Source organism: Bactrocera tryoni, chromosome 3 (genome assembly GCF_016617805.1).
Source record: "Bactrocera tryoni isolate S06 chromosome 3, CSIRO_BtryS06_freeze2, whole genome shotgun sequence".
NCBI lineage: Eukaryota > Metazoa > Arthropoda > Insecta > Diptera > Tephritidae > Bactrocera > Bactrocera tryoni.
The window spans coordinates 56576762-56647768 of record NC_052501.1 but is presented as its reverse complement, the minus strand read 5'-3'; the positions used below and the strand labels follow the sequence as shown (position 1 = coordinate 56647768).

Here is a 71007-nt window from a genome sequence, read left to right as displayed (position 1 = left end):
ATATCTCTGCGGGCATACTCGTATATGTCTCATACTGTACAATTGGTACTATTTAGTATAAAAACATTCGACACATGGTGACGTTTCATTTAAATCCGTTTATCTCGCCAAAAATGCCTTAACTTGACTGCCCAATAGAATCACGCTGTGCCCAGCTGAGCGGAATCATCTAAATAGTAACTATAAGTTGCCCAAGTTACCCATTTCATTTTCGTCAATTTCTGTGAAGTTATACCTTATTCTGGAAAATAAAGTGCCCAATTTTGAAAATCTAAAATGGTAAGTATCGATGTTGTATCAATTTCACTATTCATTTTTGTGCGTGGTGAAATTTCACTGACATTCAAACGAGTGTTTACATAAAAATTAAGGTTAGGTTTGTTTATTCAACAATAGTAGTATCCAATTTGCATATAGAACCCGTGTTTTAACGTGCCCTCGTCCTCGGAACCCGGCAATTACCGACGATAACAGCTGGTCCGGAAACGCCTAGAAATCAGGCACGGAAATTTTCCCGGCTCTGTCGGGAAATGTTCCCGATTTTTATTCACATTTTGTAGAAAAAAAAATATTCGGCCGGGTTCGAACCCTAGGCGGCGCAACTTGCGACTTTGAAATGTAGATCTCAAATATGATAGACCTTCGCTAAACTGTTAAACCGGTTTGACAGACAATGAAGAAAATGAATCTCCGAGTGGAGAAATGCACTACGATAGGGACTGATGGATGTGCGGTCATGCTGTCAGATATCGGAGCAGTCAACGAAATTCGGAAAGAAGCAAAAAATGCTGTCATGACTCCGTGTTTCTCGCACAAACTCAACAACAGTATTTCAAAGTCATTGAAAATACGATTAATCGAAAACGTTGCTAGTGCCATAAGAGAAGTCTACAAATTCTTCAAGAACTCATTTCCAAAACGTGTGACTGTATTAGCAAAGATACTTGGTGAAAAAATTCTCCAGTTGTGTGAAACAAGATGGGTTGTCCTTCAATTTGTTGCGAAGTTACCGTTGATCATCGAAGCTTTGTCAAAAATCAGTGAGTGGAAGAACAGAGAAACAGCAGGCAAAGCAACAATTCTCATATCGGCTTTGTGCAAGTTCGAATTTATCGTCGGGCTCTTCTGTCTCAGCGACATTCAGCGTAGTTCTTCAAAAGAAAGCAATGGATTTGGCGAAGGTATCAAAAATGATTGGGAAGTTGCTTGCACACGTTGGAAAAAAATAGGGAAAAAGTTGATGAAATATTCCGATTGATTTATTCAGAAGCCAAGAAAATGGCGGAAAAACTCGATATTGACGAAGCGAAAACGAGAACATGTGGTCAACAAACGAAACGCGAAAATTACGACGTGAAAACTCGCGAAGATTACTACAAGGTCTCTGTCTACATATGTACCTCTGCTGGATACCACCAAAGAAGATTTGGAAGCTCGTTTTTCACAAGAAGTTTTAGATGGTTACCAATTGAGTGTGTTGCTCCCAGAAAAGGCAAGTCTTTTGAAAGAAAACGAAATCGATGATCTAATTGGATGCTTGATAGAAAGATTCGGGAATCTTCTGGATGATGAAAAAAGCGTACAAAAATTGAAATTCAAAGGTGAATTAAGCTACTGGCAATGTCACTGGCAGCAGCAACAAAAAATTGAAGGCAGCGAAATTCCAACATCTGCACTGGAACCATTAAGAAAATGTGATGTCAACATATTCCCAACAATCCACACCTATTTCCGAGTATTCTGTACACTTCCCGTAACAAACGCGAACTCTGAACGTTCTTTCTCTTATCTTCGCCGCATCAAAACATGCCTTAGGACGACCATGCTTCTAGAAAGACTAGTTGGATTAGCGTTGCTTCATATGCATCATGACATCGAAATCACCGCCGAAGAAGTCATCGAAAGATTCGCAAAACTTGGCATTCATCGTTTTGCGTTATGAAACATGCAATGTAAAAGGATTTCTCTGAGTGAATTTTTAATAAAACGAACCACTATGTAATGCATGCATATGGTTGACTTTTCGATTATAACCACTTTTTTTACCTAAAAATTGGAATTGATAATTTTTGTTTCATAATTTGTACTGTATTTCTCTCGCAGTAATAAGTTTAAAACCCAAATCGAAGGATAAATTCAATTTCTCCCCCCAAAAATCGTCTCTGGATCCGCCACTGTGACCTTGAATGAATCACCTTACCCTTCTTTCCAACGTTATTAAATTTGGAATATTGTCTCTCAATACAATACCTAATTACATTTCGTCCCTTTCTGCATTTCATTTGAATTATTCATATATAGACATATTCTGCTTATAAGATATCTCAATCATTATAGATTTTTAGAATCATCTTCAAATTTTCCAATTTTTTAAATATCTCAATTCATTTTCATTTGTCTCATTCCATTTGGAATTGACTTTTTACTTATTTTTTCTTTTCGTTTTTTTAATCATTTTTTAAATTTCTCGATTCATTATCAAATTTTTAAATTTTCCATACTTTTTTTTGGAATATCTCACTCCATTTTTCCAAATTTCGAACTGTTTTTTTTAATTTCTCAATTCATTTTAAACATTTTTATTTTCACCTTGAAATTTCCAATTTATTTCAATCTCATTCCATTTGGAATGAATTCCGTTACTCAGGTAACGCTGAATAAAATTTTCTTCTCACATTTCCCCACACGCATATTCAACCAAAATACCTGTATGAATCGCCTGTGTGTATGCGCTAAGCGTTGCTATTTCCGTTTGAATTCAAAATCGTATACGGCCTTTCTGATTATATGTAAAATACTTCCCAATTATCCTCGTCGCCGATGTAATATTCTGCGATTTCACGATTTATTATTATTTATATATACTTGTATAACTAACAATTATAATTTATATTAGGAACTATAGAGCTTTCCGTCCGGCACGGTCGGCGTCAAATATATTTCTAAATCAAATGTTGTATATAGAGACACGTTACATCAAAGCTTTCTTTTACAAGTACAGAAATGGCATGTCACTATGTGATTGGTAGCACTGGTTATATAAGACTGCAACGACATCTATTGACAAAATACGAAAATACTTTTTCGACTACCCAATCTATAATATAAAAATTAATCGCAAAATTTGTTGCTAAGCGTATAACTCAACAACGCCTGTACCAATTTGGCCAATTATTTTTTTAAATGTTCATTGAAGTTCAAAGATGGTTTTTCCGAATAATTGCCGGAAAAACTCTAAAAATAGCCCTTTTCTTTTTCCCATATAAACGAATGAATGGTTGTTAGTAACGCTAAGGCTCGAGAACGGCAGATCCAATCTTGATGAAATTTTCAGAGGTTGTTCGCTGTGGATCGGGGAAGCTTTAGAAATAAAAAAGCGTATTCTCTTCGTGAGGAAAAGATCAAATTGATGCAATCAGTTTTGCGGAAATTCCTGATGCAGAGAAAGATCCAGTATTATACAAAGTGATGAAAACCAATATGGTTCATGAACCTCACTGCGTACTGTGAATGGTACGGCGTGTGCAACTTTTTGAGAAGCAATTACAATTGCTGGAACATTATAATCACTGAAACGATGGACTACTTCGAATGCAAATGAAGTTCGCACACTTTTCGCTATGATCATTTAGACATATCAGCCTTCAAATCCGTGTCAATTATGTGATACGAACAAAAAAGACATTGCCGAAGACATTTTACATCGTATACGCTAAGACATGGCTCAATTCCGGTTGATACTTCCGGTGGTTTGATATCAATTCCAGCTGCCGTTTATCAATTCACGAAAGATGAACTCATCACAAATGTTTATCCAAACTTTGATCAACTTATCGTAACTAATTCCTTGAGTGCACGCGCAATTTTAGCTGCCAACAATATCGTTGTTGTTGACTTAAACTGGAAGATTCAAAGTCAAATTCCGGGAGACTTGCGCTCATACAAATCGATCAATCGTCTTGACACTAAAGATGACGCCGTGAATTATCCAGTGGAATTTCTAAATTCTTTGGAGAGGCTTGGTATGAAACCAAAAAATGTTTTTTATTAAAAATTGCAAAAAAATTATTATCAACACAATATAAATTTTTGTCTTTTCATTTCAAAACACATAATTTCACGCAGGACAACTGCTGCGGGGTCAGCTAATATTAAGATAAAATAATATCACGAATAGACGTTGAAGTTTTGGAGACGGCTGAAAACCAGCAAGTCTCTATATTGGCTGGTATGAATTTAGTCCAGTTCAGATTCTCTCGAGGTATGAAGTAGTCCCTTCGTTTAACGCATATCCAAATTGCATCAAATAGTACAATTTAAATATTGAAATGCTGGTGACAGCAGTTTTGTTGCTCCAGCATCAGAGTGCAGAACTTTACAATGGAAGTGGCATCACCACCCCACAGGTAAACAAAAGGCAATGACAACCACAGGAAAAGCACAAAACTGCTACAACAAAGGCACTAGGAACAACAACATAAAATGAAGGCAGCAATTGAAAAGAGAAAGGCAAACAATAAAGGACATCTGCAAAGGAACACACACATACTCCTATGAAATATGCAGGTTGTAACATAAATAAGTAAAAGCGATGGCAGCAACAAAAACACGAACGTCAACAACAGTTCGACAACAAACTTGGTACATATCATCTACATATGTATGTACCTTCAAACGTCCATACATAAATTAGGCACAGTGACGATAAAAAAATCTGCACATTACCCGCTGCATGCCCTGGAACGATGGAAAAAGTACGATGAAAACAGAGAAAAAAATAGATTTTTCATTTAAATAACTGATCAACTTTTTTTTATGATTCTCTTCTCAACTTCTTTACAGTGAATGTAATCCCTAAGAAATAACTAACGTTCTCTCTTCGATTCGTCATTTCCCTCCTTGCAAACTTTGCTGGTGGATTCCTCATTAAAGTGATATAATCGCTATTTCATTCTGCATATTTTAGACCAGATTTACTATTATGAACTGCTTAAATGGCAAAGGAAAATACAAATTTCCTTTTATTCTCCGATTTTCACAAGTTAAGACTCAAAACAATTGCAACATTTTTTGACTCGAAATGCGTCAAAGAAATTCCAACTCGTGGGGAATTGAAGACATGTAAATAACAAGAGCGAGAATTTATATGAATAAAAATTTCTGTTAGTTAAAGAAGACTGTTTGATTTTTGTAATTTATTGGACTATTTTCACAAGCTAGACTATTTTAATCATAGCTGTATATACAAGATGCGTTAAACCAAAGCACATATCTTCTCATATCCTCATCCTCATCATGCTTATCGGATTTTTTCCCGTATGTTTGACTGTATTTCATACCGTCCTTATATGCTTGCCTCGGAGCGATAAACGCATGTAAAAGAGTGAATGAATGACAAGCAAAAGGACAATGAGAATTGAAGCGTTGTGTGGCGGGTAATGTAGATATAATTGTGAGACCTGGATAAACTTTTGAATATTCACTCAAGTGCCAAAAACCACCAAAGCAGATACTAAACATGAATACAAAAGCCACTCAGGCAGTAAATTTTCTTGTAAACGAAATGCTGAAGGCGATGTGGAATTGAAGTTTGGTCGGATTGTGTGTGTGCTAATTTGTATACAAGTTAATACTTGGTTTGTACTTATATGAAACCCAGGTTCCTAATATATTTATTAGACGCCTATTGTTCATATGAACAGCTACAAATCTCATTCAAAATCATTGATAATATTTTAGTTAAACCGATCAAAAGCTTTAGAAGTTCCTATTGCATGTTTATAGGGAAGCTCCAAGTGATGTAAGGCAAAACGAAAGAATATTATATATAATAAGATTAATGTGAAGTGAGTGCGGCGCTTGGCTGATATTGCCCCTGCTCTGGTTTAAGTCTGGTTATTTTCGGCCCCTATTGCTATTTTCAAGCAAACTGCATTTTGATTACAGTTTTGAAATTCAATATTTGGTACATCTTTCTTTACTGGCGTGGACACCGCTTACGCGACTATGGCCGAGTTAACAACAGCGCGCCAGTCGTTTCTTCTTTTCGCTGATGGCGCCAATTGGAGAATACAAGCGAAGCCAGGTCCTTTTCCACCTGGTTCCTCCAACGAAGTTGAGGTCTTCCTCTTCCTCTGCTTCCCCCGGCGGGCACTGGCGGCGGTCAGAGCTGGAGCGTTTTCGTCCATTCGGACAACATGACCTAGCCAGCGTAGCCGCTGTCTTTTAATTGGCTGAGCTATGTCGATGTCGTTATATATCTAATACGGGTGTATAACGTAATGCCGACAATCAAAATCTCGAAATTTAGAATCCCGACAATCAAAATACCGACAAATCGAAACACCGACCAATCAAAATACCGGCAAATCAAAATACCGACAAATCAAAACACCGACAAATAAAAATACCGGCAAATCAAAATACCGACAAATCAAAACACCGACAAATCACAATACCGACGAATTATGAAAAGGTGGCGTTGTTCGTTCGAGGCCCTGCGGCCTTCGGCCTCCGGCCACGAACACGCTCAGGATCATAACCCTTAGTCGGCAGAATTCTCTTTCTGTGCTTCGATAGAAATAAGGGCGGACAAGATAAAATATTTTTCACATGTCGGCATTTTGGTTTGTCGGTGTTCTGATTTGTCGGTGTTTTGATTTGTCGGTATTTTGATTTCGCTGCATATTTAAATTTTGTCGGTATTTTGATGTGTCGGCATTTTGAATTTCGATATTTTAAGTGTATCCCGTGGCGTTCTTCGTTCGAGGCCCTGCGGCCTTCGGCCTCCGGCCACGAACACGCTCAGGATCATAATCCTTAGTCGGCAGAATTCTCTTTCTGTGCTTCGATAGAAATAAGGGCGGACAAGATAAAATATTTTTCACATGTCGGCATTTTGGTTTGTCGGTATTTTGATTTGTCGGTACTTTGATTTGGCTGCATATTTAAATTTTGTCGGTACTTTGATGTGTCGGCATTTTGAATTTCGATATTTTAAGTGTACCCCATCTAATACAGCTTATCGTTCCATCGAATGCGATATTCGCTGTGGAAAACACGCAAAGGATCATAAATCTTTCGCAAAATCTTTTCCTCGAAAACTCGTATCTTCGATTCATCAGATGTTGTCATCGTCCATGCCTCTGCACCATATAACAGGACGGGAATAATGAGTGACTTATAGAGTTTTGGTTTTTGTTCGTCGCGAGAAGACTTTACTTCTAAATTGCCTATTTAGTCCAAAGTAGCACCTGTTGGCTAGAGTGCGTTGGATTTCCCGGTTGACATTGTTGAATACTGGTACCAAGATAGACGCAATTTTCTACGACTTCAAAGTTATGACTGTCAACAGTGACATGGGAGCCTAGTCGCAAGTGCCACGACTGTTTGTTTGATGACAGGATATATTTCGTCTTGTCCGCGTGTACCAATCGACCCATTTGCTTCGATGCCTTATCCATTCTAGAGAAAGCAGAACTAACGGCGCGGGTGTTGAAGTCAATGATATCAATATCATCGGCGTACGCCAGCAGCTGTACACTCTTATGGAATATTGTACCTGCTCGATTACGTTCTGCAGCTCAAATTATTTTCTCCAGCAGCAGATTGAGGAAGTCGCACGATAGGGAGTCGCCTTGTCTGAAAACTTCTTTGGTATCGAACGGCTCGGAGAGGTCCTAAATATTGAAGATACAGTCTTTTCTTGACTTTTACATATTTCGCAAAGGAGTGTATAGTTTAAGAATTGTTAGTAGCAACTTACTAAGTGAAACCTCATATCATCAGCGAAAAAGGCCTCATAATTTAATTTATTTAATTTTTATTTAAAACTAAAAATTTCTGGATTAAGTAAGTGAGAAGTATCAGTGTTATATTGTGCTATTGAAGCAATTGATTTTACTTTTATTCTGTTTTGGCTAATTTTAATTTATTGCGCCGAGTCATTTTTTTATACTCTCGCAACAATGTTGCTAAGGAGAGTATTATAGTTTTGTTCACATAACGGTTGTTTGTAAGTCCTAAAACTAAAAGAGTCAGATATAGGGTTATATATACCAAAGTGATCTGGGTGACGAGTAGAGTCGAAATCCGGATGTCTGTCTGTCCGTCCGTCTGTCCGTCCGTCCGTCCGTGCAAGCTGTAACTTGAGATACCATGATGAAACTTGATACATGTATTCCTTGGCTCCATAAGAATGTTAAGTTCGAAGATGGGCAAAATCGGCCCACTGCCACGCCCACAGAATGGCGGAAACCGAAAACCTATAAAGGCTCATAACTAAGCTATAATAAAGATATTAAAGTGAAATTTGGCACAAAGGATCGCATTAGGGAGGGGCATATTTGGACGCAATTTTTTTGGAAAAGTGGGCGTGGCCCCGCCCCCTACTAAGTTTTTTGTACATATCTCGGAAACTACTATAGCTATGTCAACCAAACTCTATAGAGTCGTTTCCTTCAGGCATTTCCATATACAGTTCAAAAATGGAAGAAATCGGATAATAACCACGCCCACCTCCCATACAAAGGTTATGTTGAAAATCACTAAAATTGCGTTAACCGACTAACAAAAAACGTCAGAAACACTAAATTTTACGGAAGAAATGGCAGAAGGAAGCTGCATCCAGGCTTTTTTTAAAAATTGAAAATGGGCGTGGCCTCGCCCACTTATGGACCAAAAACCATATCTCAGGAACTACTAGACCGATTTCAATGAAATTCGGTTTATAATATTTTCTTAACACCTGATGCCTTTTCTGTATAGTACGAGTATATACATTAGGAACCAATGATGATAGCGGAATAAAACTTTACAAAAATACGGTATTTGAAAAATATGTAAATGACGTATAATGAAATCTCGATTATCACCTTATCATGCGAGAGTATAAAATGTTCGGTGACACCCGAACTTAGTCCTTCCTTACTTGTTTCAATTTGTTTTTGTTGCTACATTTTAAATAGTGCAATTGTTAGTGTTAATTTATATTGCTTACTTAAATTTATTTCTGTTTTTTATTCATTTCCATCTTTGTCCACAGCTGTTCGCGAGTTTCTTACTTTTCGTGTATTACAGTGCATCTCAAACTGCTCGCTGCATTGGTTGTTATCTTTGATAACCAACTATTTTATTGCATTCATTTGTTATAAACATTTTTGTCATCGCGCTATTTACTTTTATTATTTAACATTTTTATACTCTCGCAAGAAAGTTGCTAAGGAGAGTATTATAGTTTTGTTCACGATTGTTTGTAAATCCTAAAACTAAAAGAGTCAGATATAGGGTTATATATACCAAAGTGATCAGGGTGACGAGTAGAGTTGAAATCCGGATGTCTGTCTGTCCGTCCGTGCAAGCTGTAACTTAAGTAAAAATTGAGATATCATGATGAAACTTGGTACACGTATTTCCTGGCTCCATAAGAAGGTTAAGTTCGAAGATGGGCAAAATCGGCTCACTGCCACGCCTACAAAATGGCGGAAACCGAAAACCTATAAAGTGTCATAACTAAGCCATAAATAAAGATATTAAAGTGAAATTTGGCACAAAGGATCGCATTAGGGAGGGGCATATTTGGACGTAATTTTTTTGGAAAAGTGGGCGTGGCCCCGCCCCCTACTAAGTTTTTTGTACATATCTCGGAAACTACTATAGCTATGTCAACCAAACTCTATAGAGTCGTTTCCTTCAGCCACTTCCATATACAGTTCAAAAATGGAAGAAATCGGATAATAACCACGCCCACCTCCCATACAAAGGTTATGTTGAAAATCACTAAAAGTGCGTTAACCGACCAACAAAAAACGTCAGAAACACTAACTTTTACGGAAGAAATGGCAGAAAGAAGCTGCGTCCAGGCTTTTTTCAAAAATTGAAAATAAGCGTGGCGTATATCTCAGGAACTACTAGACCGATTTCAATGAATGATTTTCAATTCGGTATATAATATTTTCTTAACACCCTGATGACATGTACGAAATATGGGTGAAATCGGTTCACAACCACGCCTTCTTCCAATATAACGCTATTTTGAATTCCATCTGATGCCTTCTCTGTATAATAAATACATTAGGAACCAATGATGATAGCGGAATAAAACTTTACACAAATACGGTATTTGAAAAATAAGTAAATGACAGATAGTGAAATCTCGATTATCACTTTATCATGCGAAAGTATAAAATGTTCGGTGACACCCGAACTTAGCCCTTCCTTACTTGTTTATATTTTTGTTTAATACTGTTTTTATTCATTATGACTTGTAACTTTCCTAACTGCTCTTTGAAAGGCTAGTTGGAACGCTTTGTTTCCTTTTGGCTTTGTGATGGGCTTGCCCATCTTAAATGTTCTGGACTGACAGGCGGGATTTTGGATTCCATTCTTGACAGTAAGGGCTTGCGCTGGTCTTGCTTGAAATGCAGACCAACTGAAATTGAATTGTTTAAGCTTTTAAGCAGGCGCAATGGTTTCAAGGAGATCAGTCGTGAGCTTGAAACCCTTACTGAAAAATTTAGGCGTTATGAAACGCTGTTTCAATCATTTCAATGCCTAAATGTTCAGGAAGGGAATCCAAAACCTAAACGAAAACGTCCGTCTGATGAAGATACCACTATTGACCTCAGAAATCTTGCATCCCCTTGTCCACAAGGAGAGAAGGTTCCGTCTGCTCAGGACACAGAGAAAACTGTTACTGAATACGGCAAACGGAAAATTTCTCAAGATCCGCCTCCAAATACCTCCAAGTCAGCTAATAAAAACTTAATTGTAATACCGCGAAAAAAAGACAATTTCTATCTCGAGACTTGCTGCGGATACCACAGTCGAGGATATAAAAAGTTACATCTCGTCGAAATTAAAAACGGTAGATACAGACATCCGTAAATTTCATTTCAAATACAACAATACTCGTTTAAGACCGACGTATCCGCTCAAAATTATCAATTGATACTTCACAACTCTTTCTGGCCATCTGGGGTCTTTGTGCGTGAATTCGAGCACAAACGTGATAAGCCCCCTGTAGTTATCACTAAAATGCCAAGAAATCCCGTGGATACAAAAAACTAATTAACTATAATTCGCTGATTATTTATTATCAAAATGTTCGAGGGCTTAATACAAAACTTACTGATTTGTATCTAAATATCATTCATTGTAACTTTAAAATCATTGCTTTCACAGAAACTTGGCTAAAGGCCCACATTTTTGATAATGCAATATTCAACAGCGAATTCGAAATCTTTGGATATGACCGACTGAACGGAAAAGGAGGTGGTGTGTTGTTTGCTGTTCATTCTTCAATTCCATCTGAAGAAGTCGATGTTCCGCATGCAGGCGTCATAGAATTTAAGTGCATTCGTATTTGCGCTAATAGCGGCCATATCTACTTAACATTTATCTGTATATATGCAGCATGCTTCATTAATAAGTAATGTGTTCTCAATGGTTAATGATACTAATTCCATGACTGGTTTGGGAGATTTCAACTTATCGTGCGTATCATGGAAATCTAGTGATGATTACACCATCCCTATTAGTACTCGCTTATGTTTTAACGAGTTCTTAGATGAAATGTCGTATCATCCTGCCTTGGAAATTAACATTGAAATTATAGCCAACTTTGCTCATAATAATACACAAGACCTTTGTTTTCGGTTCAACTTTGGGAAAGCTAATATTAAGAAGATTAATTACGAACTTTCTAAAATAACTTGGCCAGATTACAGTGGCAATATTGAATTTAGTGCTTCCCACTTTAATGAAACTATTGTACACTTGTTTGAAAAATATGTTCCAAAGTGTGTTGTTACTCAAAAAATTAGTTCTAATTTATGGTTTTCGAAAGAATTATGTAAATTAAAAAATAGAAAATCTCGTGCTTTTAAACTTAAAAAAAACTGGTTTAGTTGCTAACTATTCAAAATATTCTAAATTGCGTCGACAATTTGCTGAACTTAACAAAATATGTTGTAATAATTACATAAATAAAGTAAAAAATAATATTACACGTAATCCAAAATTGTTTTATGGTTTCGTCAACTCCAAACGCAGGATTTCTAATTTTCCGTCCGATATGAAATATAAGTCTAGTATGTCTAGTGACAATCACACCATTTCTAATATGTTCGCTGAATTCTTTAGGTCCAATTACTCACCAAAATCTCCAAAAAATGTTCCGCATCAGCACAAGTTATGTCCGATTTCTGTCATTAATGTACCTACCATTTCCGAAGCAGACGTCTTAAATCAGTTAAATATGTTAGAACAATCATACAATTATGGCTCACATATGATTCGCTCATGCTTTCTTAAGAAATGTGCCAAATATATATAAAACCCCCTAACAAAACTATTTAATTCATCTCTTATGCAAGGCTTATTTCCATCCATATGGAAAAAGTTATTTATAATTCGAGCTTTCAATCTAAACGGACGTGTATTGATGGGATCCGTAGAAACTTTCTTTAAAAAACAAAAATAACAAGTAAGGAAGGGCTAAGTTCGGGTGTCACCGAACATTTTACACTCTCGCTTGATAAAGCGATAGTCGAGATTTCATTATCCGTCATTTACATATTTTTCAAATACCGTATTTTTGTAAAGTTTTATTCCGCTAACATCATTGGTTCCAAATGTATATGTATATTATACAGAGAAGGCATCAAATGGAATTCAAAATAGCGTTATGTTGGAAGAAGGCGTGGTTGTGAACCGATTTCACCCATATTTCGTACAAGTCATCAGGGTATTAAGAACATACTATATACCGAATTTCATTGAAATCGGTCTAGTAGTTCCTGAGATATGGTTTTTGGTCCATAAGTGGGCGAGGCCACGCCCATTTTCAATTTTTAAAAAAGGCCTGGTTGCAGCTTCCTGCTGCCATTTCTTCCGTTAAATTTAGTGTTTCTGACGTTTTTTGTTAGTCTGTTAACGCACTTTTAGTGATTTTCAACATAACCTTTGTATGGGAGGTGGGCGTGGTTATTATCCGATTTCTTCCATTTTTGAACTGTATATGGAAATTCCTGAAGGAAACGACTCCATAGAGTTTGGTTGACATAGCTATAGTAGTTTCCGAGATATGTACAAAAAACTTAGTAGGGGGCGGGGCCACACCCACTTTTCCAAAAAAATTGCGTCCAAATATGCCCCTCTCTAATGCGATCCTTTGTGCCAAATTTCACTCTAATATCTTTATTTATGGCTTAGTTATGACACTTTATAGGTTTTCGGTTTTCGCCATTTTGTGGACGTGGCAGTGGGCCGATTTTGCCCATCTTCGAACTTAACCTTCTTATGGAGCCAAGAAATATGTGTACCAAGTTCCATGATGATATCTCAATTTTTACTCAAGTTACAGCTTGCACGGACGGACAGACAGACATCCGGATTTCGACTCTACTCGTCACCCTGATCACTTTGGTATATATAACCCTATATCTGACTCTTTTAGTTTTAGGACTTACAAACAACCGTTATGTGAACAAAACTATAATACTCTCGTTAGCAACATTGTTGCGAGAGTATAAAAATAAACAAATACCAAAAAAGTGCATTAAGTTCAAACGTTAGGCAATAACGCCGCACATGGGTTTCTGCTAGTGCATACTGCTGCTAAAAATATAAGGAGTTGTCGCAGGACAATGACATTTGGTACATAATTGTTTTGGATTCCAATCAAGAAAAAAATGAAAAAATCAAAATCACGCCCCCTTTTTTACGCCCACCTCCCATATAAGGTGAAACTTAATTTTTGCCCTACAGCACTGATTTTTGGTACATAGCATTTTTATGACATTATATATGTTGGTGTTAAATTTCAATAATATCCGCCCACTTTTACGCCCACCTCCCATACAAACTAAATTCTCTTTTATCAAGTCTCTTTTAGCAACTTTTTTACATCTTCGTGACATTCTAATTTTTTTAATTTTATTTTAGTACGAAAAATGTTTATGTACGGATCCGAAGACATTAATAAGTGATGCATCACATCTTCGTTAGTGGATATGCGTCCAATTCTTCTGGAATGATACATCCTATAGTTCCTGTAATCCTTGTTATATATATATTGCATACTTTTGGGCGGTAACTTGCCATTTTAGAGTATCTCATTGTTTTTTTCAAGGGGGGCAATTTGGGGCAGCTGAATTTTTTTTTATCGTTTAGCTGAGACTTCAGGCTTTAATTTGGTGTATGTATGTCGACAGCGGTAGACAGCGCTAAAAAGATGCACCACTTTGAATTTGAAGAACATTGAAATTTTGAAGTCCAAATTATGTTGTTCCACAATATTTTTTATGCATTATTTTTTTCAATGGATTTTAATGCAATTTTTTCTTTGATACATATTATAAATGAAAAATAATAATAAAGTTGAATTTCAATAGTTGTTTTATTGTATCAATGATTTGACTTTTGAGTACATTTTTTGCTAATTTTGATGTTCTCCACATTCACCAACTTTGGGCAGTTCTGGACAAAAAACTAATGCAGATAGAATCCTAATACTTTGGGAAAATAATGTATGGATAGTTGGTAACAAACTGTGAAATTTTCATTCAAATAAGTAAGTGTTAATAAAAACATAAAAATCACAAAAATTAGACTTTTTGTAAACAATCAAAATAATAAAAAAAAACAAATACATATGTAAGTGCGAAATAAACAATAAAAGAAACAAAAAAAACATGAGCGCAGCGCAGCCCCACCAACAAGGCCGGGAGCTTTAAATGGCAACAGATTTGCCTTACTAAGCAAGAGTTCAGACGACGTTGCGAAGGGTACTACCACAGTGGTAAATGCCAAACCTCCAATTTATTTGCGTGAGCGTAGCAGTAATGCTCTCGTTGCTGAATTAAGTAAAATTGTAGGTACTAACAATTTCCATATAGTGCCTTTGAAAAAAAGGCAATATAGATGAAACAAAAATTCAGTCCTACACTGAAAAAAGTTTTATGGACATAGTTAAATTTTTGTCAAATAAAAACCAGAATTTTTATTCGTATCAACTGAAGAGCTCTAAGGATTGTTGTAATCAAGGGTATAGAGTCCGCCGTAGACTCTAGTGAAGTCAAAGAAGCATTGGAAGAATGTGGTTTTGAAATTAAAACAGTTGTAAATATATTTAATAGAAACAAAATACCACGGCCAATGTTTAAAATTGAATTGTTGCCGAATTCGAATCAGCTTAAAAAAAATGAGACCCATCCAATATATAATTTGAAATAGATATTTGCTGCATCGTAGAGTAACTGTGGAAGAACCACATAAAAGAAACGGTCCGGTACAATGTACTAACTGCCAAGAATATGGGCATACTAAATCATACTGCACTCTACGCAGTGTTTGTGTGGTATGTGGTGATTTACATCCCACTTCCAAATGCACCCTTAAGAAAGAAGAATTAAATAAAAAATGCAGCAATTGCGGAGGAAATTACACTGCTAACTACAGAGGTTGCCCTGTATATAAAGATTTGAAATCGAAGTTGTCACAGGGCATTCAAGCACGTCGTAACCAAATGTTACAAACACCCCGTAATGAAATTATAGCAACCTCAGAAAAAGTTCAAATCCTATTACTTCTAACAATAATAATATGCAAGGAAGCTATGCAAATGTGGTGAAAGGCAACACTGTGCAAATGCAACTGCCGCAAAATCCTCCAAATGGAGGTATTGAAACTATGATTATAAATCTTACACAGTGTATGACACAATTTATGTCTACTATGCAAAACATGATCCAAGATTTAATAAAATCACAAAATCAAGTGCTGCAAAATTTATTAAGTAAAAAATGAGCTTACTAAATATCTGTATATGGAATGCTAACGGTGTTAACCAACATAAATTAGAGATTATCAGATCTATATACTGTCCACCTCGTTTTAAAATTACAGAAATCTTTTTTGGAACACTAGGTCAAAGATTTCTAGCAAGTGGAGATTACAACGCAAAACACACGTACTGGGGCTCACGTCTTATTAATCCGAAAGGACGACAGCTGTATCAAACTGTTTTAAATAGGCACAATAACCTTGAAATAATATCTCCTGGCAAGCCGACATATTGGCCTAGTGATCGTAAGAAAATACCAGATTTAATTGATTTTGCTGTAATCAAAAATATAGATAAATCGCACATAACAGCTGATACATGTAGGTACTGATCTATCTTCTGATCATTCTCCTGTACTAATAAAGTTATTTGAACAACCCATATTCGTTAATCCAAAAGTGGGTTTAACTTCTTATAAAACGAATTGGCTAAAATACATACATATAAAAAATACGTCAGTAGCCACATTAATATTGAGTACAAAATAAATACAGGAAGTGATATTGACGAAAGTATAAGAGAAGTTAATGATATAATAACCAGCGCAGCTGTCTTAGCAACACCAAACAAAAGATATAATCCGCTTGGCTTCAGAAAAATCTCTAATAGAGAAATAGAAACGCTTGTAAATGAAAAAAGGCGTGCAAGACGTGAATGGCAGATAAATCGCTCCCCCTCCACTCAGCTTCAATTGAAAGCTGCGGTACGTAAATTAAAAAAAAACGCTCAAACGCGAGGAAGAATTGAACACCGAAATGTATATAAAGAAGCTGTGTCCAAATTCAAACAAGCAAAATTCCCTTTGGAAAGCCCAAAAGTCCATGAAGACTCCAACATGCCAATACGAGACTTGGGTGGCAATTGGGCTCGAAGTGACGAGGAAAAGGCTAATTGTTTTGCAAATCACCTAGAAAAGGTATTTCAACCCAATTTGCCAAAGAATAACTTTAAGCTGTCAATCTTACCCAACACAGCTAAAGAGTCGCTCGAGTGTCTTAAGATCTCACCTTCTGAAATTATTGGTATCATCAAAGAACTTAATCCAAAAAAGGCGCCGGGATATGATAATATTTCCCCAAAAATTCTAATTGAGTTACCAATTATTGCTGTAGAGGTGCTCTCTTTGCTCTTCAATGCAATTCTTAGTTTCGGATACTATCCAATTTCATGGAAAAAGTCGCAGATTATCTTGATAGATAAACCTGGGAAAGACTTAACACAGCCGTCTTCATACAGACCAATCAGTCTTCTACCCTGTCTTTCAAAAGTATTTGAAAAAGTATTACTATCAAAGATAACTCCTTTCCTCCATGAAAATAATACAATACCAATGCATAAATTCGGTTTTCGTGCGAAACATGGCACAATAGAGCAAGTAAATAGAATTACTAACGAGATAAGGAAAGCATTTGAGCACAGGGAGTACTGTTCAGCAATATTTTTAGATGTAGCTCAGGCGTTTGATAAGGTGTGGCACGAAGGTCTTTTATACAAGATTAAAAAAATTCTACCTTTAGAACTGTATAAAACATTGGAGTCTTATTTAAAAAATAGACGATTTATGGTAAAAGTGGGAGATTTCATATCTGATGAACGACAGATAAGGGCTGGTGTACCCCAGGGCAGTGTGTTAGGCCCAACACTATACATCATATATACAGCAGATCTTCCAACAGCTAATAATGTATTAACTTCAACTTTTGCGGATGACACAGCTATAGTGAGCCGTAACAAATCCCACATTTTAGCATCACGAATATTAGCGAAGCATTTAAGTTCTGTCGAAGAGTGGCTAGCGAACTGGCGTATAAACGTGAATGAACAGAAGTGTAAGCACATTACATTTTCGCTAAGACCAAAGATGTGCCAGGCAGTAAAAATAAACAATATATTAGTACCCCAAGCGAACGAAGTAACATATCTTGGTATTCACCTAGATAGAAGGCTCACGTGGAGAAAACACATCTCTAGTAAAATAACATGTATGAAGATTAGAGCTGCACATTTAAATTGGCTTTTAAATAAAAACTCAAAACTTAGCCTAGACAACAAAGTGCTTTTGTATAATGCGGTCATAAAGCCGATTTGGATGTATGGCATTCAACTGTGGGGTATGACCTGTGCAACCAATATTGATATATTACAAAGGTTTCATTCAAAAATGCTTAGAACAATCACATGTTCACCATGGTACATGCGTAACGAAAATATCCATAAAGACCTTGGTATCCCTATGGTAAAGAAAGAAGTAGAAGACAGCAGAATTAAATATATATCTAAACTCCGAGATCACCCAAACCCTCTGGCTAATGCTTTGGTACACTCCTGCGATCAAACACGACTTAAAAGAAGAGATATGCCTGCGTACTAAGGAGCAACGTATCACCAAAACAGCTCAATCACTTGCTTGAGCCTGTCTAGTTTTTAATTAGATTTAAGATTTTATAACTTATTGTTAGGCTTTAAGAAAAAGCAGATTCAATAAATAAAATAATTTTGAAGAAAAAAAATAATAATAATTCCTTTGCATAAGAGTGGATTTAGGGGATCTATTGAAAACAAGCAAAGTTGTCTGCAATACCTAAAATTTTTGAAGTAATTATAACTGACGACATAACCTTCCGGATCTCTCCATTAATTTCTTGTTCTCAGCACGGTTTTCGTAAAGGGAAATCTACCATAACTAATTTGCTTGAATTTGTATCACATGTATCAACGTGATTTAGGGAGAATAAGAATACTGATGTTATATACACAGATTTTAGTAAAGCTTTTGATAAAGTAAACCATTCAATTCTTTTGAATAAACTTGATCTTCTTGGTTTTTAACCAATATTTCTAAAATGAGTTGCTTCTTATCTTAGTAATAGAATTCAACAAGTCATATTTAAAGATACTTTTTTTGACATAATCAATGTTCTTTCAGGCGTCCCTCAAGGTAGCCATCTCGGCCCAATTCTGTTCTTGTTACTTATTAACGACATACATATCATCTGTTGTTAAGTTTTTAAAAGTTTTATTATATGCTGAAGATGTAAAACTTTTTAAAACGTATACTTCAAACAGCGAAAGATGTCAATTGCAAACAACCTTACAACCTACATAGTTTCTTAGTGTGATAGAAATGACATGCCATTGAACCTTAAAAAATGTAAAACGATGTGCTTTTCACGTAGAGCTGTAGACGCTACCTCATACACAATACAAAACTTTAGGTTGGGGCAAGTATGCAGTTTTGTTGATCTGGGAGTAACTATGGACCCTAAACTCAATTTTAATCTTCACGCATCTTCCACGGTTTTTAAAGTTAAAGGTGCTCTTAGTTTTGTTAAACGTTGGTCTAAAGAATTTAGAGTTCCGCTTACCACAAAAATTCTTTTTACATCTCTGGTGAGGCCTATATTGGAGTATGCTTATGTGGTTTGGAACCCTAGTTACCAAGTCCATTCGGATAAGTTAGAGTCCGTTCAAACACAATTTTAACTTTTTGCCTTAAATCATTTGCATTGGGATTCCAGTTTAAATCTTCCCCCTTACATTAACCGTTTAAAACTTATAAATCTCCCGACACTCGCTAATCGTAGGGAGATGCTTGGTATAATATTTCTTGTCCCATCTCTCTTATCTGATATTAATTTTAACATTCCCGCTCGCTCTACCGGGCAGTTTAGACCCTTACTTTTAAAATTTTCTAAAACAAATTTTTGAATTAAACGAACCATTCCGCCGTATATGTCATGATTTAAATTTTCATTCCAGCACATTTTATCAAACAGACTCAGTCTTTACCATTAAAAAAAGTATTGTATCTACTCTTAACAAGTAACATTTAAAAATTATAAACTTTAATCTAATTCTTAATTTCGGCTGTTGAAATTTTTGTTTCTCTAGCTGAGAAGCTTAAGATCGCAACGCTTACAACTCTCTTGCCTTTCATGACTCGGCTAATTCCGCTCGTTCGCGGATTGCGCCCCTCGTGTCGGTTGATTAGGAGGAGGGTAATCGTTGGGTGTTATTATTATTAAAAATCATCTGCTTTTATTCCCCTAACCAAATATTTTATTAAACCGAGTTTAATTGCACATCTTGTAATCTGCGGAGTCGATTACTTCCTCAAATCATTAAATGTAAAGCATGTGTTAGATTACTGATATACATATGTATGCAAACAAAAAAATCAGTTTATTTTCAGACTTATATAGTATTTACATGGTTTTAGGCCTTAGTTCCTCTGGAGCACCCATTTGCAATGGTCCTCTATGCCAGTATTCAGACAGTACCAGTGGATAAAACCGGCAAGTGAGTTGCTGCGAATTCCTGCTTTTATGAAACTCAGAAAAGGTGCATACACGAAGAGTTCCGAAGAATAACTTTTGACTGCCCCCTTTTGCTTCAATCTTTGCTTACATACATACCAATGAGAGGAGTATGGAAGAGAGCGAAACAGTTGGAGAATAGCCGCAGTAAGTTTTTTCATGGATAGACCGAAACTCAGGGGGAAGTTTAGAGTGACAGTCTTCTTCAGTAAGCTATTAGTCAAATATAGTTAGCTATCAAGCAAAACAACCATTCCATTAATATAGCGTCAATACAGGCCCTGAACTCGCACGAAACTTGTAAATGAGTGTTTGTTCTACTCGTTTGCGTGCTTAGTCCTATCGGAAATGTTTCACAAAACAAGATCGGGCATTATTGCTTCAATTACAAGAAACGACCTAGCGTTCGATCTATAGCCCTCGGATGAACCCAGCAAGCATATTTGTAACTATAAAATGTTTTTAGCTTAAAAAAGTGCGCATAGATTAGCTGAATTCTTTTCTCTTAGTTAAGTTCATCTTACCGCAACTGTAGTAGTTCTTATTAGGCGCCAAATAAGAAATTAGAACCAATTTTTGTAAGAAACATTGTTGGAATCGGTAACCCATTTGAGTTGTTATTAATGTGGCGAGAGTCCCATAATAATATATTAGAGTGCCGTGACGCAGCGGAGAGAAAACAGACTGCCTACCTCGCAACGTTACGATCAACGACAACACGTGCGGGATGGGATATTTGCAGACAGAAAAAAAGAGAAGTATGCGTGAGTAAGAAGAGCTTGACAAGCTGACCGACAAGGCTAATGCTCGAAAATTCTACGAAAAAATGCGGCGATTAACAGAAGGCAGAAGAAGGATAAACACGGCGGCGAAGAACTGATAAGGAGCACGCCTCAGCTTCTTTGTAAAATATGGTCAGACGAAAGCATGCCCAACGATTGGAATTTAAGTGTGCTCTGCCCAATCCACAAAAAGGGAGACCCCACAATCTGCACCAACTACCGTGGATAAGTTTCCTAAATATCGCATATAAGGTTCTATCGAGCGTATTCTGTGAAAGATTAAAGCTCACCGTCAACAAACAGATTGAATATTGAATATAATCCATGTTGCCGTGGGAAGCAGAGGAATAGGAAGACCTCCATTCCGTTGGAAAGACCGGGAGGAAAACGACCTGGCTTCGCTTGGAATCTCCAATTGGCGCCATCTTGAGAAAAGAAGAAACAACTGGCGCGCTGTTGCTAGCTCGGCTTTAATCGCGTAAGCGGTGTCTACGCCAGTAAAGAAGATAAATAATAAGGCAGAAGAAAGAAATTGAAAGAAAATAATTTCATTACTTATTTTGTAGCAATGAACAATTAGCAGACATGTTGTTATTAGCAATTTATTTGATTCAGTCATAGGAGATTACTTTCAAACGTAACAAAGAAATGCTGTGGAAAATTCAAACTTCAGCAGCTAGTTTCTGCTTTAAATAATCCCTCCCTGTGTCCAGCAGGACTGCCTGTTAGTAATTCGTCGCTGTAATCTATCCAACTTATAGTGCGGCATTCCTGACCGTCACGCACCGTCAGGTCAAATCGCACTCGATTGTCGCTTACCTCCAACTCCTTCAAAGCCTCATTAAAGAATCTAATTTCAAATTTTCGTTTGCTGGATGGTATCAATTGATCACATAAATGATTCACATCAACTTCGCGACCTTCTGAACTTTCGCTATTTGCTGCACGATTCTGCAGTTCCTCTATAATCTTGTCAATGAATCTGTGCACAGCCTGCAGATGTTGTTCTTGTATGCGACGTACATAGAAATATGGAAAACAAAGCAATATTAGGGCACACACCAGGAGCGATAGATTGCCACCGAGATTTATGAATCGGTAAGCTATGTTGTACAAATGGCATGTCAAAGATATCTCAGGCTGTTTCAGAACAAAAAATATATTATGATTTGCTAATACATTGTCAACTCCAATAAATATAACGGGATCTCCTTTATCATCAACCATGTCTATCTTCCATTGGGGATTGCAAGTTATGAGATACTGAGCTGCTTTCAAATTGCGAATATCCACTAAATTACCCCCTTTAAGCTCTTGTCTAATAAGTTCGGTCACGCTAATAGCTTTCGTTTGTTTTCGGTCGTAGCAGTAATTTCGTTCCGATGGTTTTTTTAGCTGCATCATTAGCTGGCGCACAATTGTTAATGCTGGTTCCACACGTTCCTTTTCTATACAGATGTATGGTGGTCGCAAAAACGGACTTGGAGAGTTAAGCTTGTCACAGATTACATAATTGGTATTTCCTTCATTGATATTCTTTGAGAAATCGGCAATCTTCGTCATATACATAAAAGTTATGGTTAGGAAAAATAATGTAAAGGCCCACCAAACGCTGTTGGTGTAATTGTCTTTCAAGCCGAGAACTTTAGAAAGGATAGTGAGGTATCCGTATGGACTGCTGTTAGCTAAACTGAGTTGTGGATCTGCTAATTGAATGCTATTCCTTACATTCTGCTCAAATAAAGGATTCGGTAAAAGGAATCGTACTTGATCGGCCATTCGATTATCGTTATTTGCGATACTGTACAGTTCCGGATCAGCATTTGCTGTATGCTCCTCGCTGAGTAGTGCGCTACTCTGGAGGCTTTGATGATTCCAGTCATGTGCTTTAGTAACCAAATTATTCAGCTCCTCTTTGGCGCGCAGCGTCATATATGTTCGTGTTGGCACCTTTCGATTCTTCATATTTTTTATATGATTTTTAAGCTTTTTCACAAGGAAACCGCGACTCGTTTCTGTTATGGGAACATTCGGGAAGTCATATTCTAGCAACTTTTGACGTAATTCAATATCAGTTAAGTTCTCAACATTTTCCAAAGACATTTTCACAAATTAATACTTTTAAATTTTGATAATTCTATAAATAGTGATTTAACAACAAATTTTATCTAATTATTTATTTCTATTCAACTACAAATAGAATTTTTGTGTGTTTTATCATTCTCTCAGAATGAAAATTTGTATTTTCTACAAGATAAATAAGACATTGCATTCGTTTAAAAAATATTTTTCAAACATTTGAGGGTTTGAGTAAATAAAATGATCAATGATTTCTTTTCCACACAGGAGCCCGTAGGAATATATGCCGTACTCGTACGTATTAAGTATTTGCACTTTGGTTTTAACGAATACATACATATATTCGATGGACAGAACAAAGCTATAGGTAATCAAGCACAAAAATCTTAAAGCCATACTAATTTCAGCCATCCCTTCTTGTTAATGATTTAAAGCATGTATCAGTGCTTAACCTTAATTATACCCTGAACAGGGTATATTAAATTTGTTACGAAGTTTGTAACACTCAGAAGGAAGATAAATGATGAGCTGAGTCGATTTAACCATGTCCGTCTGTCCGTCCGTCGGTCTGTATATATACGAACTAGTCCCTCAGGTTTTAAGATATCGTTCTGAAATTTTGTAAACGTTATTTTCTCTTCAAGGAGCTGCTCATTTGCCGGAATTGACGATATCGGATCACTATAACATATAACTGCCATACAAAGTGACCGATCGGAATCAAGTTTTTGTATGGAATACTTCCACATTTGACAATGTATCTTCACAAAAGTTGGCACAAGTCATTTTCTAAGGTAATAATATAATATACGAAGAAATTGTTCAGATCGGCTTACTATAGCATATAGCTGCTATACAAATTGAACGATCGGAATCTAGTGGTTGTATGGAAAACTTTTGCATTTGACGTGGTATCTTCACGAAATTACACATGGATTACTACTTAAGGTAATAATATAATATCCGAAAAATTATCGAATTACTATAGCATATACATAGCTCCCATATAAACTGAACACATATGTAGTTACTAACAGAAATGCACCTGTGAAGGGTATATTAGCTTTGATGCAGCCGAAGTTAACGTCTTTTCTTGTTTTTCTGTAAGTTGGTAATACTGTTATTGACATCTATGCTAAATATCACGTCAAAATATTCATTAGTATTTGAGATACACGTCGTTTTGTGATGCTCTAAAAGTAAATTCCTCGATTTTTACTATGTCCGAATTTATTGAACAAAGAAGTGCGATAATGCACCATCTTATATTGCATTGGTTACTTTTAAACTAATATCGTGCGGCAATCACCGCATTCGCCTGAATTACCTTCGTGTAACTTCTAGCTATTCAGCAAATTCACATAATCACTCCGAGGACGAATATACACCGTGACGTCATTATAACCACTTTTATGGTTTTACAACTATCAATAGAAAAATTCATAGAATCGCCCATTTTTAGTTTTACAGTAGTTTTTATACATGTGAACATAGATAGATTTACATTTATTTGCATTGTAGGTATACTTTATAAAAGAAAAATCTTTAATATTGAATCTATCGAAAAAGGAACTTATGTATAATAAATAAATACCTACATATGTGGAAGTGCATAAATATTATATATCCTCACATCAGTGCTTAATAATTTAATTTAGGCATTTATGGCACTTTATATGGGTAATTCGCAGAATTTCACATATTTTTGCATTAACTATAGTATATCCAATATTATACGTTCAGTTAATTTTGACGAAAGTTTGAAGATCTTATATAGGTGATATTTTATCAACTTTTTGAAAATAAGTACTTCAAGCAGTTAAGGGGTTACATACAGTTAAAATTAAAAAACAAACAAGTAAGGAAGGGCTAAGTTCGGGTGTCCCCGAACATTTTATACTCTCGCACGATAAAGTGATAATCGAGATTTCATCATCAGTCATTTACATATTTTTCAAATACCGTATTTGTGTAAAGTTTTATTCATTGGTTCCTAATGTATATATTATACAGAGAAGGCATCAGATGGAATTCAAAATAGCGTTATATTGGAAGAAGGCGTGGTTGTGAACCGAATTCACCCATATTTCGTACATGTCATCAGGGTGTTAGGAAAATATTACATACCGAATTTCATTGAAATCTGTTGAGAAGTTCCCGAGATATGGTTTTTGGTCCATAAGTGGGCGACGCAACGCCCATTTTCAATTTTTAAAAAAAGCCTGGGTGCTGCTTCCTTCTGCCATTTCTTCCGTAAAATTTAGTGTTTCTGACGTTTTTTGTTAGTCGGTTAACGCACTTTTAGTGGTTTTCAACATAACCTTTGTATGGGAGGTGGGCGTGGTTATTATCTGATTTCTTCCATTTTTGAACTGTACATGGAAATGCCTGAAGGAAACGACTCTGTAGACTTTGGTTGACATAGCTATAGTAGTTTCCGAGATATGTACAAAAAACTTAGTAGGGGGCGGGGCCACACCCACTTTTCCAAAAAAATTGCGTCCAAATATGTCCCTCCTTAATGCGATCCTTTGTGCCAAATTTCACTTTAATATCTTTATTTATGGCTTAGTTATGACACTTTATAGGTTTTCGGTTTCCGCCATTTTGTAGGCGTGGCAGTGGGCCGATTTCGCCCATCTTCGAACTTAACCTTCTTATGGAACCGTATTTCACGTGTACCAAGTTTCATCATGATATCTCAATTTTTACTCAAGTTACAGCTTGCGCGGACTGACGGACGGACAGACAGACATCCGGATTTCAACTCTACTCGTCACCCTGATCACTTTGGTATATATAACCCTATATCTGACTCTTTTAGTTTTAGGACTTACAAACAACCGTTATGTGAACAAAACTATAATACTCTCCTTAGCAACTTTGTTGCGAGAGTATAATAGAGCTTTTTTGTTTCCTTAATATACATACATATATTTAAATTTCATATCGTTCCGGTGAATATTTCCGAAGCTACATGCATATATGAAAAGGGGTCTTTTAAAGTCGTTGACCAATATTATTCTAAAACGGCCAAGCCTCAATTTTAACACGAGTTTCTCGTGTTACAAAGATACAATGTTATGAGCCAAACATTCTTTTTCATTTTCATTGAGATATCTCAAATATTGGCCTAAATACGTATGTGGTATGAAGTCACCTAGAAGTTCGAAAATCTTTATATTAGCTCCCATATGCTAAAGGAAATATTGATCCGATTCAACCACGTTTTGACACACAGACATAATATTATCAGGAAAGAAATTTTTCAAAATTCAATTATGTATCTCACACATGAAATGGTACCTGTGGGATTGAATAGTTATTGTTGGATTTAGAGAATTTTTGGTTCTAAGGTGGCATACTTCAACATATTCGTGCAAAGTTTTGTTTCGTATATTAGTTACTTCTTAATTTATGCACCAGAAAGTGAGCGACTTTGAAATTGTGTTATAAGCGTGGTTGTAGTCTGATTTTGCCATTTTCACACTGTGACATAGGCAATGTACCAAATTTCGTTTAAATCGGTCTGCCACTTCTGAGAGTGAGTGATTTCACCTGAAAGAAAGGGGTGAGACGCTTATTATCCAATTAAAGCTGCCTAATGTCATCTCGGTGGTAAATTTTATTGTTTCTGAGGTTTTTGGTTATTGATTTATCGCCCTTTTAGTAGATTTTAACATTCCGCTATATAGGAGTGAGTGGAATAATGATCCGATTTCATTAATTTTCACTATTGGTAGGGCTTCTTATAGGATTTCCTTCTAGTGTATTTGGTTACTTTGACGTGAACACGAGTATAAAAAAAAGATAGACGGCAAATCGAAGCTGAAAAAATAGGAGGGAAATTAATAATAATTTTTATAAATCACTCCTATACATATGTGAGATCTAAATAAATTCAATATTTTAATAAATTGTTATTATAATATTATAATAGTCAATTACTTGTTTGAACTCTTTTAAAAATTCGTGGAGAACAATTTCTTTGTATATTTGACTTTTCTTCTAATGAGACCATTTTTGTAGTAAATTTCCTAGTAAACTATGAGGTTTGTAATTTGAGATTATTATTTTACTTGAGTTGTAGAATTAAAAAAGACAATGGACTTAAAATAGTCAAACCTCAACCGTTAATATTTATTAAAAGGATAGGTTTATGAAAAAATCGTTATAGATCTTTTTTAAAAAGCTTTAAATTTTCTACGAACAAAAACAAATCAAAATATTTTGCACACGTCGTTTTTCCTTAAGAAGCTTGTTTTTCGGAACCGCCGATATCAGACCACTGTAACATATAGCTGCCATAATATCAAATCCCAGTCCTTGTATTAAAAACTTGTTTATATTGGCATATGAATATGTATGTAGATATCATATAAACTTACGAAGTCAAGATAAAAGTTCTTGATAAACCTTTTTATGCCATAAGAAATGTACCTATGAATGGCATTCTAGCATTGATGCAGCCGATGCTAAAATTTTTTCTTAAATCCATAAATATTTCTAACAGTAACATACATACATTAGAATATGTGACGTTAATAGTGCAAATACCAGACTGCAGAATAATTTTATTTACATATATGAGTAACGATATCACATCATTACAAATGTTCGAAATCAACTCGCGGAAATAAGTATCATATAATTTAAAGTTTTATGGGCGAAACTTTGAATACGATCTTATATGGTTTGTGCCTTTGCTAAGAGCTTTTACCAACTAAACACACCAAACTCATAAAAGAGTTGCGTAGTAAAAACAACTCATTTATCGCCCACTATTGGCTTTTCTACAGTAATGACATTCTAACAAGTGGCTCGATATTCCACCTTGACGCCTCTTCTAATCATACACTAGTAATAAATTTATACACTCCTACATACGTATATGTTCATATTTAGAGACGAATAGGGAAAAAGCAAACTCGTAAAGCAATCAGCTGTACGCGAGCAGCTGTTGTCAGTTCATTCGCGAGAGTCGTTTATAACGGTTGTGTGATTTATGTGCCCCAAAATCGATTTAATTGTGAAACGAAAAATCGGGGGTTATTACATATTTATTAAATCAGCAAAAAAATAGTATTTATGAATTGACAAAGAAAATTGGGAGCGAGTGCCGGCATTTGGTGTGCAGACAAATAATATTTTGAAGTGATAAATTATAATTGCATATGTCTTTATGTTGTATATACTAGAATTAGAAGCACTTGACTCAGCCGTTTAATGATTATTTGATGGCCAAGTAGTAGGTAGCTAGGTCATTCGGCGTGTGATACTTGCATTGTTGTGACTCTCACGAGAACGTGGTAGAGCGTGTTGAGTTTTTAACCGAGTGCTGTGCCAACAAATATATATATGTATGTATGTACATACATACACGTTCATATAACAGTGCACGCATTTATACGCTAACGGCTAAATATCAAGGATAGAAAAAAAAACTGAGACGGGGATTGCCAAAGTCAGCTGCGCAGTTGTAACTGATAAGAGGTGCCTGACCGAAGTACATACAGCGGCGACGAGTGGAGCAAAGGAAACAGCTGACTGATTCATACACGAAGAAGTAGGTATTAGAATAAAAGAGTAGTGTCGGGGAAAGTAGGGGGATCAGCGGTTTCGTAATCATTTCGTTGTTATGGTTTCGGTTTGACTCGCTTTATTGCTGAGATAACCGTTTTGCTTGGTGTGAGTGGACACGCTCGCAAATATCACAAAAACGCTATATCACTACAGTGATAGCAGCCACAATTATCCAAGCATGAGCTTGTGCATAACAACAATTGGAACTCAGTGGTCATATGCGACAATAAAACTATAATTACGCATAAGTGTACAAAGTAATTTCTATGTACATATGTATATGTAAATGGATGCAAAATTAAGTACATAGTACAGACCCATAATATGTAAATCTATATTAGTAATATTTATGTATGTCGTAAAGTGAATTATTCAGAGTTTGATATGTACATACATACATATGTATATACAAACTTTCATATGTCAGTGTATGTACATATGTACATATGCATATCAAACAGTGGCGGACAAAAGTCTACAGACAACCATTATTTTTTTTCACTTTTTTGAAAATTTGTTGATACTAATCTCTTTCCGGTCTTTTTGGCGGTCGGATAAAAAAAAACAAATTTCGGTATAAATGGGGTATGTACGGATCGGAGAGCTTCTCCAGAGGAGGAATATGTTGCTAACACTTATATTTTTTAAAATAAATTGTATTAATAACACATAGTATTCCACAATGTTTAATTAAATTATTTCACATTTTTCACTTTGTATACTCTCTAAACATTGAAATAAGTTCACATTTCACTTTTTTTCTTATATTTTAGCTAAATTTATTAATTTAAAAATCACTTAGCACACTCATCGTTGAAAAGGTTAGATTGTTTATAATTATGAAGAAAACGAGCGTTGACACATCTTAAACACCAACCATGTAGGATTATATTAACTATAATAAAAAATACTTTCCAACATTTTTCAAGCTATAATTGAGTTGTGAACACTTTTTTCATATACATACATACATATGTATATGTATAATATGTGATTTATATTTAATAAACACAAATAAGTAAAACTCTATGATAATATTATAGAATTTATATCATATCGGGGTGACTGAAGTACTTTCGTGTAGTACTCTTTTCACCGTTGGCGGTTTTCGGCCACGCTTTAAAAAAATAACAATGGTCGAGGCAATACTCGGGGTGACTGAAGTACTTTTGCGTAGTACTCCTTCAAAAACCTAAGCATTTTATTATTTTATTGCGTAATATTATTATATTATACGCATGATTTTATAATGTACATATGTGGCATGTTAATAATATTTGGTGTTGGGGAAAATAGATAAAATCGCGTCAATACTATCCAACTCTCACATATTTCCTGACGGTATTTCCCCTTCTTTGGTCATGGCAAGTTGCAAGAGTATAATATGTTTGGTTACAACCGAACATAGCCCTTCCTTACTTGTTTTAAACTGTATTTATTTAAGTTAGTTGTCTTTCGTTTTGTCGGAGCTCCTTCGGACTTGAAAATGAAAACCTCATTTTCGGACTTCCAAGAACATGTTTTAAGATAAACCTAGATATCAATTTGTTCACTGTCCTTAAAGCGAAATCTATGTAAAAAATGTTCATGTTGTCCATAATAATTTTTAATAAATCACTCCTATATGTGAGATCTAAATAAATTCAATATTTTAATAAATTTGTATTATAATATTATAATAGTTAATTACTTGTTTGAACTCTTTTGAAAGTTCGTGAAGAACAATTTCTTTGTATATTTGATTTTTCTACTAATGACACCATTTTTGTAGAACAGTAAATTTTCTAGTAAACTATGAGGTTTGTAATTTAAGATTATTATTTTACTTGAGTTGTAGAATTAAAAAAGGCAATGGACTTAAAATAGTCAAACCTCAACCATTAATATTTATTAAGCGGATGGGTTTATGAAAAAATCGTTATACAAGTAGATCTTTTTTAAAGAATATCTCGTAAACTAAGCGTTTGCGGTACCTATAACCCAGATCGCGGCGCCAAAAAATCGGAATTGTGCCTTTTTTCCTAATCACAATAAATTAAAAAATCGTTGCGTTGAGATAACAACGAAGTTCCTTTCATTCCCCTTTTCGTGTTTACTCTTAGGTTATTATTGAATTTAAAAACTGCAATGACTCCGCTAAAAGAAATATCAGTGGCCAGAAGATATTAAGTGATAAAATGTTGTATAAAAAAGGAGAACAAAAATTAAAAATAGTGGTTCTACTGAAATTAAGCTGCGCAGTGGTCTACGAGGAAACTATCTCGAAGAAACGTTATCGTAAATCTCAAAGTAGTATAAAAAAACGTGATAGATAGTAAGAAGCCTCTTATTTTAGAATAAACCGAAAATTGATAATTCAGTAATAAATATAAAAAAACATGGACTTTTCTGAAAAAAATATTATTTCAAAACAAGTAGGGAAGGGCTAAGTTCGGGTACCACCGAACATTTTATACTCTCGCATGATAAAGTGATAATCGAGATTTCATTATCCATCATTTACATATTTTTCAAATACCGTATTTGTGTAAAGTTTTATTCATTGGTTCCTAATGTATAATATACTTATATTATACAGAGAAGGCATCAGATGGAATTCAAAATAGCGTTATATTGGAAGATGGCGTGGTTGTGTACCAAATTCACCCATATTTCGTACATGTCATCAGGTGTTAAGAAAATATTATATACCGAATTTCATTGAAATCAGTAGAGTAGTTCCTGAGATATGGTTTTTGGTCCATAAGTGGGCGACGCCACGCCCATTTTCAATTTTTGAAAAAAGCCTGAATGCAGCTTCCTTCTGCCATTTCTTCCGTAAATTTTATTGTTTCTGACGTTTTTTGTTGGTCGGTTAACGCAATTTTAGTGATTTTCAACATAACCTTTGTAAGGAAGGTGGGCGTGGTTATTATCCGATTTCTTCCATTTTTAAACTGTATATGGAAGTGCCTGAAGGAAACGACTCTATAGAGTTTGGTTGACATAGCTATAGTAGTTTCCGAGATATGTACAAAAAACTTAGTAGGAGGCGGGGACAAGCCCACTTTTCCAAAAAAATTACGTCCAAATATGCCCCTCCCTAATGCGATGCTTTGTGCCAAATTTCACTTTAATATCTTTATTTATAGCTTAGTTATGACACGTATACACTATAGATTTTCGGTTTTCCTCATTTTGTGGGCGTGGCAGTGTGCCGATTTTGCCCATCTTCGATCTTAACCTTCTTATGGAGCCAAGAAATAAGTGTACCAAGTTTCATCATGATATCTAAATTTTTACTCAAGTTACAGCTTGCACGGACAGACGGACAGACAGACATCCGAATTTCAACTCTACTCGTCACCCTGATTACTTTGGTATATATAACCCTATATCCGACTCTTTTAGTTTTAGGACTTACAAACAATCGTTATGTGAACAAAACTATAATACTCTCCTTAGCAACTTTGTTGCGAGAGTATAATGAGTCGAAGCTTAACATCTTTGATAGTGATGGTTAACAGGGATCCATCTAAATCTTAAAATGCCATAAAATTTAGAATACAGCAAAGTTTTCGCAATAAAACACTATGTTTGTAAACATTTGTCAAAGCAGTTTTTTCTGAAAAAGTTATTGAACTTTCCAAACCAAGACAACAAAAGGTATATGAGTATTTTTGTTCTTCACTGTATAACTGGCAATTTTACATGTGCTAGATGTGTGCCCGAACTTCTCCTGCTGGTTGATTGATTTTATAGGTGGCAAATACAGAAGATAGACCAAACCCGATGAGGAGTGCCACTATAAGTGAATACTTTTCCTATTATTTTACTTTAAGCTTCGACCTTTTAATACATGATTGCTAATCAATATAATACGCAAGAGAGAAATAAAGAAATTACAAGGTAATATCCAAAGTAAACAGGACTTTTTGAATCTAGCGCCCCCAGGTGGCGCCATATATATATATATATATGTATGTCGTATGGTGCGTTAGAATCGGCTATATTTATCGATTGTCCAGTGAGAATTTCATGACATTTCATTGATTGGAAGTGAAGAATTTTAAGTGTCAGTATGTTTGTGTTATCGATGCGAAAATGAGCTTCGAACTTAAATTTTGTTTTAATATTTGGTAAAACTTTTACCGAAACGTTTCAATTGATGAAACAAGTATATGGCGATGATTACCTATCCCGTAGCAGAGTGCACGAGTGGTTTCAACGTTTTCAAAGTGGTCTTGAGAACATAAATGACGATCAACATGTGGGCCAATCAAAATCCGTGTCACCGGAAATTCCATCGAAACTGTGCGTGAATTCATCAAAAATCAGCCGAAATCATCATTGAAATTCATGGAAATGAAATTGAACATCTCCAAAATATCGATTTATCTCATTTTGACCGAACATTTGGGCTTACGAAAGGTGTGTGCACGGTTTGCCAGGCTTAAAAAGCCTTCAGATACCGGAAATGAGAACTCCAGAGCCTATGGCTGACTTTTATCGAAAAGAGAGCTGTATTAATGAAATTTGGAGAGAATCCTTTTCTGATCATAGTCTGTATGTCAAAAATGTTAGGAATGGGGTCAGGATTAGCCCTCATATACCTATTAGAAATATTTTCGAACTTCTAGCTGAGTTTATACCCCATATATGAGCCAATATGTGACTTATCTTATTTAAAGTGAGCTTGTTTTCTTCATAACGGTGCACCTCTATGTGTAAAATACTTGTAGATAGAACTGAACGCATTATGTTGGATATACATACATAAATAAAATGCTGAAAATATGCAAAATATACAACTTATATAATTGCATATATAATTATTTTCCTTATTCCAGTTGGTTTAGATCTTGGTTTTAACCTCATATCCCTAATATCATCAATTCCGTTCTTCTAGTTGACGTTTTGTACATCAACTAATATATTTTAATTTCGCTTGAGTTAAGTCTCTGCCAGAAATATACATCTGTATATCTCATTTGCGAATGATTTTAACATACTTATAATTTTCGCTATATGTAGTAGTCATAAAACTAATTGAGCCTAAATCACCAAACACCTGGCTGTCTCCGGATCGAAAAGCCAAAAATCAGATCGATCATGTTGTGATAAACGGAAGACACGTCTCCAGTGTTCTAGACGTGCGTACGCTCCGAGGTCCTAACATCGACTCGGACCACTATCTTGTTGCAGCCAAGATCCGCACCCGCCTCTATGCAGCAAAAAGCACACGTCAACAAACACAAGGAAGGTTCGACGCCGAGAAGTTGCAATCACAACAGACAGCCGAACGATTTTCTACTCGGCTTGCACTCCTGCTCTCTGAGAGCACTCGTCAACAAATCGATATAAGGGAACTGTGGGACGGCATTTCAAACTCCTTACGTACAGCTGCATCCGAAACCATTGGTTTTCGGAAAATGCAAAAGAACAGCTGGTGCGACGAGGAGTGCCGTGTCGCAGCGGAGAGAAAACAGGCTGCCTACCTCGCAACGTTACGATCGACCACAACACGAGCGGGATGGGATAGATACCGAGAGTTGAAGAGGGAAGCGAGACGCATTTGTAGACAGAAAACTAAAGAGACAGAAAACGAAGAGTTTGATAAGCTGGCCGACAGGGGTAATGCTCGAAAATTCTACGAAAAAATGCGGACTCCCAAAGGTGATCTAGTGACCGATGCCCAGATCATACTTAAATTATGGAGGGAACACTTCTCCAGCCTGCTGAATGGCAGAGAATGCACAACGCCAGTAGAAGGCGAACCCGATTCCCCAATCGATGACGATGGGGCAGACGTCCCATTGCCCGACCATGAAGAAGTTCGAATAGCAATTACCCGCCTGAAAAACAACAAAGCGGCGGGGGCCGATGGATTACCGGCCGAGCTATTCAAACACGGCGGCAAAGAACTGATAAGGAGCATGCATCAGCTTCTTTGTAAAATATGCTCGGACGAAAGCATGCCCAGCGATTGGAATTTAAGTGTGCTATGCCCAATCCATAAAAAAGGAGACCCCACAATCTGCGCCAACTACCGTGGGATTACCCTCCTCAACATCGCATATAAGGTTCTATCGAGCGTATTGTGTGAAAGATTAAAGCCCACCGCCAACAAACTGATTGGACTCTATGCCGCGATGTCTGAATTTGGTATCCCCGCAAAGCTAATACGGCTGTGTAAACGGACGTTAAGCAACACGATAAGCTCCGTCAGGATCGGGAAGGACCTCTCCGAGCCGTTCGATACCAAACGAGGTTTCAGACAAGGCGACTCCCTATCGTGCGACTTCTTCAATCTGCTGCTGGAGAAAATAATACAAGCTGCAGAACTTAATCGAGCAGCTACTATTTTTTATAAGAGTGTACAGCTGCTGGCGTATGCCGATGATATTGATATCATCGGCCTCAACATCCGCGCCGTTAGTTCTGCTTTCTCCAGACTGGACAAGGAAGCAAAGCAGATGGGTCTGGTAGTGAACGAGGGCAAGACGAAATATCTCCTGTCATCAAACAAACAGTCGTCGCACTCGCGACTTGGCTCTCACGTCACTGTTGACAGTCATAACTTTGAAGTTGTAGATAGTTTCGTATATTTGGGAACCAGCATAAACACCACCAACATGTCGTCCTGCTATATGGTGTAGAGGCTTGGACGATGACATCAACTGATGAGTCGACGTTGGGAGTTTTCGAGAGAAAAGTTCTGCGAAAGATTTATGGTCCTTTGCGCATTGGCCACGGCGAATATCGCATTCGATGGAACGATGAGCTGTACGAAATATACGACGACATTGACATAGTTCAGCGAATTAAAAGACAGCGACTACGCTGGCTGGGTCATGTTGTCCGAATGGTCCGAATCCAAAAGAAGAAACGACTGGCGCGCTGTTGTTAACTCGGCTATATTCGCGTAAGCGGTGTCTACGCCAATTAAGAAGAAGAAGATATAGTCCATTATTTTTATATTTTTTTGATGAAACCCAATTTACCGACGACATTGATCATATTGCACTCCACTTGCAATGTTGTAAATATTTCGCATATTTCTCTTCGTTAAGTGTGCGTGAAACCAAGAAGTACCGAACACTTCTAGGCGATAACGATATCGGATATTTTGGGGTGTGCCTTGATACTCCTAGCATTTTTACTTTTAACTTGGGGTCTGAAAATTATCATCTAATCTTCCCATTTGAGCAGTCTTTTTTGAATTTAGCAATAATGTAATAAAGAAAATATTGCCTACTTCGTAAGTACTTTTGTTCTCTTACCAATATTTGACTACCATCTTGAGATGTTTGTTTGTTCACCATTGTTTCTTCAAAAAGATTAAAGTTTGACTATACGAAAATAACAAACAACAAGTAAGGAAGGGCTAAGTTCGGGTGCACACTCTTGCAACATGTAAGAATCAACGCTAGTGAAATACTTAAATGTGTAAAACCAATCATATAGATTAAAGTTAGCCGGATGTCCGAAAATCCTTATGTTAGTTATAGGACTTTTTAAATCTAGCGCCCCTTGGTGGCGCCATCTACATGTCGACTGGTGCGTTAGAATCTGCCATCTTAATCGATTGTTCAGTGAGTGAATTTCATGACATTTCATCAATTGAAAGGAAGTTATTGTCAGCATGTTTGTGTTAGCAGTGCGAAAATGAGCTTCGAACAAAGAGCCAACATTAAATTTTGTTTTAAAATTGGTAAAACTTTTACCGAAACGTTTCAATTGATAAAACAAGTTTATGGCGATGATTGCCTATCCCGTGGCAGAGTGCACAAGTGGTTTCAACGTTTTCAAAGTGGTCGTGAGAACATAAATGACGATCAACATGTGGGCCAATCAAAATTCGTGATCACCGCAAAGACCATCGAAACTGTGCGTGAATTCATCAAAAATCAGCCGAAATCATCATTGAAATTCATGGAAATGGAATTGAACATCTCCAAAACATCGATTTATCTCATTTTGACCGAACATTTGGGCTTACGGAAGGTGTGTGCAGGGTTTGTTCCGCACAAATTGACTGACGACCAAAAATTGCTCCGAATCCAACATTCGAAGGACGATTTTAACCATTCCCCGTAATCACCTGATATGGCACCTTAATTTGGTGCTTAGTTATGGCACTTTATATGTTTTAGGTTAATGACGATTTGTGGGCGTGGCAGTGGTCCGATTACTCTCATCTACGAACTCGATTTTTTTTTTGTACAAAGGAACCCACTTACTAAGTTTCATCAAGATATCTTAATTTTTACTCAAGTTACAGCTTCCACGGACGACGGACAGACAGACAGTGAATCGGATTTCAACTTTCTCGTCATACTGATCTTTTATATATATATAACCCTACATCTATCTCGATTATTTTTAGGTGATACGTACAACCGTTAGGTGAACAAAACTATTACTCTTTAGCAACTGGTGTCAACAACTCTAATTGTTGACAACATTAGTGGAAGTAAGTGTAAGTGTATTTTTTTTTGATGCTAAGGTATTGTTACTCTTGGTTGCAGCTTAAAAGCTGAAAAAGTTTAAGAGAAAATTCACTTCAAAGTCAAAGTAGCTCTCTGTATAAGTTTTTTTTGTTCACTCTATATTTAGAGAAATATTGGAAATTCGGGGATCATCACTAATAGGAACTTCTCTTACTACGGGCTTTTTTAATATTTTACGTCTACAGCAAATACTGAAACTATTGAACTAAGCCATTTTGTAGGCACAAAAATTGAAAGAACAACATCAAAAAGTGGTCCTTTCAAAAGTCTTTAAATTTATTCGTATATGTCTGTCCAGAAATGTGAAATATCTTGCAAAATCAATTCAGCTAGTATTTTCTAATCGCGGACTGCGGTGGCACTAATAGTTATCCAACAGTAAATCAGGTCTCGTATCGTTCCAGTGCGGAGATATTGAGTTGAGTGTGTATATTCTAGCATTTCATCCACTGTGCAGTGAAAGCCTGCAGCGATACTCCTACCAGATAAGTAGGTTTCCATTTATATTTGTGGATTAAAAAACAAAAACAAATAGTAATCATCGAAAATCGCTTTATTGTTTTTGAAAATATTGTCAATTAAAATCTACATACGTTTGTATGCGTTTGAATCAATTGTCAAGGCAGCTTTGCCACTCAGATTGAGATATCTCGAAAACATGTTTTCCGAAAACATCAACCGCCTCTTCCGTGGTAGAAAAACGTTCAATCCTTAGAGTTTTTTCCGCACGGGAATAAAAAAGTCATTAGTTGCCAAGTCAGGAATATACGATTTAAGTACTCAAAAATTGCAGTTATTTCAGTCGATGTGTGTGAGCTCGAATTGCGGTGTTGAACAGCTATCCGTATTCGGTGATTGGTTTTCCTGATTTCTTGAGAGACAACTGGCTAAAAAAATAATTGTGTACCACTCAGAATTTACTGTTCTACGTTGTTCAAGGGGTATTGTTTTCACATGTCCAGTTTTTACTAAGCAGGGAACATTTTGCTTGAATGCGCTTCGTGTGCGAACAACTTTGGTTGAATTCGGCTTATTTTTAGACACCCATACAGTCGACTGCTGTTTACTTTCGGGCTCATACGTATAAATCCACGATTCATAACCTGTCATGATTTAAAAGACGTGTATCGAAGCACAGTTATTTTTTAACATTTCTCTCGACCAATATTAAATGTATGCTGGTCTCACTAATGCTTATAGTTGTCTAAATCTGTGATAGGTCACATGACGTTGTTGCAATATCAGTTTGCACACAGTATCAATAGTTTCCGAGACAATAACTAATTTTGGCGACATTCCCGAAAAACTTCTTTGAGTGATCTATCACCTCGATTAAATTCACCATACCATCAATAAACACTGATTGCGCGTCATCGTCAAAAATTAAGTGCATCGATGCACAGTTGCTGAGATAATCCATTACGGAAATTATAAAAAAAATAATCAAGCATAAATGTTCGCGATTTAATTGCATTTTTTGGCCGAGATGAATCTTTTGAGTCGCTGTAAACAACATAAATAGCCTACCTACGTATGTTGAAAGATGACATTTAATGATTATTATTGAGTCGTACAAATGGGGTAAGAGTCACATTATGTCGACCGCAGTACTGTTCTTGTCAGCGACGTAAGTTGTTAATTGCCGTCTCTCCATCAGCACTTTCCAAAATAGCACCTTAACTACACATCACCCAAACGAAACTCGGCCTTAAGTGTTTCCAACATTCCAATATTCTCGGTTGAAAGGGGCATAGCCAGGCAGACCTAGTCGTTCATAGCCGCCTAAGCAAAGGTAAATTATTATGATGGATTTTCATAAAATACGATGGATTCTTTGAGGCAATATTGAAACAAAAGACTATCTAGCCCCAATAATATAATTGCAGTTGCCTAAACAAGCACACTTAAACATGCAGTGTCATGGCTTTGTCCACTTAATTATAAATACTTTTTGGCGCTGGTACTCGTGCTTCGAAATAACTTTTTTAAGTAGGCGCCTCTATTTTATTAAAAATGAGGGTAAATATTATAAATTAGTTCCCAATGCCTTAACATTTCTTGTAAATTACGTACAATGTGCAAATATGTAACATATACACAAATGTGTTCAAATATGTGCATTAATTTAAATACAGACATATTTTCATAACTGACGGTCAAATAATGAATGAGTATCAACTTGCCAATGCTATTTTTCGCGCGATCTCGTGTGCTGCCAATTGTAAAAACTTCGTCCCGCCCTTCTCAATAAGTTTGGCTACTTGCCGCACTGATTGACGCGAGAATCTATCAACGCATATACATACATATATTATAGTATACTTACATATGTACATACAAGTAAACGACCCCGATTTGTGAGTAAGTATATAGTTGTTATTGTCAACAGTGAAGTCGATGGCTCTCCGTTGTGTTTCGAATACAAATTCATTGAACTACTAGACTTTTCAATAGATGTATGCACATCGAGTTTATCAGCATGTCAGATAGGTTTGCTTTCATATGTAAGTACATATACTTAGAGATACAGCTGCGGGCAATGTAATAGTAGTGGGCAGTAGTTAAATAAATTTTGGTATATATCTGTCACTACGAAAGATATTTGTACCGATTACTTTAAAAATAAAATTCTAAAATATGTAACGTTCCTTTTGTACTAAATTTGAAAATGTCAAGTGTATTTCGCAGAACAGAAAATATTGCGATGATTGCAATCCTCAACGAGCAGTGAAGTAGTGGTGAGCAATAAATTTGGAAAATATTTGATTTTACGGCAAGATAATAGTAGACATCAATGAGTTTTTTACTGGATTTTCCCATTTTTCGAACAGATACAAATTTATAACACGTTTGTATCCTTTAGTGGGACGAGCGAAACATTGTAGTGAAAAACGGAAAGAGGAAATTTGATTAAAAACCGTATAAAAAGCGGTAAAACTTACAATGCAAAAATTATCAATATCGCAAAATGTAATGTATAAAAAATAACAAGAAAATTGAGCTCGCAGACGGATTTTGCAAAAGTTGCTGAACGTCAAGTACGCCAAAACACTATTGTAGAAATTCGAGATGATTAAATTTTAGTCTATGATGAAATGTGATTTCGAGAAAATAATTACTAAGCTAGTAGCCTTCGTAAGGTGCCTTTATTAAAAAAAAATCGCGTAGCACGACAATGATATGACATCTGATATGGCCAATTAAAAAATGGAGTAACATACATATATTGGACTGATGAATTGAGAGTATGTGAAAAGTCGCCCTAATACAGAGTATGGCACACAATTCACCCCAACAACTTTAAAACACGGTGTATCGAGTAAATAGATATCCGTATGTTTCTAGTACGGCGGCATTGGTCCGATCAATTGAATTGAAACATCACCACGCATATACAATAAAATGTTATGCTACCATTTGCAGATGACCCACTGCCATTTATACCAGGGGCGGGCACGGGAATGATTTTGGGACAATGGGCCTGACTTTTGACAAATTAATTGTAAACGGTATTGAGTAATGCCCGAATTCACTAGCGGACACGCGGTTATTTAAAGAAACTTGTTAGATATTTTGCTTTATATTTCAAAAATTCTAAAGCATTTGCTTCTGTGATTAGCTCTTGTAATTCATGTTTTCTTTTAAATAAAACAAAATTATGCCTACGCAAACGCAGCTTTCTTTGTCACGGAAAGCTATTAATATTTCGTCGGCTGATCATAAAAAGTCTATTCGTAAAATAGCAGCTCAAATACTTAACGAAAGCTCAGTGCAAGTTTTTTTTTAAATATCGTAAGACTATCGAACTAGAGAGGAAGAGAAGGTAAGGGAGAAAGAAGAGTGGTTAGGTTGGTTTAAATAAATTTAACTGGACGCATACCAAGTGAACTTATGTAAGGTTTTCTGACTGGTCAAAGTTTAACCTTATTGGACCTGATGGTTATCAAGCAGTTCGTCACAGACGTGGTGAACGATTCGCCGAAAATTGCATTGTTCCTACTGTGAAGCATTCCCCCTATACATATAATGGTATAATGATGCATTTCCAAGGAGAAATCGGAATCAATTTTTATATTACAAGACTCAATGAAGGCTGAAGAATACAAAAATATTATAATGGAACGGGTGGTACGCAGCTTGGTGCCCTTAATCGAGAATGATCGAAGCCCTATTTTTTGGATAATTCTGCACCTTGTCTGTCTGTCCGTCCGTCTGTTCGTGCAATCTGTAACTTGAGAAAATTTAGTATGCATGTTAATGGGCGTAATAGAACCACTGCCATGCCCACAAATTGTCATTAATCGTAAACTCATAAAATACCATATCTAAGCACTTACCAGGTCGTTCAATAAGTTTTGTCGTTCGATAAGAGAGGACGTTTCTACTAGCCAAAAATTCTTTTTATGTTTTGTTGGTTCACTCTTCATATGAACATATGTGAAGTTTCATTTCAATCTGTCATTGTCGCCGTGTCACAATATTTTCTTACAATGGAAAAAATTGAATATCGTGCAGTGATAAAATTGTTATTTTTAGAAGGAGTAGCACCAAAAGAAATTCGAGAATGAATATTAAAAGTGCATATAAACGTGGTTGTAAAAGCCTTGAAAACGATCTACGTGAAGAACGCATCAACACCAGAAATTATAGCCAAAATACAGGTTGTGGGTTTGGAAGATCGTCGATTGACTGAGAGAGATTTAGTAAAGGCAATGCACAATGGGTGCCGCATTCCGGAAATCGGCCAAGAAGGTTATGGCATCAGTTTTTGGGATTCGATAGGAATTTTGTTTATGGATTACTTGTAAACTAGTAAAACAACTAATTTTGAATATTATTGCAACCTTTTGGACCAGTTGAAAGTAAAAAATCGTGAAAAGAGATCCGGATTGCAGAAGAAAAAATCCTCTTTCATCAAGACAATGCACCGTGTCGCAAGAGTATTTTGACAATGGCTAAAATCCATGAATTAAAGTTCGAATTGTTGGAGCATTCACCATATTTACCAGATTTGGCCCCCGCGACTTCCATTTTTTTCCAGAACTCAAAAAATCTATACGTGCCAAGCGTTTTTCATCAAACGAAGAGGCTGTTGAAACGTATTTTGCAGATCTTCCGGATTCTCACTTCAGGGATGGGATCCGCAGATTCTAGGATCGTTGGAGCAAGTGTATTATTGTTTAGGGAGATTATACTGAATACTAAAGTGTATTTTGAATCACAAAATTGAGTTTTTCTTATCAAACTACAAAATTTATTGAACCACCTGGCAATTAAGATATAAAACTGTAATTTGGTACAGGGTATCGCAGTAGCAAGGCGCACTTGCAGGCAAAAAAAGTTTAAAAAGTTGGAGTGGCCTCGCTCTCTAATAAGTTTAATGTACATATGTCCTAAACTACCATATTTGCGAACTTCACGAACATGGGCGAAACCAACCACTGCCAGTATTGAAATCAGGAAGCATTTGATATATCGGGCTACATCTTTGCACTAATAATTCCTTTAAAGTATGCCTCTTTATTACCAAAAGTTGTCCAAATCTAACCAAAACTGTTCAAGCCCCAGTTTTTTGACCGAAAATATCGGTCAATGTATGAAATATATGTATAATTGAAATTCAAATAAAAACATTTCCTGGCAATAGTATTTCTGTCTATCAAAAAAGGGTTGAATCGGGCCGATACTCCCATGATCCCCATATATACCTCATAAAGATTTTCGAACTTCCAGGTGACTCTATTTGAGTTATCTCAATGAAAATTACAGAACCTGTTTTACTCATAACATTGCTTCATTGGATTGGCCATTAAAGAAAGATTTTAAGAGATAACATTTATCGAATGAATAAAGACGCTTTTGGATGTTAAATTACGTTTTGTAAATCTAATATCTTTAAATATCCGGATTTTTTTTCCAAAAACTCAATAATTAAAACATTTTGTGTTTTATACTTATTTTTTCCCCTATACAAATAAAGATAAATTAATTCGAAATAATAAAATAACTTGATTTCTTAACTTATATTTCAAATCTGTGAGCGACTATCTTCTTGCTTCGTTTCTGATAGGAAAACCAATAAAATTGGTTTCCGTGACACCCGAAACCGATACAAATTCTGCTTCGAATATCAAACCAATAATATCAGAATTCATGGCACCTACTACTTTTTTTGATCGGTTTAGATTCTGATTCCGACAACTATCAGATGCCACAACACCCCTGATAATAGTCGTATATTTAAGCGTTTTATACGAACCCATTCCAAAACAAGTAAGGAAGGGCTAAGTTCGGGTGTCACCGAACATTTTATACTCTCGCATGATAAAGTGATAATCGAGATTTCATTATACGTCATTTACATATTTTTCAAATACCGTATTTTTGTAAAGTTTTATTCCGCTATCATCATTGGTTCCTAATGTATACATATATTATACAGAGAAGGCATCAGATGGAATTCGAAATAGCGTTATATTGGAAGAAGGCGTGGTTGTGAACCGATTTCACCCATATTTCGTACGTGTCATCAGGGTGTTAAGAAAATATTATATACCGAATTTCATTGAAATCGGTTAAGTAGTTCCTGAGATATGGTTTTTGGTCCATAAGTGGGCGAGGCCACGCCCATTTTCAATTTTTAAAAAAAGCCTGGGTGCAGCTTTCTTCTGCCATTTCTTCTGTAAAATTTAGTGTTTCTGACGTTTTTCGTTAGTCGGTTAACGGACTTTTAGTGATTTTCAACATAACCTTTGTATCGGAGGTGGGCGTGGTTATTATCCGATTTCTTCCATTTCTGAACTGTATATAGAAATGCCTGAAGAAAACGACTCTGTAGAGTTTGGTTGACATAGCTATAGTAGTTTCTAAGATATGTACAAAAAACTTAGTAGGGGGCGGGGCCACGCCCACTTTTCCAAAAAAATTGCGTCCAAATATGCCCCTCCCTAGTGCGATCCTTTGTGCCAAATTTCACTTTAATATCTTTATTTATGGCTTAGTTATGACACTTTATATGTTTTCGGTTTCCGCCATTTTGTGGGCGTGGTAGTTGGCCGATTTTGCCCATCTTCGAACTTAACCTTCTTATGGAGCCAAGGAATACGTGTACCAAGTTTCATCATGATATCTCAAGTTACAGCTTGCACGGACGGACGGACGGACAGACGGACGGACGGACAGACGGACGGACGGACAGACAGACATCCGGGTTTCAACTCTTCTCGTCACCCTGATCACTTTGGTATATATAACCCTATATCTGACTCTTTTAGTTTTAGGACTTACAAACAACCGTTATGTGAACAAAACTATAATACTCTCCTTAGCAACATTGTTGCGAGAGTATAAAAAGTTAAAAGTTAAAAGTGTCATAAACGCTAAAAGTGCCACCATAAATTAATAAAGAGATATAAAATGAATTTTTTGTTGCAAAATTGAATTAATGTGCGTTTTCTTTAATTTTAAATGAAAAATTACTAAAAAAAATTATAATATAAAATATTTTTTGGTGAAATGTTATTAATAAAAGCTTGAAAAAAGTCCATTATTTTTGAAGGGACTCTATATTTAGATGATTTTGCATATTTATTCGTGAAATGCTGTACTTAATTTTTATGCACACATTATTTATATAAACTTCAAAAAAAACTTTAAAATTAAATTTAATGAGTTATTTAAAGTTTCAGCGGAACTTTTTCAATTTAAACATCAAAATAACAAAAATATTTTGAGAGCGCCTTTTTTTGTTTCGTTGGGTATACTTATGTATTTATCTTTTGAAATTTTGTTTAGTTCGCCGTTCACAGATTTCTGCTGTTAAAAAAAATATCACACTTTGATTTATATGCAAAAATGAAAAAAAATTACTGTATTCCTTATTACCAGGTCAAACTTTGTTGTATGGTTACGAATTTATAGACAAGACAACTTGACATCTGCGATATTTCTGCCAGTTGCATCTACTTAATGGAATGAAGTACCCCGCTTCCTTAATTCCAGATCTTCGGATTTTTTTAATTTTTTGCCCGATCTTAACTTTTATATAATTCCAGATGTTTTCTATCGGGTTAAGATTGTTACTTTTCGTTGGCTATTGCAATACATCAATTTTATATAATTCCAGATGTTTTCTATCGGGTTAAGATTGTTAATTTTCGTTGGCTAATGCAATACATCAATTTTTTCGGTGGATAACAGCTCTAGCTGCATATTTTGGAGTACTATCATCTATTGATATCCACTTTACAGGTATTGCTTCAAATTAAAATGTCTCCATTGTTCCTTAGGATGTTTCGGTAAGGATACTGATCCATTATATCCGCGCCTGTATGTATACATAAATATTTACGTACTATTTCTAATAGAGGTGTGCCTCATTGAGGCGTCGCACATAGGAGCATTTGGTCTCAAAAACCGGACAAAATTATTTAAAGTGATTTTATGAATGAAAATGAATAAAAATGCATTATTGAATATAATAATGCAGTATATTAAAATAAAACGACTAAGGGAGGGCTAATTTCGGGTGCAACCGAATACTTTATATTGAATATATTTGAGTGGGAGGTAGTTCCGACCAGATGTTATCTATTTTTGCTCATCCCACATACTACTAATATGCCACATATTTAAAAAAATGTTCGCTCGGTTTCATTAAGGAACCTTACATACAATCACCAATCATATGGAGCAAGGTCAAGAGGATGTCCGAAAATCTTGGTAAAAGTTATGTGGGAGGGGGTTCAAGTTTTGGAGCAATTGTATCTATTCTAGGCGCAAAGAAACACTGTTATGAATAAAACATGTTCTGCAATTTCCATTGAGTTGGCGCAAATATTGGCGGATATATCCAGCATAAAGTCACCTATAAATTCTAAAATCTTTATATTAGGTATATGGGGGCTCAGGAAAGTATTGACCCGATTCAACCCATTTTTGACAGAATAAAATACTATTATCAAAAAAGGATTGTTAATTTTAATTTCATATCTCACACTTTGAACGATATTTTCGGTCAAAAATCAACTATCCGTAACGGTTCCATATGATCGGTACCTAGGGGCTTGAACAGTTTTGGTTGGATTTGAACAATTATTGGTCAAAAGGTGGCTCACTTTAAGGGAATTATTAAGTCAAAATTTTATTCCCTTATGTTATACAATGTTCGGACCGACAATGAAAACATTTTGAAAACACATTTGTATGTTGTGGAATCTAAGTCGTTCGGACCGACAATGTGTGTTTTCGATGAGTTTTCACTACAACTATTAATAGCTGCATTCTCTTGCTCTTGCAAGATTGCATGATGACATAAAATGAAAAATCCTATACCGAAATAAGCAAGGCCAAGCGAGCACCCATTGGTGCTGGTTTTGGTCTGACATATTTTACAGCCATTGCAAATAATTTTCTGCGTGTGTTTGTTGTTGTGCCGTTGCACCAAGAGGAAAATTCTGCAATTTCTACACAGGGCAAGGTTTTGCAAGAGCATGAGAATTCCCCTAATATGAGAATATAAAGCGACAGCTGTATTTGTATATGGAATATAAACAAATATCAAGTGACAATTTAGGGCCGGCAAAATATGTCTTCCACAAACATCGGTTAAACTAGAGCAGGCACCAATTATAATGAGTGGAATGTAAGTTTTCAATTGGTTTTCAGCGAAAACTGTGTTTGACAGATTTTACAGGAACGAAAACACAAGTTTTCGTGCGAAAACCAGTTTTTCCCACGAAAACATGTTTTCGTCGTCGGTCCGAAGATAGTAACATGGAGTTTTAAATTGTGTTATATGGGAAGTAGGCGTAGTTGTAGTCCGATTTCGCTCATTTTTACAGATAAACATAGGAAAATGAAAAGAATGTTACGTTCAAAATTTTGTCGAAATCGGTAAGTCCGGTCCCGAGATATGGGATTTCACCAGTAAGAGGGCGGTGCCACGCCCATTGTCCAATTTTCACACCGGCTCCGATAGAGCCCCCTTATACTATCTATATTCCACCTGTATACAATAATTTAGCAGGATTTCAGTATTTAATTTAAAAAAATAAATAAAGCAGTACTCATTTTATGCAAGGGACCAACCTAATTCAACGCGCTTTTCTTAAAGGGGGCGAAAGACGGGGAAAATGTTTAAACTTATATATTAAGTGGAAACCCTTTACTAAGAAAAATAATTCAAAGCTCGACCTCGCCCGACACTATAATAAAAATACTAATTTCTAAAAAATAAAAAAAAATTTAGTTTTTTTAATGATACATTTCCCCGAAAAAAAACAAAATAATCCATTAAATAAATTAATCTCTATATCATTAATATTATAAACATACCATGTTGTCCAGAATCCATAAAAAATATTTTCCAGAATTCACTTCACGCAACACAAAAAACCACTTGCAATTTCGAGAACAATAAAGAGTTTCGCGAATAAGCACATGCGTTCTGAACGAAATCTAGATTCCGACTACTTGTGTGCCAATATAGCGGGCTGAAGGTCATTCATTTTATCGGTTCATTGTAGAAGGGTTACTTAGGTACTAAAAAAATCAATTTTGAGTAGCATCGCTGAAGTTTGTAATTTTCATTTTTGTCCGGTTTTTGAAGGAAAATGCTCCTATGTGCGTCGGCACGATTCCGATTACTTTGGCGGTCGGGTGAAAAACACGAATTTCGGTATAAATGGGGTATCTACGGATGGGAGAGCTTCTCCACAGGAGGGATATGCAAAAATAATGTTGGGAACACTTATATTTTTTTAAAATATTCCCGATTAAAAATTCAAAAATACTTTCCAAGATTTTTCAAGCTTTAATTATAGCTGAACACTTTTTCCATATACATATTTATATGTATAATATGTGATTTATATTTAGTAAACACAAATAAGTAAAATTCTATGCTAATATTATAAAATTTATATCATATTGGGGTGACTGAAGTACTTTCGCGTAGTACTCCTTTCTGCGTTGGCGGGCTTCGATCGCGCTTTAAAAAAATAACCCTGGTCGAGCCAATACCCAGGGTGACTGAAGTACTTTCGAGTAGTACTTCTTTAAAAAAATAATTCTGATCGAGCCAATACCCGGGGTAACCTAAGTATTTTATTATTTTATTACGTAATATTATTATAATAGGTTGTCAAAAAAGTCTTGCGGTATTTTCGTTAGTTGGCGCTGAAAGCGCGTAGTTCTAGTTTTATTCGTCGCATCGGGTCAAGCTATACCTTTTTGGAAAGCTCATTTCACGCGCTAACACATGTTTGATTGATTGTCATTTCTTTTAAGTCGTTCGTGAGTTATAGCGTCGCAAACATGGAGCAAAATAAAGAGAAAATACGGCATATTTTACAGTACTACTACGATGAAGGCAAAAATGCATCTCAAGCCGCCAATAAAATTTGTGCAGTTTATGGACCCGATACAGTTTCCATTTCCACCGCACAACGATGGTTTCAACGTTTTCGTTCTGGTGTAGAGGTGGTCGAAGATGCGCCACGCTCCGGAAGGCCTGTCGTCGAAAATTGCGATAAAATCGCTGAATTGGTCGAAAGAGACAGGCATAGTAGCATCCGTAGCATCGGTCAAGAGCTGGGCATGAGTCATCAAAAATTCATTTCAATTACAATAAAAAAAAAATTCGATAATAATACCGCAAGACTTTTTTGACAACCCATCATAATATTACTTAGTTGTTTATTAAATTTAAATAAAAAAAATCCATATGCATGGAAAGATTGTTTATACCTATTTTAATTCGAAATATATTTTATAGACACACTTGTATTTCTTAGAACTAAGATTGCTAAATAAAGGAAGAGGAATTATATTGTACTAGAGAAATTCAGCGAATTGCTCATATTTGCTTATTATCATATGGCAGCTCCATTTCCTCATAATTGTTACCTCATAAATGATGCTCACTACGAGTGTAAAAAGTGATTTTTAAAATATAGATTTCTTGCTTATAAAACCTGCTAAAAGTGAATTTGTTTAAATATTTATAGTTTGTTCAAATGAATTTGAAGTTAAAAATGTGCATAAAGTGTGTTAAATGTAGTGAAATAGCTTGTTGAAATGTTCGAATTTTGGGAATTTTTGAAATTTAAAGTCGAATATCTCATAAATGAAGCCTTTGCGGTACCTACTTGTATAGCCCTATATATTTTTTAATCAGGAGGACTTCCTCTTTCCAAAGGTACCTTCAGATCGCGGCGCCAAGGAAATCGGAATTGTGCCGAGGCGTCTTCTGCCATAAATACCAGCTGGATACCTGTAAGTAAAATTCTTCATTAATTTCGGTCATAACGCTTAAATGAAACAACCTTAAAGTTTCTCACAATTGTTTCCGTGATTTGAGAAGGATTTTCCGCGTTTTCCAAGAGTTCATATGTATTTAAAATTTTTAGGTAATTTTTGACAGCTTTTTTGCTTAAACGCGTTTTGGTTCGATTTTTGCTTATTCCAAAAATGGATCAAAGAATCCATGTACACTTTCGCGTGAAAAAAAATTAAGTACGCGCACGCATTCCGCATATTGACTCTAACATATGGTGAAGCTACCATGAACAAAAGCAACGTTTATCGGTGGTACCTAATGTTCTCAGAGGGTCGAGACGACAAGCATCATTCCAGGCTTGGTTGCGATTGTACGACGCAATATATCTGGGGGTGATTACTTTGAAGGGGACAAAATACATTTAGTAGTTATTCATGAATAAATAAACACTTTCCTGGAGTACAATGTATACCTCTACCCAGTTATTATTATTTAAAGTAATTAAAATACCACACCAAAATCAATACCTTTCTTGTACAACTTTCGATTTTCAAATGATTAATTATCAATAATAGTCAACTGAGATACAAGTACATACATATGTATATTAGAATTGGGAAGAAGTTAACCAAAATGTCCCAAATCTGTTTTACTATTCCGAATTATTAACTTTTCGAAAGGGTTTTCGAATTTGAAGAAAACTCGGAAACAAATAATATTAGTGATATAACACGTTCAATTTCTTTGTAGGACTAACTTTCACACGTAACAGAAACTTAGATTTAGTTGAGCTTTTCCACTGCACATACTACACATGTACATATTAATTTGTAAGCGCTGATTTAAAGAAGTGTTCGAGACTTGTTCGTTTCTTTACTTTTGTGTAATAGCTCCTGATAATTTTCGTGAGCTTATTAATAGGATGTGATATCTGATTTGCATGATTATTGTTTTCATACCACTTTATCAAGGTATTGACGAATTCAACTGCTTCCAATAAACTAACTTCCTGCTGTTGCATATTCTCATTGATAACTGGTTCTTCAACTTCTTTGTCAGGCACTTCGAAATCTGCGTCAACTTCGTATTTTGATCGTCGTTCCAATTTTTGATGTCTTCACTGCTGTCGCCAACCTCACTCACCTTGGACAATAACGATTGTACCTCCCGAAATCGTTTGAATTCATCCAATACTTTTGCGATTTAGCATATTCCAAAAGTTTTCAAATTTGCAATGATTGTTTCTGCTTTGTTGACATTTTTTAAAACACTAACTATAAACAACTCACATGTTCAAAAGCCCATGACACACAATGTATGTATATACCTCACGACACCGACAGTAATTTTTTACATAGAAATTCGAGGAATACATAGCAATTGTTTTTCTTGCCAAACAAACGCTTGGGTTCCAATAAAAATAAATAAGTTCAAAAAAGTTAACTAAAATTTAACTTTTTAGAGCGGTACGTGGACGCTAAAAATCGGTCAACTTAGCCGAAGGTTTAACTTTCTCGCGAGTTAACTTTTGCGCAATTCTACAGTATAGTATATCTCTAAAGACCTGCATTATGGCACTTATCAAAAAATTGCCACAAACAGAATATTAAATTGGGTAAAGGGGTCATTAAGCCGGTCAATGCAAACGCTCAGATAAAAAGTGAAGCTTTGACATTTATTAGAAATAAGTTTACCTCAAATATTTGCACCAATAAGTGTAATATTTCTCTGTACCTAACTGTATAGTTTATACCCATTCATTTGAAAGAAATAATTTTCAAAAAATGTTCTTTCGAATGGTAATAATCATTCCCCATTAAAATGGAAGTTTCTGTATTTTTTCTTTTAAAAAATAAAGAATACCGAAATGAATCATCTTTTATATTCATTTCTACGAGTATGTTTATTATGTATACACGCTAGAAGATTGTCAATCGTGCGCTGGTCTTTGCACTCTTAATGAGAGTATTGACTCTGGTGTCGTATTAAAAATAAAAAAATAAAGACATCAAATGTAGTTAATATTATATGTTAAATGAGAGATTATACTACAAATGAAATCAGTTAAATATGCACTTACTAAAAGACATTCTTTACTGATAGGTTCATCGCAAAAAGTTGCCGAACTACTTAAACTTACTTATATGAAAATGTAAGTATTAAACACAAAGGCATACAATATGTATTATATATGTAGTTACTTTCAAGTTTTTACCTTAACTCCGATTAAATAGTTACATCTTACGGTTCCTGACGGTCAGACTGCAAAATCAGTCATTTTATAATATGTTTTTTAGTATACTTAATGATTTCAATATTGGTAAGTGTATTTTGTATACTTATCTGTGAGGAGATTTAGATACCCACATCCTGAACAATTTGGTAATAAAAACAGTGGAGCTAGGCGTATTTAGCCTCACCGTGCAATGACGCCACTAACGCGAGATAAATTGACTATCGAGTATGTAGCTCAATGTTGTAGTAGGCTTATTTACGCATTTTTATTTCAACCGATGCGGGTGTGTCCGTGGATTGGAGAAAGAGCAGACCTCCCAAATGTACATATACGGTATCTGGGGCTTGAAGAGAGGTGGTACTAGGGAAATCTTTTAAAGGCGTGTGGAATATTTTCAGGTATCTAAAAGTTTTCACTATAGTAATAGTTTTTGTGCTGATATCGCACTTCTCTCGCTTAGTTTTATTATAACGGTATATGATCATATAACGCTGTAAAGTCAGTCACATCTAATTCTATAAACCATTCATGACAATTACAGTGGCTCTGTTATCTTTTAAAAGTTATTCAATTTTATCGTGCTATTCTCCGACAAGAAAATGTTTATATCATAACAATCATCAATTACCAACGAATTAGTATTTAACTATTGCTATTTTATACAATGAACAGGGTATATTAAGTTTGCCATGAAATTTGAAATACCCTGAAGAAAGCCTCGGGAGACCCAATCAATTATGTACATATGTACATATGTAGTAAAAGATCCATTTGTCCATCAATGGTACAATCGGCGAAATAATTGTACTATATGACGAATCAAAATTATGATTTATGCTTACTTTAATAAATGTACTTGTGAAGGGTATTATAGCTTCGACATAGTCGAATTTGCCATTTTTCTTGTTCAATAGAAAGTTTTGCTAAATCTGAAAGTATTTCCCTTCCTTTCAAATTGCGAAAGTTTAAAATGATCGGGTACACCGGGAACTTAGTCCATTTTTTAATCTGTCTTTATTTATTTAATCCTCTTTTATAAAGCATATCAAAAAGCAATAAATCTTAAGTATATTTCAAACTAAACAAGCTCAAAGTCAAGGTCAATTGAGTATATTTGGTAATAAGTTGAATTTTCAGTACGAATGTGCAGTGGTGAACCCTTTATCGCTCAAAGGTTTTTGATTGGAATTCTGCATTTTGCGAATGTTAGTTGCACAGTCACACCTCACAGAATACAATACACCCAAATCGGTTTATTTACAAAATTCGCTGTTCTTATTTTCATACTGGTTAGTTTGCTTAATATATCTTGACACTCTGATCGAACATACATATGTTTATATGTACATACATACATATATTACGGCGTACTGCAGAACACCAACTTTAATCGGTCATTCGTCTGATATGAAATTTGCTACTTTTATCCATAATTACCTATTTTTTAAATAAGACTCCTATGTTTTATTCAATTCGAAAGGGAATATCCTTTTAATTTTATAGAAAAGACCTCTATGGCACACTTAATTGAATATTTTTCTGAATTCGTTAGTAAATTTATAGCCACGTTTTGCCCGAAACCCGAAATAGGATTTTGGAATTATAGTATTTTCATGGAGGAAAGGAGACATCTTTGATAGTAACATTGTCCAACTGTTTTAGATAGACATATCAAGACTAGTAAAGGAATGTGTAGACTACTTAGCTCTGGTATCGGATTATGATTAGACTGGGTTAGGTGTCTGGCCACAGCGGTATTGCAGGAACCTGCAAAACGTATGAGCGGTTCCAAGGTCTTTCTGGACCTGCGTAAATCGTAGGAGATTTCTTCGCCCTCAGCAAAGTTCATCTGTCAATGGTTGCAAGACACTGGACACTGTGCTGAGTAGCTACTGATAGTTTTTTATATTTTAACCGGTTCATTCTTTGGAATGTTAGACCGACTTAGCTTTATTCGTACTGGAGAAGGATCAGTACATGTTTCGACAGTTACACGCGATCAATCAATATTGTAGATGAACGCAATCGGACCATTGCCACAAAATTCCAAGGCAATAATGACCTCAAAATGTTAAAAAAAATGTGCGTGACATCGCCCTTTAAAAATATTAATATACATATCTCACAAACTAATAGAGCTGTATCAACCGAATTAGTCCAGGACAAACCTTTTTGCCACCTCCTGCTACAAAGTGGAAATGGGTGAAATGAAATAAACTACCCCAAATTAACTAAATTCGTCAGAAGCATTAAATTTTATAACTTAGATTCTACCATATGGTAACTATGTGTGTGAAATCCTATTTCCCTGGACGTATTATACCAATTTCAACCGAATTCGATATATGACATTATCCCATTAAAAAATAGGCGAAATGATCAAGTTTTTTACTTTATTGCATACAAATCAAACAGCAATTATGCTATCGGAATAAAACTTTGCGCAAATAATTCTTTTAAGATATGTCATTGTATGCCTAAAAATTGTTAGAACTGAACCATCAGATGCCGAATATGTGATTCTCAAAGCCTCTAGAGTATTCGTCATAAAACTATTACCATATTTCCTTGTCAAATCGAGATGACGACATTACAGATGGGCTTAATCCGACCACTGCCACACCCACAAACCCATTTCATATGAAGGTCTATTACTAAGTCGTTAATTAAGATACAAAATCATAGAAGGTATATATATAACAGTGGCAAAGCGTATCTGTGGCTAGAAAATTTTTTAAAACGTGGCCGCCGGAGCATATTCTAAGAGGTTTAATGAGCATATCTTTCAAACTAAACAAAACAATGTTAACCAAATTTGCTGAAATGACCAATTCTTTATGCACTGTAAAAATCAGATGATAATGACGCCCACTCCCAATAAAAGGATTATATTAAAATAATTACTTTGGAAACATTTAATTTTGTTCCCGAAATGGTACAGGAGGCCTTTATAGGAGTCGGTATCAAATTTGGACAATGTTCATTAGTTTAGAACTTTTTGACTTAATACTTGGTTACTGAAAATTGTTGGTCGAGTTTGGAAGATAAATTGATACAGATTTTGCTTTCTTTGCTCAGCGTTAAACTTTGTACATGTAGATTGAGATAAAGAACCGTTGTTACACTACTTATGCTGGCATACATTTCTCCATCTAAAGTTCTATTATCGAATAGTTTGAAATCTATCAATGGCGTTCTTTTACGTTTTTAATTTTGGGCCGTTTTTAATAGCCAAATTTATCATTATATTTCCTTTGAATAGATTTTAGATTGAACAAAATGCAGATATTGTTGGAGTTGAATTTTAAACAACGCAACTCCACCCGTTTGGTCATACTTATTTTTGGATTATTGGCATTCATAGTATTTAAAGACAGTACTAAGGGATGCCTGTTTTTGGGCGCTGCATTGGCTTTAATGTTTAGGAATCCGACGTATGTGTACGCTTTCGGGAGTACGGTTAAGCGTGATATTATGTAAGTTCATTTTTTTTTTGAACATAATGCTATTTTTAGCTGCTTGATTTGAATAATTTCAGAGCTGGATATCGTTTTCTTAGAATGAACCTCTTTATTATGCTCATGGAACGAAAACAATGGACAATAGCACGCATATTTCAAGAACGTGTGAAGAAGCAACCGAAGAAGCCATGCTTTATAATGGACGATCGGTCGCTTAGTTTTCAGTGGATAGAGAACTATACAAACAAAGTAGGTGCATATTTCAAAGCACAAGGCTTGAAACATGGTGATTGTGTAGCTTTAATCATGGAGACCAGACCCGAGTATGTATGCTTGTGGCTTGGTCTCTCCAAGATCGGTGTCGTAACAGCTTTAATTAATTCGAATCTACGACGCGATACCCTACTGCATTCCATCAAAGTGGCAAAAGCCAACATAATAATTGTTGGTACAGAGCTCAGCAAGGCTTTGGAAGAAATTTACGATGAGGTGGATATCAAAACCTTGCCAATTTACCAATTTAGCGATGAAGAACAACGGGATAACGATAATTTTAAGCTTTTTAAAGGTTAGCGTGTATGTTTTTGTTTTTTGGAATCTACAGAATAACATGATTACACACAGGTGCTGTTGATCTCACCGCCGCCCTAGAGCTACAGCCAATAGAGGATCTAAGCGCGGACATTGCGGCTTGCAGTACAAAGGACAAATTATTATTCGTCTACACTTCTGGCACTACGGGATTACCAAAGGCTGCTGTTATAAATAACTTAAGGTAAATTGAATCATTATATCTCACTCCCGGACAAACTTGATGCCTGAATGTTTTTAGATACTTATTTATGGCTAGCGGAATCCACCACATGTTGTCTCTTAACGCCGGCGATATTATTTATACAGCGTTACCACTGTATCACACGGCTGGAGGTATAGTCGGTGTGGGAAATGCGCTGATTCATGGTTGTACCATTGTAATGCGAAAAAAGTTTTCAGCATCAAATTTCTGGAAGGATTGCATCAAATACAACTGCACTGTAGCTCAATATATTGGTGAATTGTGTCGCTATTTGTTATCCACATCACCAAAGCCAGAAGATACACAACACCGACTACGCTTGATGTACGGCAACGGTTTGCGTCCACAAATTTGGTCGCAATTCGTATCAAGATTTAATATTCCGAATATTGGAGAGGTCTATGGCTCAACAGAGGGAAATTCCAATCTCGGTATTATTTATTACTTTAATATTTTATGCACTTAATCAAAGTGGCATTACCACTTTCAGCCAATGTCGCCAATCAAGTGGGTGCTGTGGGTTTCGTACCATTAATTGCGCGTTACTTTTATCCAGTGCAAATCATTAAATGTGACGAGGAAACTGGCGAACCCATTCGCAATGCGAATGGATATTGCCAAAGATGTTCACCGGGAGAGACAGGTTTGCTCGTAGGTAAAGTGAATCCTAAACGAGCGGTAACCGCATTCAATGGGTATGCCGACAGAGAAGCATCCGAAAAGAAGTTGCTGCGAAATGTTTTCAGATCAGAAGATATCTTCTTCAATTCTGGCGATATGGTGGTTGTGGACATACTCGGTTATTTCTACTTCAAAGATCGCACTGGTGATACATTCCGATGGCGTGGCGAAAATGTCGCCACACAAGAAGTGGAAGCGAATATTACGAACGTGATTGGTTTAAAAGATTGTGTGGTGTATGGGGTGGATGTAAGTTTCGCTGTGATGCTGTAGTGATTATTGTCTCAATATTTTTACAACTCTTTAAAGATTCCCTACGTAGAAGGCAAAGCTGGTATGGCAGCTATAGTTGATCCCGATCGCAAAGTGGACATGCAACATCTATCAGCTGGCGTTCGGGGAAGTTTGCCAGCCTATGCGCGACCGCTTTTTATTAGATTAATGAACGATATACCACGCACCGCTACTTTTAAACTGAAAAAAATAGAGCTTTCCAGAGAAGCATTCGATATTCGTCGAGTCAAAGATCCAATATATTACTTAAACAAAGATGGCATATATCGCTTCTTGTCTGAGGAACAGTTTGAAGATATTTTGCAGGGCAAAGCCGGACTGTAACATGACACTTTAGCAGCGATTAATCTTTCCATATTATTGTATATACATACATACATTCATATTTTTATTTTTAAAAAATCAGGTTACTGTGTATATATGTATATAGTGAATGAAATAGCTTTGTTGAACAATTTAGCACGTGATGCAAGAAGAACCTTTAAATGTATGTATACTGTATTTTTTTATAATTCCATGACTTAGGCCGTTCTCTTCTTTAACACAATAATATTTTAGGATCTTTAAATAATGGTATCTTTTTTTCTAATAGAAAGACAAAAGTATCGTCAATAGATTTTGAAATTACTTCGACCAATTACGAATAAATACGTACATTTTAGATGCTCTGCTTGATATTACATACAGCAAAACTTGTAAATTTGTTATGCAATAGCTGCAAAATAATTGCAACCCTATGGCAGTTGTATATTACATATAGACACACATATACTTTTTGCTGGTATTTATGTTTCTGCAATGTGGTGTTCTCGTACTCTTGCATACTTTGGTCATAGGAGTTTTGCACTTCATATAATCGTGCGTTCTTACAAGAGCAAGAGAATCCCCCCTTTTATGCAGTTAGGTAGAGTTTCATTTTCGCTCCATTGCTATTCATTACTCAAAAAGGTTGGTTTTGATTTAAGAATGCAATGTTATAAAATTAAAATGTGCTAATGTAAATTTTCTCTTTGAAGTCTTCGTGTGCATGATAATTGAATGCGAATAATTTTATAAAGTTACCTTCAAATTAATTTTACCAATTTTAGTACAAGTTTACAATACAATAATAATATGAAACCTACAACACTACAAACCTCTAACATAACGTGATATATACATATGTACATGTACATACATTATATATATGAATACAAATTTGATACTTTAATACCAATTTATTGAAATCTTAAGCTAATAATTGTAATTTTATTTTTATTTTATAAATGTACAAAGAGGAATATACAATTCAAATCTATAGCTACGTACGTATGTATGTATGTCGAACGGTGATGAATCTAGGATATTAAAAAAATTAAATATCGACTTAGTCGTGAACTATGTATGTATTTTTTGTCTGTTTTAACGGGTTCAATAGTGTTACAGTACGCTCCGCGCATAAGAAACCCGCTTATAAGAAAAGTCCGTTTATAAGAAACAATTTTGAAACACCTTGGACTACTTAAGTATTTTCATCTAAATAAGACCGCTTAAAAGAAAAACCGCTTACAAGAAAAAACCGGATAAAAGAAATTTTTTTCCCTCACGAAATTTATCTGCCCATACAAAAAAAAACGTCCTAAAAGAAATAATTTTCAAAACTTTGTGCTGGCAATTTTATATCTTAAAATAATCGAAAAAAGCAAGAAATAAAAATGGGAAAAATTAAAAGAAACGCTTTGCCAATTAAAACAAAAATCAAAATTGTGGAAGAAGCAAAAAGCGGCAAAGCCCGAAGCGAAATCTCAAAAAAATATAATATTGCAAGCAGCACGATTTCGAAAATTTTTAAACAATCGAAAGAACTCAGTGAAAAGAGCTATACCTGCCGGAACTTAGAGCAAAAGAGGACACGCACATCAAAATATTAAGCGCTGAACAAATAAATGTCTATTTGGTTCAGGCAAATGATGGAGGCAAACGGTCGTGTAACCGGCCCATTGATCTTTGAAAAAGCGCAGCAATTTGCAATCAAATTAGGCATCCTTGATTTTAAGCCTAGCCCAGGCTGGTTGCAAAGATGGAAGAAAAAGCAAAATGTGCGTTTTAAAAAACATCACGGCGAAGCTGCTTCCGCGGATAATCATTCGGTTTTAAACTTCAAGCAAAATGTTCTTCCAGTTTTAATACAGAAATATTTATTAGAAGATATTTATAACGCCGACGAGACAGGCCTATTTTATAAAGCTCTTCCGAATTGTTCATACATATGTCGCGAGAAGCCAAGCCGTAAGTGGACTTAAGACATCAAAAGAGAGAATCACATTGCTCTTTATAACCACTGCGACTGGTACAAACAAATATGCGTATGCCATCGGAAAATATAAAAACCCAAAGTGTTTTCGAGGTGTTATCATTCCTATCCCATATACATTTAACAAAAAAGCGTGGATGACTAGTTGCATCTGGAGAGAAATTATAAAAGAGTTTGATGATAAACTGGCAGCAAAAAATAAAAAGATTCTACTCCTTATTGATAACGCTTCATGCCACAAATTGGATTTCACACCAAAAAGCATTGAAATTGTATTTTTACCACCGTGTACTACAAGTCTAATTCAACCTTTGGACCAAGGTTTGCTATACCAGCATTTGCCACTTTTAAGTTTCATGTCTTTTTATTTGTTATAGGTATTATTCAGTCTTTGAAATCACATTATAGAAAGTGTCTAGTTCGCGAACATATACTAGCAGCAGAAGGTGGATTTATGGCTAATTTCTTAAAAAGCGTTAATATTTTGAGAGTCTTGGACATTGTCAGGCGCACTTGGTGGCTCGTGACTCTTCAAACAATTCGAAATTGTTTTAAAAAGGCCGGAATTTACGAAGGAATCCTTGTAATGGACTCAAATGATAATACTACCTCAGAGAATATTTATTGTGAAACCGAAAGCCGTGCCTCAAATGATGATTTTTGCGAGATTCAAGACAATAACTCTTTTTTATTTAAAAATTTAGCTGATTTGGAAAAGGAGAACTGTTTTGGGGCTATAAACGAAAATGATATAATAGACGAAATACTAGAAGATGAGAGTGGAGATATTATAGAAGACTCTGCAGGTAGTGCAAAGCCACCTAGCAGAGAGGAAGCGCTACAAGCCTTGTTTGTATTGAAGCAATATTTAAATGATGATGATAACTTAGTAAATATTGAGAAAATTCTCTTTAATGAACGTGACAAATCTCTTGTTCAAAAAAAAAATAATAAATGACTTCTTTTTAACGTCAAAAAAAATGATAAATTTATATGTACATAAACAAAACATGCAATATCTATATATATAAAAATCAATGCCACTTTCTTTGTAATTTCATCACTCATAAACGGCTGAACCGATTTGGCTGTTTTTTTTTGTTGTATTTGTTATTATTAGGAGAAGGTTATTATGTAAGAAAAAATTACGAAAGTTGCCGGAAAACCCCTAAAAACAGCCCTTTTCTTTTTCCCATACAAACGTTTTATTTTGTATGTATATACATAGTATGTATCTTCATGAAATCAGAAGTTGTTCGCTGTGGATCTGGAAAGGGTGAGATATAAAAAAAACCATATACGTTTCATAAGGAAAAGTCGAAAAATTGGAAATTTCCAAAAAGTGACTTTTCATACAATTCTTTATTGTTTTGTTTTTCAATATTTTGATTTGTAAATTATTTGAATCGTTCAATTTCGGTTGCTTGCTTTTTTATTCCGGCTATTTAAAAGAATAATTATTGAAAATTATTCAGTGAAAACTTTATGTGTGTTTCAAATGAAGTGATCATATAAGAAATTATTTTAAAGAAAATGCCGGCACGTCCAAAATCAAACACAGGTCGACGGACTCGAAATACTCGGGGCGTGTTGTCACAAAGTGCAGTGCGACGTCCACGAAACAGATTTGAAGAAGCTCATCATGCAAGAAATCCAGCAAGACCTAAGCGAATACGACGTCGTGTTTTGGAAGATATGTTCCTTGCTGCATTTGATTACGACCCTTCAATCGACTATAATGTACATGGATATATTGGAATGATGGATGTTATATGCCCACATGGTGAGCGGCTAAATTCTCGGGTGAAACGGCTGGAATGTGTTGCGCTAACGGGAAAGTAAAATTTCCGGAATTTGAACCGCCTCCTGAAACATTACCATTAATACAACTCATAAATACAAAAATTATATTTCAAATAATAAGCATTTTTTCAAAATTTGAATATTTCATTTCTTCAAAAAAAAAAAACAATAAAAAAAACCTCACTTCTATATATCTATATATAGTAATCTAAGTATTTGCAACAAGGGCGATAAGCCAACATTTACTTTCCCAAGCTCGGATAGGTTTCCGGGGTGGGAGGAAGTGCTTGACCTCACGCTATCAACAGACACAGACAGTCTCGTTGTGGATAACTGGAGGGTATCCGATGAGCCTTCCATGTCGGATCACTCTTGGATACTCTTCAGCATCCGCGAGAAGTACAGTGCGCCTCTCACATACCGGAACCCTAGAAGAACGGCATGGGGAAAATTTTACCAGTATAGCAAACAAAATGCCTTGAAAAGGAGGCAACAAGAGTATCAGAAATCCTGAGGAATTAGATTCAGAAGTAGAGAAGTTGGAAAAAATTTTAACCACAACTTTTAATAAATCTACTCCGCTAACAGTTTTGAAAAAGAGAAAGTTTCTTCCTTGGTGGAACAGTGAACTTAAGAGTTTGAGAACACAACTAAGGAAAACTTTCAATGAGAGTTTTAGAACCAAAAACGGGCAGCCATATAAAGACATTATGAAAGAATACAAAAAAGCAGTCAGGAAAGCAAAAAAGGACTCATGGCAATCTTTCTGCACATCGATAGAAAGTTGCAGAGAAGCCGCTAGGCTGAGTAAAATGCTATCCAAAGATCATATTAACACTGCCTACATTAGGGCTGAGGGAAGTGATTGGACCTCCTCGGCAAAAGAGTCCCTGGAGGTACTAATCACAACGCACTTCCCCGGGAGCCAGCAAAAACCTTCAACGAGGGTTCAACCAGAACCACCGCTGAATGCAGCTGACTATCGAAGCCAAATAGTAGACAAAAGTAAAATCAAATATGCCATAAACAGTTTTGCACCATTTAAAGCGGCAGGTCCTGACGGGATTATGCCCATAATGCTGCAAAAACTAGTAGAACCAATGATTCTAAGGCTTGAAAATATATACAAGGCTAGCATTCAACTATCTTACATCCCAAGAAGTTGGAAAAGGAGTAAAGTTGTGTTCCTTCCAAAACCAGGCAGAAGAACACACGAGAATGCCAAGGATTTTAGACCTATAAGCCTTACCTCCTGTATGCTGAAGGTACTAGAAAGGCTAATAGATCTACACGTAAGAGCAATAATGGCGGAGAAGTTATCGAAGTCCCAACATGCGTACATGAAGGGCCGATCAACCGAAACCGCCCTTCACGAGGTGATAAGTGTAATCGAAAAATCACTACACCACAAACAATACACCATGGCTGCATTTCTAGACATAGAGGTCGCCTTCAACAACATAGAAGTAAATGCGATAATTAATTCTCTGGCACATGGTGGCATAGACGACACTGTGTGCAGATGGATACTATCGATGCTTGAGAATAGGAAGATTATAGCTTCAAACGGCGCTGCAACACAAACAAGCTATGTGAGTAGAGGAACGCCTCAAGGGGGGGTCCTCTCTCCGATTCTTTGGGTTGCTGCGCTGAACGAAATACTACTCCAACTAAACGGTGAAGGAGTGAAAGCAGTAGCGTATGCAGACGATATAGTGTTGTTGGTTTCAGGCATGTTTCCTTCAACAGTCAGCGAGATTATGGAAAGAGCACTTCGTAGGTTAAACCTATGGGCTAAAAACAATGGTCTAGGAGTTAACCCGAACAAAACAGAACTGATGCTATTCACTAGCAGAACCAAAATACCTCAGTTTCAACTTCCGGTACTAAACGGTACAACACTCACTCTATCCCCCACAGCTAAATACTTGGGGGTGGAAATTGACACCAAACTGTCCTGGAAAAAAAATATACAAAAAAGAATAAACAAAGCATACATGGCCTACTATACTTGTAAGAAAATCGTCAACAAGAATTGGGGCCTTAAACCAAGTATAATCATGTGGATGTATACGGCTGTCATAAGACCTATACTTACATATGGAGCTCTGGTATGGTGGCCAGCGCTAAACAAACAATACAATATTAGAAAATTAAATGGAATACAAAGAGCAGCATGTGCGGGTGTTACGGGTGCAATCAGGTCATGTCCGACTGATGCGCTCAATGTGATCCTGCATCAACTACCAATGGACATTTTTATTCACAAAACAGCAGCTATTGCGGCGATAAGAATAAAAGAATTGGGAGGTTGGAAACAGCTGAACTACGGACATAGTGTAATTCTAAACAAGTTCACTACTAACAAATCAGACTACATTCTCCCAAAGCTGGATTTCAATAGACACTTCCAGGTGAGGATACCATCTAGACGAGAATGGAGAAGAGGTTCAATAGTAGAGGAAGATGCCACCTCAGTCTATACCGACGGGTCCAAAATGGACTGCGGAGTGGGCACGGGGGTATTCTCCGCTGATCTAGGCATATCTCTCTCTATACGTCTACCGAACTCGGCTAGCATCTTCCAAGCAGAAGTACTAGGCATAGAAAAAGCCTGCGAGGTTCTATTAGAAAACCACGGAAATATACATAAAGCATACACATAAACATATTTACGGACAGCCAGGCGGCCCTCCTGGCATTGTCTTCACCCATGACAAATTCCAGTATAGTTCACAGCTGCTTGATCTGGGTTCCCGGACACAGGAACTTTTTCGGTAACGAAAAAGCAGACGAGTTGGCAAAGGCAGGAGCTTTCCTCAATGAATCCATGGCGGAGCTAATACCAAGCCCGCTAGGATCGATAAAAGGAGAGATCAATAGACAATTTCAGCAGATTGCAAACAACAGGTGGAAAAGCATTACAAAATGCGTCATAACTAAACAATTATGGCCAACATATGACAGGAAAAGAACAAATGATTTATTAAATAGGTCAAGAAAAAGTATTTACAGAATAACAGCTACCACAACAGGGCACTGGCCATTTGAGGAACATGCGTCCAAAATGGGATTGCCCTACAACGATATCTGCCGTGGCTGCGGAGTAGCAGGGAACAAGGAAACAATTTTCCACTTTCTCTGCGAATGCCCAGCTCTAGCACAGATCCGACACAAAACACTCGGAATCCACCAAGCACCAAATCTTGAATGGATTTCCACCAAAAGCATATCGGACATAAGTAGTTTCATCGAAACCTCAAAATGGTTTGAGAGAGAAGGTGAAACGTAATAGCAGATACAGGTGGTTCTACGAATAGTGTATCAAAATGGCACATCAAGTGCTAATTGAGCCCGATAGGGCTGCACTCCTACCTACCTACCTATATATCTATATATGTATGTATATAAAAGAAAGTTGTTGTTAGTTACACCATTTATAACTGAAGAAGAGCTAAACCGATTTGGCTGAAAATTGGTGGGGAGGTAGCTTAGATCCAGGGTAAGGACGTAGGATACCTTTTATCTCTTTATGTCAAAATTTAATACAACTCATATATACTAAAATTATATTTCAAATCATAAGCATTTGTTCAAAACTCATATTTGCAGGAATCATTTGAATATATGCCTACAATTTTATACAGATTCTTCTTCAAAAATAATACAATTTCTAAGTATGTATTTGTAATAGTAGAAAGGAACTGCAACTAAATACACAGTTCAATGGATTATAACTGGCTCAGTAATCAGTCCTTGAGTATGTATTATACAACATGCATTCGAAAAGACTGATGTCATAACCTTTCCATCCGACTTTTTCGTCTTTCCACGCCTAAGAACCGGTTCATCATATGCAGTTCACTAGAATGACAGTCGACACACACCGACGCAAAAATTCGGTTTTATTACGATTAAAGAGCGCTTAAATACTTCTCAGAATCAGTTATTCGTTGTTTTCATTGGATTATGAACTTGTGAGGCACCCACTTTGCACATTGCTTTCGAATCTTTAGAGCATCTTTGTCCTCGGTGCTCAATTCGCCTGTTTCCAGCTTAGAAAATATCTTTTCAACGGTCGATCTCCCTGAGCCCAAATTCAACAGTATTTTCCATCCAAAAGCAATGCTTTATTAACAACCGAAATGCTTTATGATCCATTTTTTTGTAAACTAACACAAGTTGCTTCACAAAAATGCTATATCGCATTAACAAATAGTTATTATCCAACTAATAGAAATCATATAGATGGTAATAGTAGTATTATCTATCAGCCACAGTGAAGCGTGGACGGGTCCTCTAGTTTATTATAAAAAGCAACTGTCGCAAAGTGCCGACTTTTTAAATTCCTATACATGTAATATGAATTTTCTATGAATTTAAAGTTTTGTTAATTTTCGTTAATGTTTATTGTTCTTTTTTATTAAAAATATTGAATGAAATCAAATAAAAGATTTGTTTTCGTGCACCATAACGCGATGTACGGTTATAAGAAGTTTGTGCATGAAATTTGTAAGATATCCGCATATAAGAAACTATTTCTTATATACGGACTCCGCCTAAAAGAAAAAACCGGATATACATACATATGTAAGAAAAATGTTAGTGGCATTTTTAAAGTTTCTTATATGCGGACTATACTGTATATCCAAAACTGATATTTGCTTGAAACGAATATAACATATCATCGCAAAAGTATAATAATGGTTTTTATTGGATAACACAGCTCTACATATAGTTTTTTTGGATTACTTAGCAAATTTTGATGTTTTCAAGTGACCATATTACGAATTTATTCATGAAAGTATTGGATGTGTTCTTATTGTTTAGTTATTTGCTTATCTTATATTTTTTTATCTATTTTTATTAGTAATAAAATTAATACTTTCGGCCATGATTAGGGTTCTTCCTTGTGTTCCTTTTCCCCGCAATAAAAAATACCAAAAATATCCGAAAAATTATGCGGAAAATTTTAAGGTTTAGTAAAAATCAAACATGGAGATATTTTAACTGAATAAAAATCTCCCATTATGGTTCAAAATTAGCTCGCATGCACTCAAAAAAATTAAGTCAGCAACTTACAAAAAATCGGCACATTTTCGCAATGGAAGTGAAAAGGAGGATAAAACATCTATATCAAAGTTATTTTCTCAAAAATTCGGATGACTGTTCCGAAAATTGAAGCTTGAAAAAGTTTTTTTTAATCGAAATGCGTACATTTTAAAGTAAAGTTTAAAGCACTAATTAGGATAATTTAGGAAACTATAGTGAGACACAGAGAGAGTGGTTCCACCAGATTATTGCTGATCCTTAAAAAGATATTGTTAACCGTAAAACTATGTATAAAGCGAAACTTCATAAAAAGGGTAGCGCAATTCTGTAAGCAGTCTCTAGTCACTAATTGAGACATTTTGAGGTAAAGTCTAAATTTGTGACTAGTTGCTATTCACAACACTCTATTAATCGATTGTCGTTTTTTTGTAAGCAACTCTAACACCAAAAAGTTAAGAATAAATCAATTTCACATAAATTTCGTAAATATTGTGAAACAAAGTCAAGATATATTTTTATTTTTTTTTTTGGTAATTATGCTACTTGACTATGTTATAGAAAATTTAATATTTGTCACCGACATATTTATTTTCTTTCAAGTTTAAATACATCTCTAAATAATGGAATGTAATAGATTTTTGTGATTGTATTTTCGAAAATTCTATTATCAGTTATATAGGGGTAGGCCAAGTTTTCACCCGATTTTATTAATTTTAGACACAAAGAATAACTGTTATGAATAAAAAACTCTCAGCAAGTTTCATTGAGATAACTCACATATAGGCCGATACATGAAGTATAAAGTCACCCGTAAGTTCGAATATATTTCTATTAAGTATATGGAGGCTAAAGGAAGTATTGATCCGACTCAACTCAATGCGTATCGTATTTAGTTGATATCGGTAGAGTAGGTCCAGAGATATGGATTTTCACCTAAATGTAGGCAGTGCCACGCCCATAGTCCGAATTTGACAGTGGCTGTTATAAAGCCTTCCTGTAACAATTCAAGTGTAAAAGTTTATGTCTCTGATGCATTTAGTTATTTATATTTACTTTCTTTGCTGCCAAAGAACAAGCAAAATTTCATCAATCTTCATTTTTACTCAAGTTACAGTTTGCATGGACGGACAGGCAGACAGTCACCCGGATTTCAACTCATCTCGTCATCCTGATCATTTATATATATAACCATAACTTTATATCTATCTCCTTAAGTTTTAGGTTATATAACAACCGTTAGATGAACGAACCATTGTACTCTGTAGCGACATGTTGCAAGATTATACAATTTAGGTGTACTCTCGCAGTAGCAATGTGTTGCTATTTTATTGTGTTTTGAAATATTCAAATAATTATTACATGCTGAATACTTATGTTAAGATATACATATATACTTGTATATTATTTATGAATCGTCTTATTTTAATGTAATTGTGATATAAACTATCCTATCTTTTAAGTTGTATTATATTAAGAAAGGGTGCTAAATTTTACTAAAATTGACTCCATAATTTAATACATACATACTTGTATATGAATTCCATTAAGGGCCGGATTCACAGTGATTAGTGAACCAATACCAACGGCTTAACCAACTACTTTTTATTAACAAAGCTTAGTTAACTATTAGTTAAACCCCCAATCTCTATTGTTTAACTACTAGTCAAATAACAGCTGATGTTGAAAAAGTATAATTGAGAACTGCTTTCACTGATAATTTGTTGAAATGGCTTGCGAATATAATATTGAGTCTGATATTGATGGTGATGTCGACTTCAAAGACATGTGGAATATAATTATAGATCGTCGCCAAAAAAAATTAGTAATCGTCCAACCTTTTTCCAAATGTATGATCCCGTAGAGTTTCGGAACCGGTTCCGTCTGAGCAAAGAAGGGGCGTGGCTAGTTCTGGAGTGTATGTATACCATCAGGAATTCAAAGAAAAGCAAATGAATAAATTTTAGATAAATAAATATTACAGGAATAATGCTACTTTACCTGAGCAAATGCTTTACCGACCCTTCGCTATTAAGCCACCGGATGAACTGGAATAGAGTTTTTTTAAATAAATGTTGAAACATTGTGTGAAAGTGAGCTTAAAACCCTTAATATTGTGGCTCATTGGCCAGGCTCTACATATGATACCACGATTTTTCGAAACTCTGGAATTTGCCATCGTTTGAATTCTAAAAAATTTGGACGAAGTCTTGTAATTGCTGACAGTGGTTATAAAAACTCGGATGTCGAAATAACGTCCCTGTTAAGAACACACACATGTTCAGAAAACCTATTCAATTAATCTATTATTAAGACAAGAAATTGCGTTGAGAGGTCCTATGGATTATGAAAGAGAAGATTTCCTTCTTGTCTTTAGGAATACACTTGAATTTCAAAAAGGTTTAAAGTATTATAGTCACAACGGCAGTTTTGCATAACATCTGCTGCCACTATGATGAAGTGGACGCACCAACTCTTCCACCAAACTTATGTACCACATAATCGGAATATTAGAGGTGAAACTCACAATATTATTCGAAAAAACATAATTGATAAATGTTTTGTAAGATTATAGTTGTATTAAACATGAAAAAAATAAATTTATTCAATTAAGGTAGTAGTCTGGAAATTTCAGACAGGAATTCGAAATATTTCGGGAGTTATAACGAGTTTCCTGGAGCGTCTCGGAGTCCTCTCTCTCGGAGTTGTTGAACTTTAAACGCGTTTTTCTCAAAACATTGTTTTTCTGGTCGGCCCGGGTCCTAACCTTTTTTCTACTGAACCCATTGCTTTCAAATTTTAACAGGCTGTTCTACACACTCATTGTTCTCGTCGGTACTAACGAGAATTTTTCACCCCTAACTTTTTATTTTACAACGCTTTCTTTGCTAAAATAAAAGGACTTTTTTTTCGAAGTCCGCCATTTTTTTATTTACCCTTGAAATTTAACTTCAATAGTTCCGGCCAGAATGACATGTCGATAAATTAAGAATAATCAAGAATATTTGATTTCAGATAACATCACGAGCCAAAATCACCCGGGCCACCCACGTGCATTTTTTTTTTTGAGGTTCCAAATTCGAGTGCCAATAATAATAGTAATAAAGTATTAAATTTTTTCAAATACATTTGTTTTTTATATTTTCACTCTTAAGTATAAAAATGAATCACAAAATGTGTTGCTAAGCGCATAACTCAACAACGCCTGAACCAATTTGCCCAATTCTTTTTTTCTAAACGTTCGCTGAGCCTCAAAGATGTTTTTTACGGCGAGAAAACTGCGAATAATTGCCGGGAAACCCCTAAAAACAGCCCTTTTATTTTTCCCATACAAACGAGTGAATGTTTGTTTGTTAGTAACGGCTCGAGAACGGCAGAACCAATCTTGATGATATTTTCAGAGGTTGTTCGTTGTGGATCGGAGAAGGTTTAGAAATAAAAAAACCGTATGCTTTTCGTGAGAAAAAGTCGGAAAATTGGACAATTCCAAAAAATAACTTTTTTCACACACATTTTTTTTCATTTTTTTTAATTTTATTTTGCTTTCTTTATTCCGGCTATTCAAAAAAAAAAAAATGATTGCAAATTATTCAGTGAAAACTTTATGTGTGTTTCACACAAAGTGATCAAATACGAATTGAAATTTGTTACGATGCCACAAAAAGGTCGTTCTAATATCGGTCAGCGTTCTTTTTGGCATCAACATACATTGGCAGCCCAAGGCACATGAGCGAGTACTCCCAGTATGCGATGACATACGTGCGGAATGATGGATCGTGGTCAATCAGCAAGCGATCGTAACGATGTCACAGCACGAATTTTCAAACAACAGCTGCGATGTTTGATGGACTTTATCTTGAAGTAACATATGGTGTATATGGTGGTGTTAGATGCTGAATGTATTCTGTTGAGAAGCAAAAAAAAGGTTAACTGATCAAATTGATGAAATCATTTTTGCGGAAATTCCAGAGAAAGATCCAGTATTATAGGAAGTGATATAACCAATATGGTTAATGGACCACTTCGGTTTGTATGTCTGACAATAAATGCACGAAAAATTATCCACGCGCTTTTCTTTCGGAGACACAACCTGGAAATGATGGATATCCACTCTATCGGCGTCGCCCACTGGACAACAATGGCAGAACATTCAGCATTCAATTTAGAAGAGTTCACATTCAAAACTCATATCAATGTTGAGTATTGCAGTTTGGTGAAAGCTATAAAATACGTTTGTAAGTACGTCACCAAAGGAAGCAACATAGCGGTTTTGGTCTTGAACGATACGGTCGATACGTGAACTGCAATAAAGCGCTTTGTAGGATATTTACTTTTGCAATTCATGAACGTTTTCCGACTGTTGTGCGTCTCGCAGTTAATTTGGAGAATGCCCAAAGATTGTATTTCAACCCAGAAAATACAGTACAGCCAATGGAAACACCGCCAGCAACAAAATTAACTTTGACGAGTTTTTTCTCAACTTTCGACAGTGATCCGTTTGCAGGAACATTGCTCTATTCGGAACTGCCTTGATATTATACATGGAATGCATCGTCGCAGAAAGCAAGGCCAACCAGTAGATAGACATCCAGGTATGTTCTCAACTAATGCATTAGGAGGAATTAACACAATCCACCCGAAAAAACAACGATTGCTTCTACCTTCGATTGCTATTGATTAATGAACGCGGTTCAACTTCATTTGAGTTATTGTACTGTGAATGGTACGATGTGTGCAAGTTTTGGAGAAGCAAGCCAGCAATTACATACAATTGCTGGAACATGATAATTACTGGAATCAAACTATGTACGATGCGATAGCTACTTCGAATGCAATTGAAGGTCGCACACTTTTCGCGATGATAATTTTACCAACATACCAACAAAAATGACATTGCCGAAGACATTTTATATCGTATTCGCTAAGAATTGGAAATGGGTTGATACTTCCGGTGATTTGATATCAATTCCATCTGTCGTTTATTAACCGTGAATTATCCAGTAGAATTTCTAAATCCT

General features: G+C 35.7%; 2 protein-coding genes across 6 annotated transcripts; one reads left to right on the top strand and one right to left on the bottom strand.

Annotated features, from left to right (window-relative positions):
* Positions 1 to 21572: 21572 nt before the first annotated feature.
* Positions 21573 to 23077, bottom strand: LOC120771764 (inner nuclear membrane protein Man1-like). Its single transcript, XM_040099947.1, has one exon. The coding sequence runs from the start codon at positions 23043 to 23045 to the stop codon at positions 21612 to 21614; it is 1434 nt and encodes a 477-aa protein (XP_039955881.1). The 5' UTR covers positions 23046 to 23077; the 3' UTR covers positions 21573 to 21611.
* Positions 23078 to 27979: 4902 nt separating this feature from the next.
* LOC120771318 (long-chain fatty acid transport protein 4) lies at positions 27980 to 57334 on the top strand. Of its 5 annotated transcripts, XM_040099259.1 has the most exons (8): positions 27980 to 28587; positions 51480 to 51528; positions 54875 to 55088; positions 55151 to 55641; positions 55698 to 55848; positions 55906 to 56300; positions 56360 to 56799; positions 56860 to 57334. In XM_040099259.1, exons 3-8 carry the CDS (start codon positions 54892 to 54894, stop codon positions 57166 to 57168), a joined length of 1983 nt encoding a protein of 660 aa, XP_039955193.1. In that variant the 5' UTR covers positions 27980 to 28587; positions 51480 to 51528; positions 54875 to 54891; the 3' UTR covers positions 57169 to 57334. The 5 variants fall into 5 exon arrangements, with proteins under 5 accessions (XP_039955193.1, XP_039955195.1, XP_039955194.1 ...); XM_040099261.1 differs by lacking the exon at positions 51480 to 51528 and having other exon boundaries at positions 27980 to 28150; XM_040099260.1 differs by lacking the exon at positions 51480 to 51528 and having other exon boundaries at positions 27980 to 28175.
* The last annotated feature ends 13673 nt before the right edge of the window (positions 57335 to 71007 follow it).

What these genes read in the sequence shown, in the direction of transcription:
- LOC120771318 (XM_040099261.1), top strand. Translation starts at nt 54,892, where the DNA reads ATGCAGATATTGTTGGAGTTGAATTTTAAACAACGCAACTCCACCCGT. An exon ending in TAATTTTAAGCTTTTTAAAG is followed by an intron (nt 55,642 to 55,697) that starts GTTAGCGTGTAT and finishes GATTACACACAG; the next exon opens with GTGCTGTTGATCTCACCGCC. An exon ending in GTGTGGTGTATGGGGTGGAT is followed by an intron (nt 56,800 to 56,859) that starts GTAAGTTTCGCT and finishes AACTCTTTAAAG; the next exon opens with ATTCCCTACGTAGAAGGCAA.
- LOC120771764 (XM_040099947.1), bottom strand. Translation starts at nt 23,045, where the DNA reads ATGTCTTTGGAAAATGTTGAGAACTTAACTGATATTGAATTACGTCAA.